Source organism: Vanellus vanellus, assembly GCF_965231255.1.
Source record: "Vanellus vanellus genome assembly, chromosome: 5".
Classification (NCBI taxonomy): domain Eukaryota; kingdom Metazoa; phylum Chordata; class Aves; order Charadriiformes; family Charadriidae; genus Vanellus; species Vanellus vanellus.
The window spans coordinates 43484817-43556905 of record NC_138910.1 but is presented as its reverse complement, the minus strand read 5'-3'; the positions used below and the strand labels follow the sequence as shown (position 1 = coordinate 43556905).

Below are 72089 nucleotides of genomic sequence, written 5' to 3'. Positions count from 1 at the left end.
TCTACTTTCTAGGAGAGTAGGGAGTATGTCTCCTTCACCACGTATAGGTTTACCACGGATATGTTTATGAATAACATGTGTTAGTTTTTGGTGAGCCATCGGTGCTAAATTACATCTAAAACTGTCCTGTTTCTAATGCAGCAGGCCTGAATTGAGCTACACACACATGGAGCATTCAGTTCTGGTACTCTTTACAGGGACAGAGACCTGCTAATGATATGTACCCAAGTGAGTGTGTGAAACATTTTTAATCACAAAGAAATAGCGCTAAGCAATTTCCTCTTCCTTTCCCAACTACTTTAAAACTGTTTAACACGTCAAAGAATGATCTCCATTCTGTGTTGCTAAAACTCTTTGAAAACCAATTCCCTCTAGATTAACTCCATAAGACAGCAGGTAAAATATCAGCAGCAATTAGAGCTGCTCCCACATAGAACCTCAGAAGTAGGTCAGCAAAGGTGGTTTGAGTAGGGTAGGCCTTGCCAGCTCCAAATTAGTGCCTTTCATTATCATGCCCATTAACTGAGCTCCAAACATCTGCTTCACAGCTTCTCTGCAACAAATGTTTGCCCTGGGTAAACTGCATCTTGGTTCTCCCAGATACCTTACAGAATCACAGAATTATCAGAGTTGGAAGGGACCTCTAGAGATCATCTAGTCCAACTCTCCTGCTAAAGCAGGATTGCCTAGAGCACATTTCTCAGGACTGCATCCAGGCGGGTCTTGAAAATCTCCAGGGAAGGGGACTCCACAACCTCCCTGGGCAGCCTGTTCCAGTGCTCTGTCACCCGAACCGTAAAGAACTGTTTCCGTGTATTTGAACGGAACTTCCTGTGTTCTAACTTGTGCCCATTGCCCCTCGTCCTGTCACTTGGAACCAATGAAAAGAGCCTGGCTCCATCCTTCTTCAACCCACCCTTTAGATACTTGTATGTCATAATAAGGTCTCCCCTCAGCCTTCTCTTCTCCAGGCTAAAGACATTCATTTTTTGTTTGCTAAACTGTGTGGCCTCAGGGCCCTGTTGCATTAGATTTGGCACAAAGACACGGCCATTCCTCCAAGAGTTTGCAGTATAAATAGCACAAGTCATGGATGGGAGGACAGCAACAGGGCAAAGACGGTGGGTGACTTGCTGAAGGACTGGGGCATCAGACAACTCATCTGTGTCTTTGCCAATACACAGCCAGGGCATGTTCCAGATCCCACAGCCAAGTGCTAAGGGCAACCAATTTGGATAAGGTCCAAAGTACCCATGAAACATTTGACAGAAACATGTCTCTGACAGCCAAGAGAGATGGATGCAAAAAGGCAGAACTGCAGCTCAAGGCTTGAGCCCTATGCTAAACTTAGGCCAGCAGATTGATTTTCTTGTACGCTTTTAACACTACCTGCACACCAGGACACTGGTATTTGCAAGATCATATGGGATGGACTACTCAAGAGTGAGTGAAAGCTGTAAGCTCTGTAGTTGGGAATTCTTCCTAGGAGTGAAGCAACAAGAGGAAAATCAAAACCATCTTCTGATGACTTGACAACTGGTCAGACCCTTGTTCTGTGAGCCCTCCCTTAGGCACCAGAGATTGCCACCCCATCATCATTTGTTGAGGGTCCTGATAGTGCTGTTTGTACTCTGTCACTGAATTTCCCCATAAGCAAGTCCTACAAATGCCCACAGTAAAATGTCTTTTAACTTGCTCGCAGCCAAAAAGCACGTTCCCAAAGAGATCCTTTATCCTGAGCAGTCACTTTCCCACGTTGCCACAAAATCTGCAGACATAGGGTGCATAAAAGCTACGCGTTGAATTGTACTCACCCAATCCATATTATTCAATCCTGTCAGAGCTGAAATAGCTGGGTTTATGCCAGTACCCACGGCTGCTGCCTCTTCCCCTTGAACGGAAGGCTTCAGAAGCAAATGCATCTTTAAAAAAAAAAGAACGCGGAGACATACATTAGTGTTACATGCTTTCAAATGTGTGTTCATTCAGGATTCTGCACAACAACCGGACAACCTCAAGGATGCACACAAGTACTGGTTATTAAAGCACAAATCTGGAAATCCAGAAGACGCTTACACAGAGTATACAAACCTCAGCATTGCCCTACTTTGAAGCCTAATGCCCTCACAGCTTCCTCAATGAGACATCCCTCTGCACAGGAAAAAAAGGTGGCTGTGACCTGAGCAAACTGCTGGTCTTCCATATTTTCTTCTCCCTCAGACAGATGACTTTCAGGCAACCCAAACAGATGATCCAAAAGGCAAACTAACACATGCCAGAACAGTCCAGCATGGCAGAAATGCTTACCTTCTCTGTGAATGCTGCCTCTCCTGTTGGGGTTCATTATTGGCATATGCATCATCTGTAAATTAAAGAAGTTCCTTTAAAAAGCTCATCTGTCAAGAAGTCCACCTCTCCTTCATTTCCTCGGGTACTGTGTGACCACTGTAGTAATTCCAAACTTCATTATTAATTTCTCTGAAAATGAGATTACTGCTGATACTATTGCAAAGCAGTGATGCTGATAAGGAAGTCTGCAGTTGCAGGTAGGCTCTCATGTCAACATCCTTTGTACTTAGTACCTTACCTGACCTTACTGTAGTGCAGAAACAGCCAGGAGAGCAGAGCCTGGAGAGCAGACAAGTCTGTTGAAGTCACACAAGGCGCTTCTTTGACTAATTTTTCCCAAATTACTCTTTTAAAAGCTCTCTATACTCTTTTGTTGGTCTCTATCAGTAATATGATCTCAGTCTCAGCCAATCACAATTCCTTCTCCTATCCAAATGACACCAGAACTACGGGAGCTACACCAACACCATCCACAGTGAATCAGGCTGAGATCCTTTGAACTGAGTTACAGCTCTAGAGCAAGAGCTGCGATGCACTTGCTGCAGCCCTCCGCAGAAAGAAATACTTTCCTTTTCAGGAGCAATAATTCCCTTTGGAATTTTTTCCTTATTAAAATTTGGCATGGTTTAAACCCAGCCGCCAACTAAGCACCGCACAGTTGCTCTCTCGCTCACTGCCCCTCAGTTGGATGGGGGAGAGAATCAGAAGGGTAAAAGTGAGAAAACTTGTGGGTTGAGATAAAGACAGTTTAATAAGAAAAGCAAAAACAGCACACAAAAGTAAAGCAAAACAAAACAAGGAATTAATAGAATCATAGAATTGTTTAGGTTGGAAAAGACCTTTAAGAACAAGTCCAACCATTAACCTAGCACTGCCAAGTCCACCGCTAAACCATGGCCCTCAGCACCACACCTACACATCTTTTAGATACCTCCAGGGATGGTGACTCAACCACTTCCCTAGGCAGCCTGTTTCAATGCTTGACAACCCTTTCTGTGACGAATTTTTTCCTAACATCCAATCTATGCCTCCCCTGGTGTAACTTGAGGTCATTTCCTCTTGTCCTATCGCTTATTACTTGGGGGAAGAGATCAACCCCCACCGCATTACAACCTCCTTTCAGGTAGTTGTAGAGGGTGATAAGGTCTCCTGTCAGCCTCCTTTTCTCCAGGCTAAACAACCCCAGTTCCCTCAGCTGCTCCTCATAAGATTTGTTCTCTAGACCCTTCACCAGATTCGTTGCCCTCCTATGGGCACAATCCAGAACCTCAATGGCATCCACTAACTGGATCACCTTGTCATAGAAGGAGATCAAATTAGTCAAGCAGGACCTGCCTTTCATAAGCCCATGCTGGCTGGGCCTGATCACCTCCTTGTCCTGTATGTGTCTGTATCTGATGTTGTTCAAGATGATCTGCTCCATAACATCACCTGGCACCAAGGTCAGACTGACAGGCCTGTAGTTCCTTGGATGCTCCTTCCAGCCCTTCTTGTAGATGGACGTCACATTTGCTAACCTCCAGTCAACCGCAACCTCCCCAGTTAGCCAGGACTGCTTATAAATGATGGAAAGTGGCTTGATGAGAACTTCCACCAGCTCCCTCAGTACCCCCAGGTGGATCCCATCTGGCCCTGTAGACTTGTATCTGTCTTAGTGGTGTAGCAGGTGACTAACCATTTCCCCTTGGATTATGGGGGCTTCATTCTGCTCCCCGTCCCTGTCTTCCAGCTCAAGGGAGCTGAGTGCCCTGAGAACAACTGGTCTTACTATTAAAGACTGAGGCAAAGAAGGCATTAAGTACCTCAGCCTTTTCCTCATCCTTTGTCACTATGTTTCCCCCTGCATCCAATAAAGGATGGAGATTCTCCTTAGCCCTCCTTTTGTTGCTAATGAATTTATAGAAACATTTTATATCGTCTTCTACAGCAGTAGCCAGATTAATTTCTAGTTGGGCTTTGGCCCTTCTAATTTTCTCCCTGCATAAACTCATGACCCCCTTGTAGTCCTCCTGAGTTGCCTGCCCCTTCTTCCAAAGGTCATAAACCCTCTTTTTAACCCTGAGTTCCAGCTAAAGCTCTCTGTTCAGCCAGGCCGGCCTTCTTACCCACTGGCTTGTCTTTTGGCACACAGAGACAGCCTGTTCCTGTGCCTCTAGGATCACCTTCTATTCATTCATTCTTCATTCACTACTTCCCATTGGCAGGCAGGTGTTCAGCGATCTCCAGGAAATCAGGACTCCATCATGTGTAATGGTTACTTGGGAAGACAAATGCCATAACTCAGAACATCCCCCCTTTCCTTTTTCTTCCCCCAGCTTTATATACTGAGCAGGACATCATATGGTATGGAATATCCCTTTGGACGGTTGGGGTCATCTGTCCCAGCTGTGTCTCCTCCTGACTTTTTGTGCACTCCCAACCTAATTCAGCCATGGCAGTATGAGGAGCAGAAAAGGCCTTGACTCTGTGTAATCACTGCTCAGGTTTAACTAAAACATCTTTGTGTTGTCAACACTGTTTCCAGTACAAATCCAAAACATAGCCCCACACTAGCTACTATGAAGAAAATTAACTCTACCCCAGCCAAAACCAGTACAACGTTGCAGGAAATATATTCCCCAGCAGGAATAGCAGTGGCAGTACTGAATTTTAAATGATGATTAAAGAAGACTTGCAGGAAGACGTCTGCTTTTAAAAGCAAGTGTTTATTCTGAGTGCCCGATTAAAAAAGAGTTACACTCAACCCACAGAGGACAGACTGAACATCCAAGACTATGTTACATATTTCAGTACTTCCCATGCAGTCTTTCTGCTCTGTAAATTAAGACTTCCTGCGGTGCATTCACTAGCTAGCTCTGAACAGAGATTCTGAACAACAACAACAAAAAAAGTTACAAGCTAATTTGGCAAGTCAAACCAAGAGAAGGTTACACAGAATCCTGTTTGCTTGAAGCTATTCATTTAGTCACTTGCGCTTTCCAAAAATAAAAGCTCTCCATATCCTCTGGCACCTTGCTTGTGAACCTGTCTTTGTTCCCTGAATATAATCCTCAAGCACAACACCCACTGCAGATCTGCGTTGTAAATGCAGGTACCCAGGTTCAAGTGTCAGTTCATGGAAAAAGTGGACACTGGCATGATTTGAAAACAGTTATCAGGAATTCTCAGGTTGGGTCAGCATTTAGTCACACCCTAAAAACCAAATAAGAGCTCAAAAAGGGAACACAAATCTCAGGATAGCAAATGTTCTTCAGCTATGCTGTGATTACATGCTCAGCTGAGAGCTGGGTTTAGTAACAGAGCAAGAGTCATCAGTATTAGTTTCTGTCTAAGATATGCCAATCACTGTTCTCCAAGCACGTACTCTATATGTCAATGAGGAGCGTCAGAGTTGGTGGATGTGCCAGACTGCCGCAGAGATTCACACTCTCCCCCGGCATCCATCAAGCAAGGTCAAACCTCTCAGCTGATGGAAAGTGAAGCATTACAGGAGGCAGCTGGATTTCAAACTGCGTTCAGTTTCCTGATGAAAATCTCCAACTGCAACAGGAATTGCAGTTCACACATATGTACCTGACTTCTTAAAAGAGGACGAGCAGAATTTTTGCTGTTCTGGGCAGCAGAAACCAGTTTTCCCCTTCCTTACCTCCTCGCTGCTCATCGATTCGGAGCTGGATGTGCCACGATGGCACTGCACAATAATGTTTGAGATCAGCTCACCAGAGACTTCCACAACACTTCTGCAGAAAGTGGTTGGCTGTAACAGATCAAAATAGAGTAAATCTCATAGAGCAAAGCTACAGTGCAAACACTCTCATGGGAATTTCACTGGGGAGGGGGAACCTGTACAGGGATTTTAAAAACAAATTTCAAAGCAAGCAAGACTATACACCTAACAAATTATTGGAGCAGACTGTGGCCAGACCAATATATTCTGGCAGCATATAACTACACACAAGTTATTGCTCCAAAATTGCATATTAACTGTATGAAGTCTTGAACCTGCTAGAGGCTAAATCTCCAAATGCTTCTCATGGCTCTGGAACAACAGAAGAGTCGTGCAGGGCTATGCTGATGGCAGCTCCAGCTCTAGAAGTTAAACTACCTTTAAAGACGTTATCTCTATGACTTGTCAGAAGCTCCAGCAAAACCTGCCACCCAAGTTTGGAAAACAAGGATCCTGACGCTATCTTTCTTACTGCATTACCCCAAGAAGAAAAGAAGAGGGATGGTGTCTGTTTAGGGTACGGTGATAACTTCAAAGTAGCCAACCCTTGCATTTTGAAGGAAAACCTAGCAACAACCATCAATTCCATGTTGTCCCATCTACATGCATACACAAACTGCTTAGCTCGAGTAGTCATACTCGAGGAGATGTTTACCCCCCTCTTCATGGGGTAAACTACCTCCTGAGGTAGTAGTATGACTCATAAGCTATGAGGAAAGCCTTTGTGCCATCTGTTCAGTGCCTTCCCAGAATCCCTCCTCTTCCCTAAAATCTGTGCCGGGGAAGTACAGTTAAGTTTTTCAGCATTCACAGAGGAAAAAGAGGCGAGAAGAGCTCAGCTTGGAGCAGCACAGAGAAGCAGAGATAATCTCTGTGGAAGTCTGACACGCAGTATGGTATCATTGCACACAGAGACTGAAGAGCTACTCCACATGTTTTGTAAGATTTGTGCAAGCAGTTAGGACACAACCACTGAGAAGCTTGCAATGGGAGCCATGTTTTTGCAAAAATAACTGTGCACAGAGAAATCCAGATTCAAAGATGATGTATTTACACCAAAGCTGGTCATCTATGAATTAGAGCGCAGCAAGAGCTATATGAAGAGCCTGATCCATGTGTATTTCAGGCTGAAAAGAAAGTTGAAAATCTGAAAAAGATTAGCCCTGTCATCACAGAGTGGGAATCTGCACTACATAGGAAAATAAGTCTTTATATGGTACCTAGATGCATGGTAGGCAAAAGTAGGTCAAACGACAGTTTTTTCACACTCTTCTCTTAGAAAAGAAGCCACAGTTTCCTTCCAGGATTTGGTCCAAAAGCACACAGACACTTCCACTACATGCTGCTCCAAGATGCACATGTCCTTTTCAGTTCACAGCAGTTCCTGTATTGCCCACTGACCAGGCAGAAGACTTTCCCAGCACTGGCCCCTCCCACCTAACATTCACTCCATGCTGTAGGTTGTACTTGTTTGGGTTTGGTTTTGTTTTCAGAAGCGCCAATCCTTCTTCAGCACCAGTAGTGTTTCAATACATCCTGAGAACATCCTGCACAGAGTGGGGGGTTCACATTCACACCAGACACACTTACCACGAAAGGCCCTATTTTGAAGTCACATGTGAACGGGTCTCTTCCTGAAGCTTTCGTGCACACTGTTTCACGAATGCTGAACAGTAGCTCTAGTCTATAAGCGTCGCTGTTCCACATGTCAACCTGGTAAGCGGAAGATCAACACAACATAAAATTAGTGCCTGTCATTCTGCTGTGCCCACTACATGGCAACCTTGCTTCTTTGTCAAGCAGAAGCACGACATAAGGGCATTATGGGTCAGCGCCCAATTTAGAGCAGATAACTGTGTGTGAGAAAGGCTGCTTTATTGTGCTCAGGAGTTACTCTCTTAGGCAGATTTAGTAACAGCAACACAGAACAGCTTTCCATGGGGGTTTCACTTGAAACCCTATAGCCATCGTGGGATCCTCCTACTGCTCAGAGTTGGTTGGGGTGAACGATAGCTGTCAAGGGTAGATAAGCATAGCATTACCCCTACATGCTCCTCTCTCTTCTGTGGGAGCCAGGGTGCTAACAGCTCTGCTTTGGATATCTAGACCGCTGTGAAGTCTATTGCAAATACATGACTTGGAAAGTAAATCACAGAACTGCAAGCAATTGAATTAATGTAGTTTATAGAGTCACTCCTTGTCAGCTCAGGTACTTCAATGGGCAGCATGCATGCAACACTGCAAGCTTTAGAGAGTTTGGTTGCTTTTGTTGACATATTAGGATTTTCTCCTTCTCAGTCTAATCAATGTTTTAGCTCAAGATGGAAGACTAAAAAAAAAAAACAACCCACCAGAAAAACCCCACCAACAAACAACAAATCCCCACCACTTTCAAGTACCCTTTTTTCCCAAACTAGATCAATCCAAAAGTCAACTTGTTCTTCATTCTTGCAGAAGACTTGATATATGTCATCTATAGAAACATAATGATTCTGAGGATGTTCAGGAACATGGACAACTTTAAATTAGGAAGCTTTAACTCCTTCGCTCTGGGTATCCAATATAATTCTTAGCAATGCAAATTAAAACAGATATGGGTTTCCTGCCTGCATTTAGATACTCGCAGATTTGAACCAGAATTGGTGTGTAGAGACAGATGACATAAATACAGATTGGAGAAAGAATCCTGAATGTGTTTGTGGTGGCATTTAATCAGCAGTGTGGACATTCAGCTGAGACCTTCAGATGAATGAGGTTACTTTATGAACAAAGCAAAGCAGTTACCTGGAGATATTTAAAAATACCAGTTCTGAACAAAATCTTGCAAGACATCTCTTAAACATTTCTATTCTAGGTGTGGAAAATTTGAACTCCTGAAGTATTTTTAATTACAAACCAACATACAAAGAATATTTAGTTTCCTAAAGCCTTCAGATAATGCCCCAAACCCACCCTCTTCCAAGCAGCATCAGAAAACTCCAACTATATCTGGGCTTCCAGGGTTGGGTGAAAAAGAGTTTTCCGTCACAGTAAAGCATATTTCAGGTAAAGGATCTCTGTCATCTATGCACTTACTCTTGTGACATGGCTCCTGACAACACCATACAGGTTTGGCCCCCATGACTGAGAATTGATCCTTGCAATGGAAGCATTGAGAGCCTCTTCTGTGACAGGGAGCTCATAGTCGTACACTTGAAACCCTGAGACAGAGGCACAGTTCCATTAGAAGTTCATTGTGGTCTTGTACTTTTCCTCCCTAAATCACCGTAAGAAAGAGGACATGGCTCCATTCCAAGCAACTTACCTGAACATGGGAAAACGCTCAGTGTGAGGACAAAAATTAGGATCCTCATAGCGTGTCTTTCAAAATCCTTTTCTAAGCAAGGATTTCCAGTGCATGTTCCTCTGTCTTTATATAAATGCAGCCTTGATCCTACACCTGACCTTCCTGTGCCCAAGCTCTGCTACAAACATTGCACTTTAAACAGGATTGATCTGAGAGTAAATATTTGCTGTCAGCTTTCCTCCATTTAGCAGTACTTCTCTGATATGAGATGGGCTGCAGTGCCTTTTTCCCAGGACTGTGACTAAAAGGGAGCACTGAATTCCTGATATCTCCATAGCCAAAGGCAGAATCTACTTATTTTGTTCACTTTTAGCCATTAGTCATCCATTTAAAGCTTGTGAGTCAACTCTTTCCTTAGCACCAGACCCAGCACCTTTGTGTCTCAGCAGCAACTGACAGCACTTACAAGCTGGTATTCCCCGAGGAGGGGATGATTCCCCACCACGGAACGGGAACCCACCCACATGGACCTGTCCGACACCATGACCCTGCAGGCCAAAGCATCCAACAGAAGCCTCCCAGGCACACGGCTGACCCTTGGGACACCCCAGGTCTGTTTGCCATGCAAGCTCCTGGGACCTCTGTAATTTGGTATGTGCCAGAACAGCTCCCACATTGCTTTGACGCTTGCCCAGCTAACCACACAAGCAAGCGGCTGTGGATATTTGGTTTCCCCTGTCAGATCCCCCTGATGCTCAGACTTCAGTTTCAACACAGAAATGAATGTGCTTCTTGAAAAATTATGGCCTGACTTCAGTACTGAAAACGCCATAAGGAATTACAGGGATGAGCTAGACACGAGATCTCAGCACTTAGCTAACTGAAGCCACTTGCTAGCCTTGGTTTCCGGGTACAGGCAACATATCTTATCTCTCTACTACAACTACTTCACAACAGAGCCACTGAAACACTTCTAGCAAGATTTAAAGATGCACCTGGGTTTTAAATGCTTAAAGGCTGTCCATGGCAGTTGGGAGGGAAACCGCTGCCTTCAAACAAGTTCACCCATTGCTGACTGTTCACAAGGTAGAGATGCGTCTAACCATTTTCATTTTGAGGCTCCTGTGTGTGAAATTCCTCCCTTAAACTTCAAATCGCAGTTCCACTTGAATTATGTGGCACAGGATCATTTTTAGAACTTCCCAAATGACAAGCACTCAAGGAAAGATATGGGAGCATGCAAAGTACCAGGGCTCAGATTTAATAAGGAGAAGGATAAAGTTGCTTCTGGTCGTTAGGTTGTCAGATTGCAGGATGGTAGCTGATCACAAGGTTGCACACTGAGGGGATCTGACTCCTCGGGTGACAGGTGGAGTCAAGTAAGTATCACTCACACTGCAAGTACTTTCAGGCAAAGACCCATGAAGGCACCACACTTCTAAGATACAATGGAAACAACTGCCCAGGTGTGGGCATTCGTGGTCACTGGATTCATTTCCCATTGTTGCTGTGAGATCCTAGAAAAGGAACCCGTTGAGCCATAGTACACCCCAGGAAAGAGTTTGTGTGCCAGTTAGAGCTGCGCATGAGCACAGAGACTGTGCTAGGAACAAGCCATGCCTAGGGGGGACAAGCAGACACAGCACCAAACAGGAATCCTGTTGGGGCGACATTACTGGCTAGCGCCACACCACGTGTGTGCCATCCACCCAAGGGATGGCTTTGAGAGAGGTGGCTACGGGCGCATATTCCAAAAATGGGTGGGTATTTTTTCCAAGCCAACTTGAATTTCAGCATTGGGAACATGATCAAAAATGCTGATTGAAACTTTGCCCAGTCAAAAGCCAGAGCCTCTTCTGGACATCCAATCTCCTTTTTCACTGCAGCTGAAGATGCTCTCTACTGGCTCTTGCACACACTCACCTGTAGCAGGGTCTGCCCTTCTTGCTTCCCAGCTCTCCTTAACTACTGCCTGTGCTATGGGGAGGCTGGCAATATTCTTCTGAGGCTACAGCAATGCCAGAGCACCACAATGCAGAGGATTTAAACTGAGCTGGAGATTCTCAAAAACAGTCTGTTGCGCTAATGCCCAACTTTTCTGCAACCAGAGCCAAGACCACACTCCCTCAGATCAAGGAGAAAACCTTCTGATACACTGTTTGACCTGCTTCTATGGTGGTTTCTCTGCAATCAGTCATGCTGCTGCTGTGGTAATGAAACACAAGAATGAGACAGCTCAAACCACTTGAATGGAAAGAACTTGGCATTCAGAGTCCCAAGGTCCTTAATGTTTTCCAGCATGCTTCACCACCAACTTGCTGTGGTAGTTTGGATAACATTTAGCTTTCAACTTCATCCCTAGGAAAGGAACCTTCTGCCTCTTGTATGCGGGGAACAGTTAATGTTCCACCAGAACCTGAATATGTAAAATTTCTTCCTAACTGAAGCCGAGCCACAGCGTTGTAGCCAGTCCAGTAGTAATTTTAACTACTGAATGGGGTTTAAAGATTTTCCTCTTAGAGTAGCTACTGGGAAATGTTGCCAGCAGGATCACAGTAATGCTGAGTAGGGCTTGAAAATAAAATTGTTTAATGAAATGAAAGTTTCTCTGCAGAGCTCTGGCTTTGCTTTGCAGCATCCAGAGAACAGAGATGTTTGCTATTTCACCTCTCTGAATCCTGGCTCATTAACGCTGTAATGAACTTGGTAAATATTTCTTCTGTCTCTCCACAGATACATTATACACTCCAGTAGATTCATGTTACAGTAAAATTGGTTTCATTCACTGTACATGTCAGAGGTGCGTTTGGGTTGAGGATGGTCAACCCAAACAGAGACAGGACCTGGGGAAGAGGTAGAAACTGGGGGTGGGTAGGATGGGAACAGGGAGAAGGGAAAGTCTGTGACGAAAACAGGCTCGGGCATGTGCTGGGGCAGGAGGAAAGGCACGTCTGAGCAGGGCACAGCATTGTAGTGCTAACAGGTCAGGCACAGTCAACAGGAGAAGGATAGGGTATTTTCCTTTGGGGCAGGTGGTCGAAAGAAGCATTCTTGGGAAACCTCTGCTTTCGTTAGATTTAAGCAGTGGAACCAATTTTACATTTTCATACTCAAAGTGCCCTAAGTTCTAGGTTTCTGAGGAGGTCTGACATCTCCAACCGCATTCTCTCTGCACTGGAGACAGTAACTGAAGCATCAGGTTAGGAAATGCCACTAAATTTGTGAAGAGCAACTAGAATTCAACCTGAAGTTCAATACTTTGCAGAAGACCTCCGAGTTCAAATTCCCAAACCCAAGAGACTGTTCAGTTATCGGCATATTCAAAACAGAAAGTTGTTATTTCATCTATGCTAAGGAAACAACAGGCATGGCCACACAGACTGAGGACTACATGCTCTTGAAAGAGCAAAGCATCCTTCGCTTCCTCTAGAGACCAGCTGCTGGCGTTTGCCAATTAAGGACCTTCCCACAACTTGCTAGTTACTACAAGCCATTGTGGTGAGCAGTGCCACGGCACCTGGAGAAGTGACAAAAGGTGAAGCCTTTGCCTCAAGCCAAAAGCAGGGCAGAACAAAATGAAGAAGGCGTGAAAAATGAGACAATAAGTGTTTCTGACATGTCACATGGTGCCCTACTGCTGCTGCCTTCCACATCCTTAGGAATTACACAGGCTTTCATAGGAAGACAACCCAGACACCACACAACACTGGGGAGAAGCCACATATTTAGTCTGCAGCTTTCTGAAGGCTTCTTTTTGCAGGGGCAGCAATGGAGCTCACCATATCTCTGATCAGGATAACATTTTTTTCCCCTGATTAACCAGACTGAAGAATTTTGAGAAAACTTTTAGACAGGGCTTGCAGAGCAGACAGAAAAAGCATATAGGCACACACATATGCATCTTTTTAGAAAGGACAAATGTTATAGTTAAATCCCCCAAAATGCAAAACTTCTTGAAACTTGAGAGGGGGCAAGATGGAGAAAGACTCTTCACAATTTAAGGACTAAACTAAACTACCAGCACGTTCCAGATGCCAAGCACCTTGGGGCAGAGGGAAGGAGTTGCATCCAATTTAATCCACACAGCAAACAGATATGCGCCATTTAAGAAAAGAGGAAATTAAAGAGCTTCTGTTAGATGACTATTTTCAGACCACTTTCACTCCCAGCAATCAAGTCAGCTCTGTTCCCAGACAACTGGGAGAACAGTAATTTCTCTTTGTGAGTGAAATTTTGATAATTAGAAGATGCATTTTCATTTTAAATGTAAATCATTCAGCATCATCACATGTCTGTACTCTGAAACCAGTCTAAACAGCATCTCAGGCACTGAGGAGCTATTCCTGATCCCTTGTTTCCTGGACATTTATATGACAGATGAAAGTTAATGAAGTCCCTTCATATAAAAGAAAACCCCACTAAATTCAAAATAGCATGTTCTTCACCCCCCTCCCCCCACAGCTCTCATAGCATGGCATTGGCAAAACCAAAAAGCTCCCTAAAAATTCTTCTCCATGGGTAACTTCTTCCTCACACATGCAGAAGACTAAAAGTTGTATTGATATCAGCTAATAGAGGTAGGAGAAAGGCTTCTAGATTTTGCTCAGACTAAAAGAGTTTGAGACGTGATCCATAGGTCATAGACACCAACAGAGACACAGCTCCAATTCCCTTCAGATCACGTCTGCATGTCCCTTGAGAAACTAGAAACTTCGATCATAAAGCCAGTGCAGACACTGCCCATGGGCTGCTGAACGTTCTCTAGCCCTCAACCACCTAGGGTGGAGAATAAGTCTTTGTTTTTCCATTTTCTCTAATTGCTGTCATAAGATGGTACTGTTTGCCATGCTGGCTGCTTTTCTCAACCCCACATAGAGCTTTCTGCTGTAAAGTACTTGAAGATTTGATGGTCAAAAGGAGAGTAAAGTGAAGACAAGTGAATATATTGGCACCTCAGCTTCCCATGCCTACAATATTAAGGATGAAACCAGATGCATATCGCAATTCTTGAGTTTATACCATGGTAGTTTCATAGTCTGCAAGGGTTGCTGATGCTCCAGGAGAACTCACTGAGCTATTCTACGTCAAGACTGAAAACCAATGGAACTCATGTCTTAACAGTAATTTTACGAAGATTAAAGGAAACATTTCAGTAAGCACATTGAGGCAATGCCTCACTGCTTTTGCACCGCACTTCTGAGGTGCACCATACATACTGGTCTAATGAACGCAACCTAAACCTGCACACTTTCTACTGCTGTTGCTGGAAGTGGACTTTGAGAGTGAAGCAACAGAAAGCATACATTACAGCAAACAAAACCTCAATAACGCACACTGCATGACTGTTCTGAAACATCACAGGCTGCAGCAGAATCTCAGAGGTCTCACTTCATTACTTTGAATCTTTGAAACTTTAAATATTTATATTACCTGTGCCTGCCAGGTCAGCAGTAATACCTCTTACAAGGTCACTGGCACAACTTTGTAGCTGATGCAAGGCAAACATTACCTCCAGACCCAAAGATTGTTACCTGAAAAGCCAAATGGCTATATCTCTTTTAATTTTAATTTTTTTTTTTTAAGTTTTGCTGACCATACTGATAATTTTCAAGGTTTTCTCCCTATCCCTAGGGCATGTTCTCAGATAGTTCTGCTGTTACATCCTTTTCCATTCTTAGTGAAAGTTACTTGCAATCACCGGTCAAATCAAGCCCCGGCAAAACTTGAAATCCTAGGTGAAATCAGGCAAGACATTCACCTTCCACTTCTGAAGCCACTGACTGCCAAGTACAGTCACCAATGTCATACCCTGTCCCTTATGAGCCTCATGCTGCTGTTTATTGAAAGTGGCTTGGACTGCTGAAGTAGTCTCAGCCTTTCTGGTATTCAGTCACATTACCAGCATTTCCTTTTAATGCTATTTCAAACTTAGCCCTCAGCATCAGTGTAATTCAACACACAAAGGGTTTCTGGCTGCAAGTCATGAGAAGGAGCATATTCAGAGGAATATGAGTCATAAATTCTTAGCATGAATTAATTTTAAAAAAAAGTTATTTCTTCAAGTTAAAATCTTTCTCTCAATAAAAATAAAAATTTACAGTATTTTTGTAATTTCCCACAGGCATTAAGATCCATAACCAGAAAAATCAGAAGTCCAAATTTCAAGGATTCATAAATACCAAAGCTGACATTTTCATGTCTGGTTTTTAGAGTCTCTGAGCAGTTACACAAGGTTTTAGACATTAGATAAAAAGTCACTGGCGGTGAGCTTAAGCTTTAAATCAGCATATATTTTAGATAATTACTTCAGTCATGAGCAGCAAAACCAAGAATTAGCCAAACAGTCTATTCCAGGCACTGTTTTGTCTCATGTCCTGCACAGCAGCAGCCGGGCATTTAGCAAGGGATTCAAAAGTCTCAGGGTACGCATGAAAGCACAAAGACTTTCAGATGCTTAAAGGGACCAATCTGGTCCCTGAGGTTGGGCTGTGCAGGGGGTAAGCTCAAAATATATGATCTTATAAAGGCTGAATGGACTTACCATGTCCCATAGGAAACTCCTATTCCTAGTTCCGTGAGACCACAAAATTCACCTTTAACCAGCTGTTATTTTCAAGTTAGCTCAAAATCTGTGGGAGAAAAGGTAAATGTGGTTTAGTCCAAATCTTCCCCAAGCTGAGAGCAAAATTATGATTCTATTCAAGTTCTCAGCTGCTGTGCAAACATCACAGCATCAGAGGAGTTAAAGACTCCAATTTAGCCCTATATAACCTTAACACCAACTGCTCGATCACAAGCTCAGCGTCTTTCTTGCCACTGGAGGCCTTGGAATTGGTGTGAGTTCCTTGTCCCAACATTAGACAGTCCATAGGGAATAGAACAGGCACTGAAAGAGCCAGAGGTTCTCTCTTTTGCTGAAGGAAGCCACTTATAAAGGCATGACTGTGATAAGTAGCTCCTTCTGGGGCATTTCATCACAGAGTGAGCCTAAGACAAGTAATTCTATGCCACAATTCAATGCTGCCACTGCAAAGTGACCTTCAGCCACAGCTGTCCCAGTGTCCTGGCAGTTTAAAGCCTTCATCCAGAATTGCTGCATGCCTGCAATTTCCAGGATAGATGATCCATACTGCAGCATCTTCAGTACAGCTGCAGACCAAACCCTGTGTGGTTGGAGACAGCTGCCTACAACAGGGAAGGAAATTGAACTCTATGAAGGCCCAGCATTTACACTGATGTGAGCACAGCTGGAATCCAAAGTTTGACTGATGCTCCTATAGTCTGTGGCACCAGAGCTTCTGTCGATGCAGAACATGTGGGATACCCTGGAGGTCCAACATGCCACCAAAATAAAAGAAATCTTTTCTGCAGTTGTGAATATTGCAGTGATGAATGCAGCAAGTGGAGGATCACAAAATAGACTGGGGCAAGCTGCAAATGTATAATAACGAAGCAAAGACAAACCCAAGAAATCAGTTCCGGTCCTGGTTCAACGTATGGTGTATAGCCACAGATGTGGTAGAAAAAAAACACCACCAAAACAGGGATGCAGGCAGCCCTTATGCTCATTAGAGACCTCATAGAAACAGCTCAGCTGTGATGACACAACTGAGGCAAAGGCACTGTCTGCAGAAGTTGTTTACCTGAGAACACAGAGAAGTGCAAAAGGTAGTAGAAGGATTGGAGAAAAATATACAAGGACAGAGCACCCAAACATGCCAGTCCCCTGGTGAGTGCACACCACATTATGGAAGCCCTCTGCGAACTCACCTCTTGAGCAAAATCTCTCAAAGACAAAAATCAGGTACCCTCCTCCTCCCTCTGGACGTACACACATACCTCCAAGCAACCACTTAGCCCAAGCACAGTTAGGAGCAGACACAAAACTCAGGAACAATGTGGTAGCTCCTACTCTATCTGACCTACTCTGGATCCCACCACCAAGCCTTGTCCTAATCATCCCTTTTTCCCCCAGCATTGAGAACATCACAGACCCTGCTCTCCCAAATTAGACAAGACATGAACACCTGTGTCTGCTGTTGAAAAGATACAGCTAAGTGGTGTATTTGTTTAAGTAAATCTCAATTACTTGGAGCAACTAATTTTATTAATTTATTCAAGGGCTGTGCTTGGGCATTTGACAACTGCTTAAATGAAAGAGCCTAAAAGGGACTTGTCTTGCGTATCTGCTGACACTTTTCCCTATGAATTACTGAGGGCCACAAAGGTGAATCAACTCTGATTCCAAGCACGCTGCTCTCACAAGAAGTATTATCAGCCCAATCTTATTATTCAAACCAGGCTACTTAAGCTCACAATTCACAACCAACAAAATTAAAGCCCAAAACTAGGATAAGGCCTCTCCTCTCTCAGACACACCCCAAACCCAGACTCCTCAGGAGACAGTCCGTGGCTGGTCATGCTCTCCTTACAAAGGTGAATCCCAAGCAGTCTAAAACTTACTTTTAATTTTTACATTACATTTTCTTCACCATAAGCATGCCTCAGCTCTGGGAAGTCTTGTTCATGAGGGGATTCCCTGTTGGCATCAATACACTCCAGTCCCAGCTGCCATTTTCTACCTGTGCTACAGCCTCCTTCCTCCTGCCCACTCATTACTGAGATAGCTAGCCACAGTGGGGAGCAAGTGTCTTGGCTGCTAGCCCGCTGGCAGCCAGAGCATAGAGCACTAATTCTGTGTACTACCTGTGCAGAAGTGACAAGATACAGAACACTGTATAATGCAGACAGACCACAGTGATGGCCAGCTGCTCTCCTCATCTCATGTCTTCCTTTTTGATAGACTCCCTGGACCACTTGTCCCCAGTGGGTGTTGGTCCTTTCTGCAACAAGGATAACAAGCTTCTTGGTTACAGCTACAGGAGGAACCTCAGCTATGCAGCAAGCACAGCAAAAGAAAGCAAGACAAGATATTCTAGAGTCCAGACAACCAGCAGTGATTACCTACACCCAAACAGAAGAAATCAACAGTACAAAGAAGGGCTGCTAAACTCCTTATGTGTCTCTCATTGTAGATGAGGCCTGAGCAGGAAAGCCATGGGCCACCTGCCATGGCCCTCTACACTACCAGTCTGCACTAATTCTGTCCACATCACTCAAACAAGAGCCATCCAAACCAGACACAGCCTGATGTCATGGGGAGGGGACAGAGGCTCTCTGTGAGCCTGATCAGGCAGCAGGTTCACAGCAACGAGGACTACTGTACTTGTAAACACCTGTACCCCATGTTCCACCTGGGGACCCAGAGTAGATCCTGGTTGATCACAGTAGGCACTTTGTTCAATCACCTCTCTTCTGAGGCAGAGACTTTGCGGCACTATCTTAACTTCTTGTAGTTCTACTGTTTTCATCACCCCCACTTGTACATGCGTGTATGCAAAGCTTAAAATCCTATGGTAGCATCACAGGAACAGGAGTTGAACCTGGGTTCCCTGTCAGGCAACACAGCTTTAGCACCCAGTCTGCAAAAGCTAACTGATCTCCCTGGGTCACAGAGTTACTGCAACACTTCCTCCATTTACGCTTGGAGGAAACCCTTGAAATCCTTGCATTGATTTCACAATCAACACACAAAAGTTTATCTGCAAGCATCTATCAGCATCTTCAAGCATCATTCACCATCCTCTTCAGCTCTGCTTCCAGCAGAACTGACCAACCATTTCCAAGTGAATTCTCTGTACAAAACACTGCACAAACATCCTGGACACTTCATAGCACAAATTCTGCACTGATACCAGTCACAAACCAAAAAAACCCATTTCTAATATCCAAACAAAACCTCTTAGAAATAATGTCTTTTTGCTCATTATTTTGTGAAAAGGAAAGAAAGATTAAGTTTGTGAATAAATCATTCATTACAAATTAGCCCATTATTTTAGCAACTGGGTGTACTTCAGCCAAAATGGGGCATGCTGTAGAAACCAAGAGACACTTCACCTCTAGCAGTTCTGCTGCAGTCAATACAGCCACGTTGTAACAACCTCATTCTGCATTTTTGCTCCTGCTGAAGCCATCCTGTATTTATGAATCCAAGATCTCACAGAAAGCAAATTTATTGCAATCAAGGTTTAATTACAGCCTATGATTACTTTCTAAATTACATAAATCCTTTTTCACAATACCTGCATACCAGCCACGAGCCCAGGCAAGCAGAACGCATTCAACCTTCACTTACTCATATATCTTTGCTTGAGCCAATATTTTTAACTGTATGTCATTTTAGTGTCTCCCAGACCAAGCCTACATTGCAGACAAAACACAATGTTTTTCAGCTATCTACCATGAAGAGCAAATCTGCATTCTTTCAAGCAAAGTAAATAGCTCTTTAAAAAAAAAAGCAACCATTTTATATGATCTCGTTAATATTCCTTTTCACAGGAAAGATTGCCTGATAGCAGAAAACTCGTGTCATAAATTAACAGGGAGATTATTAGATTTACAGGATTCTTAAATGACAGTTTTACAATGTTGTTATTGGAAATACATTAATGCCCTACACAGAAAAATAATAGGAACGGCATAAAGCAAGAGCTTACACTGGGGATGCAGGAAAATAACTCGACACAAAGTTGCCTTGAGACAGTATCATATCAATGTTTTAAATCGAATTAATAATGGCAAAGCAGGAGACAGCCAGGGGCAAAACAATGTAAGCCAACTCTTTTTGAGGAAATACAGACTGGCTTATTTACAACACCCAGACATTGCTTTCATGCCAAGATCCCTAGGGCAGGCACCGGCAGCGCAGTCATCCCTCCTGACCAAGGGGCACAGTCTCAGGCATTGCCTGCACCTCTGGGAGCCTCAAATATCAGCAGTGGGTCATGATGCATCCTCCCACCCCTGTGGTTCTCCATCCCATGCCAGGGCCCCCAGCCCTGGAGACAGATGTAGGACATTTCTACAGGAAAGCAACTTGTACCACAAGATGTGGAAGGCATCTGTCAGGTTAGGAGAGATGTGGCAGGACAAGTATATCCTGAAGGACATCTCAAGGAACACCATTGTTCTTGACATGTAGGTACCCATGCAAGCTTAAAATCAGCTGCCTCAATTTCCAGGACAGCCCAGTCTTGACCAGCATCCACACGTGGATGCAGGACTGCTAGGAGGTTTTCCTGAGACCCAGGGTGACAGGACCGGCTGTCTAAAGGCCAACTCGTGTATATGTAGTACCCTCTCACATACCCACAACAGTCTAGTGTCATCCTGTAACCAGACAAACCCTCACATCTCAACAGAGAACAGCAAGCAGCATTCAGGTCCTTTCAGGATGTCTAAGCTGTGCTTGTTCAAGAACATGCCCCAATTTTAAGGTCTGCTAATGCCCAGCAGTAACAGCAGCCAAAAATACCTACCTCATTTTCTCCAAGATGCACAGAAAGGGACAATTAGTAGGAAGCTTTGGGAGCCAAACCTTCCAAGGTTTCCTGAGGCCAGTGACACATCAAGATCAGATGGTGCCATAAAGAGGAGTCTCCAAGATGCATGGCCCATGCATCTCAGCTCTGTGCTGGCTCTGGACCAGAGCAGCATCCACCAAGGAAGAGGCTGTGACTAACTCTCCATCTGTCTGCAACCATCTCCATCTGTACAGAAGAGACATCAGGCGTTAGAATATCATGACATAAATTGATGCATCCCCAGCTTAGATTAGTGTGCAAAGGAAGTAAAAAGCTGGATAGATCCATCACCTCTTGGGGCACAGCAGCAAAAGCTCAGCAAATGCATATTGCCATGGATTAAAAAAAGCCTAAATAGACAAGATGTGCATGTGTGGGTAAAAGGCCTTTTAATTCACAGCCCTCACTGCTGTACTGAACTGACCATGTCCCAGGAGCTTGCCAGCCACCATGACAGCATATTTAATGTTGAATAATTCACTGATGACAAAGCAGTCATATCACCTGGCAGGATTTCTTTTGCTGTGACATGGGTTGTGTGCCCGCCTTGCTTTGGGGCTCTCATTGGGCTGAACAGAGATGCTGCTGCTCAGACCTCAGCTGAAAGCTGGGTAACAGACCCTGATGGCAGGTGCTTGGAATGGACTATCTTTAGACTCGGTGTCTGCATCTGCAGGAAGAACCCAAGACTTCTTTTCACAGCAGCAGCTGTGAAAAGCCTAATCCCTTCCCCGGCCCCTCTCTGAAGTGCAATGAGCCAGAAGGAGAGGAAGAACCACAGAGAGACCCAAAAAGACATTTGTACCTATCTCACTGGGAACTTTTTGGGAAACACTTTCCTTGGGAAGCAACCCCCTTTCCTCCAAAGGGATTTAGCCAAATTAGTAGTTTTCTTGAGGAAAATAAACGCACATGTAAGAAACCCTGGCGAGACTGAATTACTTACGGCCCTTTCAGAACAAGCATTCAAGATCTTAATTCTCCAAGCGTATGTTCAGACTTACACTTTCCAGGGGTAGGTCCAGACTTAAAGGCTCAGGCCCTCCAAAAACTCAAGCTGGCCGCTGTTTTCTTCACACCTCTGAATGCCTGCCTCCAGTCATGAGACAAAAAAGAGTCTGTTCTCAGTGAGAGATCAGATCCCTGTTCCCACGGGATGCTCTTTTAAGCAATATCCAGGACACTGCTGTGCGTATAGTATTTTTTTATGCTTGCACTGAACAGTCTTTGGATAATAGAGCACTATGTGGCTCAGATCCGGTGTTGGCAAACCCCAAATACTGGTAGAGGAAGAAGCAGCAGCTGCATCTTCAGCTGTTTTGTAGTAACGTCCAAGACAGTCAAGAAGGGTCCCCTACTTCTAGTCTCATTTGGTTTGATTTCTGACCGTGGCTTATGCAGGGGCGTGGATTCTTGAATTGTAAGGACCAGAATTGGACATAGTACTCCAGGTGCCGTCCGACAAGTGCTAAGTACAGTGGGATGCCCCTGCAGGTGAAGCCCACAGTCTGGTTTGCCCATTGCTGCAGCAGCTCACTGTGATCAGGTTAGTCTGGCATGATTTGCGCTTGGTAAATCCATGCTGTCTTTACCCAGTCACCTGCATCATTTGGTTAGTACTAGTAGCTTGGAGGACTTGTTCCATTACTTTCCCAGGGACTGGAGTAAGACTAATGGGCTTGTAGCTTCCTGGGCCCTCTTGAGGGCCCTTCTTGTAGATGGGTATGACACTTGCCCTCTTCAAGTCATCAGGGACATTCCCTGATCTCCACAACTTTTCCAATATTATAGACAGTGGCCTTGCAAAAACGTCAGTTGCTTAACACCCTGGGCTGGATTCTGTCCAGGTCCATAGATTTATGTGCGTTGAGCCCTTGCGAGGGTCCGCAGACAAGCCCTTCCTCTGCTACTGGTGAGTCGACACATGTTTTCGTAGTCAGAGTTCTCTCTTGTGATCTGGGGTCTAGCTATGCCAGTAAAGGCAGAGGCAAAGAAGGAACTGAGAACGTCCTCCTTGTCAGCATTACTAGTGACTAGCTTCCCTGCCAGGTTTAGCAAGGGGTCTGTGTCTTTCCTGTGTTTGTGCTTACTGCTCACGTATCTGCAGAACCCTCTCTTGTACTTGACATCTTTGGCCAATTTTCTAGCTGAGCCTTAGCATTCCTGACTGCATCTCTGCATACCCTAGCAAGGTTCTTGTAGTCCTCGATAGCTATCTGGCCGCCTTTTCTCACAGCAGTATGCTTCTTTTTTTGCTTGTAAGAACACCTAAAACTCATTGTTAAGCCAGGGTGATCTCTTGTTCTGCCTTCCTCCTTTCCTTTTGTAGGGAATGGACGGCTCCTGTGCTTTCAGGAGGCTATTCTTAAATAACTCCCAGCATTCACAAGCTCCTTTGCCCTCCATGGATGCTTCCCATGGAATCCCTTGCAGCTGGGCTCTGACCATATTGAAGTTGGCTGTTCTAAAATCCAGGGTCTTTGTCCTACCACTGGTCTTCAGTGTGCTCAGTGTGATCTTAAACTCCACGATGTTGTGGTTGCTGTATTCAAGGATATCATTGGCAGTTACGTTGTGAAGTAAGTCTTCTTGTTTTGTGAGCAGTAAATCTAGCAAGGCACTTGTTCCTAGACAGCATGTCCAGCATCTGTAGTGGGACACAGTCCTCAATGCATTCCAGGAACCTGATGGATGGCTTGTACACAGCTGTATGGTTTTCCCAACAAATGTCTGAGTAACAGAAGAAGACCAGGTTCTGATGGCCCACACAGAAAAAGAAGTAGGGGACAGTAGTCTGTGCTTTTTTACCAATTGTGTCATCCCAGATATTTGCTCCTGGCAAGCTTCAAACTTCCCTTGACTGTATATCAGGCTGGCAGGTGGCCACCTCTCTGAGAGATGCCCATCTCTCAGCAGAGAGGCAGTTTCTCCCTGTGAACCTTGCTCATTGGTTTTGTCCACTGCCACGGCTTTGTATCTGTTGCTGGTTGGTATGTGTGAAGAAGGGGAGTGAAGCGATATCCTGGTCACCAGGTCACCAGACACCACAGCACCTCCTTCTCACAGTGAACAGCTGTCTGTTCACAGTTGAAGCTTTTTTGTCCAGTGCTCCTTGGAGGTCAGTGCCAAAGGGCCCTAGTATTTCTTCTTGCAAAGCCTTGATTAATACTTAATTAATAATTCTTTTTCGCCCCCCCCCTAATACAGCATAGCTGGCTAATCTCCTCCTGCAGCTCCTCCACCCAGTGCCTGAGTGACTCCACCAGAGCACAGCTTGCACAGGAGGAGCTTCCAGCCTCCTCCACCCAGGATGCAGGGTGCAGTCTTTGCAGCCCTCCACCTGGACAGCAGCTTCTCTAAGAGGAAGCTCTGCCTGGGTGGCCGCCTCCACCCACCCTGTCCTGGCCAAGTAGCTGATTCCTGTCTGCTGCAGAGAATAGCCCTTGCCTAGCTCTACCACTGTGCTTCCAACAACCTTAATGCACTGCCTAATAAGCCTTTCTAATTCTCTGGAGACCTTAAGCTTCTAAGTAAGCTTAAGCAGCCACCAGCTGGCTGGCATGCCCGCCAGCACCTGCAGGACAACCTGCCCCATGAGGAAAGACTGAAGGAGTTAGGTCTCTTCTCCCTGGACACAAGAAGGCTCAGAGGGACCTCATTGTACTACTTAAAGGGTAGCTGCAAAGAGGGAGCAGAGCCCTCCCCAGCCAGGGCAGGGATTGCAACCCCCTGCCCAGGGCCTTTCCTCCTCCCTGCCAGCCCACACTGCCCTCACTCACCCTCGTAGATGACCTGGAGCTTCTCCTGCTGTCCCCTCATGTGCCACCCAGGGAGCCCTAGGAACACACAGCCTGTCACAAATCCCGCTGGCCCCAGCGGCACAGCTCCCTGACACCGGCCCTGCCAGTGTGCCCCACACACCCTCCTCCCCTTGGCAGGGCTGAGCTCGGGGCATTCCCCGAGTGCGACGCCCAAGGGCAGGGGTGGGAGAGGGTGACAGGGAGCCCCATGGACGCCCTGGCCCCGCATCAGATAGTTGGGGATCTACAGCCATGGGGTAGTCGGGGATCCACAGCCACTGGGCCAAATCCTGCTGCTGGTGCAGCAGCTGTGGCTGGGGCCGAGCTGCAGTGGGGCAGGGAGGGACTCCTGGGGGTTTGCAGCTCACCAATGAACCTGATGGCCACCTCTCACATGGACTCCTGTGGGCTCTGCAGGTACAGCAGGCACTGATGCAGGTACTCGCCTGCTCTGCTGCTGTTCTCTGCCAGCTGGAGAGAGCACAAGGGGATGGAGGGAATGGTTGGTGCAGACTCTTCCCCTTGTCCAGGCGGTCCCATCACCCAGGACTGGCCTCTCCTGCCGGGACACCCACAACCCCCAGCCAGAAGCCGGCTGGTGCCAGCGTTTGGAGGGAGCAGAGGGCTGGGTGCTCCCTGGGAAGCTGCAGTGCCACACTGCTGCCAAAGCCCAGCTGAGCCGGGGCTCCACTGGCTTGGGGAGGGAAAGGAGCCTGGAGAACAGCCCCGGGCTTGGGGAGGGAAAGGAGCCTGGAGAACAGCCCACAGGGCCACACACCCAAGGGAAGGGGGCATGTGTGGGGTGCAGGCTGGCAGCGATGGGCAGCAGCAGTGGGCAGGGACAGACTCCCAGTTTGAGACTTTTCAGAACATGGTTCAAAGTTGCATTCACCATTTTGCAAGAGAACAGATCACTAGGGCTGCTGGCAAGTACACTGCAGGTTTTATATATGAAAGAAATGAACTAAAAGCATGATTTTCACATTCAAGGCATATAAATGACAGAGGAAAAAGTAATTGCTAGAAAGGTAACTTATCTCAATAATTTACAATTCAAGCTAACTGCCATGCAAGTCAATGAAAGCCTGAGTGCTTTATAAACTTTTTAACAGGAAAACACAAATCTTTCCATGTGTAAACAAGTAACACTGCTATTGGTAGTGCCGTATCTCCCAGGATCATGTAATAATGGCATACAGTAAAGTTAGGTAACGGGAAGCAGCAAGAAAAGAGTAGTAACTTTTCTGCTAACACTTCATCACACTAAAACTATTCCATTTTCAGCTGTCAAGACAAGCAGAGCAGCAGCTCCAGTAAACGATGCATGCATGTGCTGGCCTCCTCAGTCAGTAAAGCTGCACCTCACTCAGTTGCATCCTAAAGTAGAAGCATTCCCCACATACAACAGTGTTTCATATCTTTGTACTGAAGCAAACACCTAAACTCACAAAATGGTCTTGTCCTGTCTTCACCATCTCAGACCAACATGTTTTGAGAGCAGACATGGACTGGAACATGCTCTTTTGCAGAGGCAGGCCTGCGCACAGGCTTTGGTTTCTAGACAGGCAGCAGATGGCTGTATTTCCACCAGTCAAGGTGACTCACCTGTGGAGTGTTCTGCTTCAGCAGAAAGTCCCTCTCCATCTACCTAAGTACTTATCTGGAGACCTCATGTGGCACCCATGTAAGCACTCATATGTTCTGCCTGACAGCCCTCAGACTAGCTGCAAGTCATGGTAAAGTGTATGGACTATGATAGCTATTGCCAGCAAAAGGAAATTACCTGAACCTTTGAAATCAAACATCTTGGGAGATCATTCCTAGGGACTAGGGGTGAAGACAGATACAATGCTTTGCAAGGTAAATAAATGCCATTTGGAGTGGTTTCCCTTAATTTGGTACTGCATCCAGTTATAGCACAGAAAATGCCACAAGATTCAGCTGTTACTTTAGACAGGAAGCAGAAATAGCAACCTCACCATAGCAAGCATCACAATATTTAAAGCTGGCCAACAATCTCTTCTCCATTTCAAAACACAAATTTCTGCAAACAGATATTTGAAAAAAAATAAATGAATTGCAGTGCTCCAAGTATACAACTTATTACTAAAGAAACAAGCAAGGATTGCACACGAAGCCTTTGGAAATACTTTCCAGATTAATTAAGTCTCTTCCATGCAGGGTTGTAATAGCTAAGCTTCTTCATTGCTGCTCAGTTCCAGGTAGAGTGGGAAGAAGTCCACGTTGTTCATGTAGAGTCTGAAATGTGGGTGGACTAAAGGCTGTCTTTCTTCCAGGGGATGATGCTGAAATACATTGTATTTTGGCATGCCAGTACTATGGACTTCAGCAGGTCTGACAGACAGACCATGCAAGTAACAAGCTAGATCTGGCTACTACATGAAGGAGAGGGAAGGGAGATTGATTCATTAAGACAAGCAATTAGTGGATAAAGGAAACCCATGAACAGGCCCCTTTGAGTGAAATTGAAAAGCAAAGTGATTTTGGCAGCAGCAGCAGAACTCTTGGAACTAGGAGTGCTTTTTAACAGCAGCTGACAAGGACTATTTGCTGCCATTGAACATCGGGGAATATAAGGAAAAAGGAGAGCTTGGGTAACAGGGGAGTCCTGCCAGGAGATAAACAGTCGTCTTGATGTTTTACCATCATCTTGCAACAAGCAAGCAAAAAAATAAAAAATGAAAAGAATCCTAGTAAGTCCTGCTGAGATACTGACACTCCAGTGGATCATTTGCTTGGTCATTACTGCCAGCTCTGTGAAAATATTCTTGATGAATCGGTACCTGTGTGAGCAAAAGAAAAAAAATTAAAGCAAAGCTCCCAGCCCACCTCAGTGTTTTGATTTCATCCTCGTGACATCAGCTCAGCAAATTGAATGCCTTGTGCAACACTGGGGATCAAGGAGCTCTTTGTGGAACCCATCCAGAACACGGTGTCTTAGTGGAATAGCAGAGATACCAGTTGTCAGGAAGTGAAAGCAAAAGAAACACCTGCATGCAAAGTACCTGGAAAGGCCAATCCAGCATCTCATACTGAAGATGGTCAGTGTAGATAAAAGTACTTCCTTTCAGATGAGATAGCATAATACACACATCTGCTCCCTGTGAGACACTAACCTCTCTGTTCACACCATGACGTTAGTACTGTGGACTGCCAAGCCTCAGCTTCAGAGTCAGGACAGCTCACACGCAAACCAGTTTGATCACAACCAGGATGGCATCTAGATAGTTTACCAGGCATAAATTGGAAAGGGACTCCATTTTTTCAAGGCACTGATTATGTATAACGAGAGGCCAGTTCCACAAGCTCCATCATAAACAGGTATCTTCTTTCCCAGGCTAGCTAAGCATATTTCATTCACTCTTTTCTACTGATAATGTTTTTAAGACTTGCAGTTCCTCATGTCACTGCTCCAAACGCTCTCCAGCCACTCCATCATCTTCCTTGAAGCTTAGTGCTAACACTGGATGCTGTACCTAACAGAGGATTCACTGCACTATAAGCAGCAGGCGGACTACTTCATACATCTCAGACAAAGAAACACCAGCTATTTAATATTCCATTTCAGGCACTTTTCTGCAGAACTACCGTCTCATCAGATTTCTCTGCATTTTGTGCCTGTGGAGCCAGTAATTCCCAGGTAACTGTAAAATTTGCATTCGTTCTTACTGAACTGCAACCTATTTTTCAGCCAAACTGCAGCTACCTTTGATCTGAGCCAGCACTGTGTTGAGTGGGGAGAGACTAGATGACCTCCAGAGTTCCATTATTCTACAGCCTATTTTCTAGGTGACTTGGAGTTCACTGCATCCAAGAAAAAGCACAGTAACTAGCGATCCTTGTAGATTTTATTAGGTGGTTGCAAGTCCTAATAATAAATAAACTGAACTTCAGGTCAAGTGAATATAAAGTTATCCCTAAAAAATGGTGAGACAAATGATTCAGGAACATTTGGCACAGGTATAAGTTGTCTTGCAGAAAAACCCTCTATGGTGGAAGGAGCCAGGCTCTAATGTTCAGGCTAAATCATTCCAGATTCTCCTTGTCAACAGCTACACTTCTTAACCTACTGTCTTTAATGAAGACAGGAGTTCTCCATGTCAATCAAGATTCTGCCTAGCTTTCACATCCCACTGGAACTGGTGGCTCCGACTGTGTTCCTCTGCAGAACTTGATAAAAAGGACCCAAGGCTCACGACTAGACATGGAACTGCAGCTCTGGAGACTTTGGGTTAACTCTTCACTCTATAGTTTATTGCACAGGACACGGGAAGGCTATAGTGATCAGTCATAATGCCCCATTTTGACAATGGGAAAATAAACATTCTGTCTTTTCTAAGTGGTTTTTATGTTTTTCAGTGTTAAAATGAATAGTGTGTAAAGGATATAGCACTGCAGCTCCTAATTTTCCAGAGGGTCTCCAGCACAAAGACAACTAAAATAACCTTGGGTTATTCACAGTTTTTCAAAGACAAGGGAACAAAATAAAATATTTTAAACCATGCCAAAAACTGTTAGAAACACCAGATGAAAAATTGTATTTTTCAGAAAAAAAGAAATGAGGAAGAGAATTTAGCTTTTATTTCTTTTCAAATATTAGACAACATCTATACAAGTATCAATAATTAATAACAACTCTTCTTCCAAAGACATACCAATTTAACATCACAGATGCTGATAACTTATTCAAGTCAGAGAATGGATTTAAAGAGGGCTTACCCCTGCTCAGGTAACTGCTCTTGGATTTCAACTGAATTCATTTGATTTTGCTGGAAATCTCTTTCAGAAGGCCTTTCAAATCAGAGAGCTTAAGAATTAAAAAAAAAAAAAAAAAAAAAAAAGAAGAGAAGCTTTGTTTATATAAAATCAATCTAACTCATTCCAACAGATGATCACAGCTTGGCATGAAGGGAAAGGAAGAGAACAAAACAAGCAAGCAGTGGTAAATACCTACGACATACAAACCCTAGAAAATACCATACAAAGTCAGCCACAAGAGGCACAAAAACCCTTATGTGAACTCCTCCCTCCCTGGCTACCCCGTGGATGCCAGCCACCACTCTGAAAGCAATAACTGACTGCTTTTTGTACTCGGTAGTCACACTGTGGTGGCAAATGAAGTAGCGTTAATATTGCTTTTCACAGGAAAGCAATGCTAATAAGTAATATGTGTAACAAGTAATTGCCTCTCGAAATATTATATCAAATGCAACAGTGCTTGAAAGGACACTCCCAATTAGAGTTTTCACCAATGCAATTAATGCAGTGAGCCCTAATGCGTATGTATTTCACCTAGTTAGCAAGCAGGCATCATGACAGCTACAAGGTCTCATCTATACTCCATCTCTTTGTACTCCTTCAAAGCAGAGATTGCAGATCACTGGAGTTTTGTGGAGCATTCATTCTGACACATGGAGCTGCTTTCAAACCTTCCCCATGCCATAACCGAACTCTATTATTCCTTGGGACAACCGCATCAAATTTAAAGAAAAGTTTACCCCATGATCAGGGGTCATGCCTAGGACTCAGTTACATCCTCAGAACTTGTTTTTAGGACACCATCTGAAGTGAGAGACAGTGAGATATCCCCGTAGCGCCTTGCTCTCAAGGGCACTACTCCTAAGCACATTTCTGTCATTAAAGCTGAAGGCAGGAATAGACAAAACAGCTTGCTGTAAGGTATTCTCTCACAGAATAAGAGGTACAATTTGGGTATTACTTTTCAGTATAGAATTAAGGTTATCGTATTTCCTTTCAGTTTCAAGAGGAGCATCACTAGACACATACTTGGTTGGTCACCATTTCCATTTCAGTCTTGAAAGCAAGGTATTATTTTGTAATCTAAAATATTTGACAGCAATCAAAATAAACCTTTTGAAGTATATGTGGGCCTTTTCACCCTTGGACTTCTAAAAAGTCTGTTCTTCACACCGATGCAACTCCCTACTTCAGAGGCAAAATTCAATCAAGCCCTCAAAAAAACATTCATTGTAAAGGTCTTTCCAGTCTCACAGTCAAAAAGTATACTTGTACAACAATTCTGATAATGATGTGCTCTCTAGTAGATTGGTAGCTTTATATTGCTTCAGCACAGGATGTTTCTGTGAATCAGATGAGAATTGGTCATTTTAATAATAATTAAAGGTCTTCCTACCCTGCAATACATATGGAGCATTCTTTGTTTACCCAGCAGATATTGCCTGTGTTATCTGAAGGCTTGCCATAATACATCTGAACTGCCACTTAATTTTACAAGCACAGGTTAAACAAACAAACAAAAAGGATTAATGACCTCATGCCTTCAGTACTAGGAGCTAAACTTGACAGAACACGTGTTTGAGAAGGGCATATTGTAAGTGTGTAAAGCCCCTTCTTGCCATTGGTGTTTCACGGGCCTGCTACACAGGAGAATATTGCAGTTTTATAAGACAGAAGTTATTTTTACTTCTATTCCATCTAATAAGGAATACTGAGAAACACTTCTTCAGTGCTATGCAAGAATCTTTCTACTTCATTTTCCAGCACAATGTGATGCTACATATGAAATCAAAAGTGCAAAAGAGCACATTAAAAAAAGCCCAATGAAAATGGGGTCCTGCCAATAGTAACAAAGATTGCATATCTCTTGGTGATCCTCATTTTCCTTGCGGACCACTACCTGCTTTACCAGACAGAGACACATCGCCCAGAGAAGTCTGAGACACAAGTACCTTTGCATCCAGCTGTCTAAATCGATGCACCATCCTGAAAACAGAAAGAGGACATAGAGGAGAGGACTGAATCACAGCGTTAGAGAAACCTTGGCTATTCCCCCTCCCCGCTTTGCAAAACTGTGCAGAACTATTTTGCAGAAGTCTATCTGGAGCTAAGAGATCTAGTCCTCATCTTTGGCTGAAGAGTGGAGCTAAGGCAACTACAGCTAGAGGTCAGTTACAAAACAGATTGCAGATGCCCCTGCTTGGGAAGACCAGTCTTTCCTTCTGCCGAGAAGGCAGGGCTGCAGGTTTGACATTGTTTTTATTGCAAGTATATTAACTTGGATTCTGGGGTGCATCAAGAAGAGTGCGGCCAGCAGGTCAAGGGAGGTCATCCTCCCCTTCTGCTCTGCCCTGGTGATGCCACATCTGGAGTACTGTGTCTAGTTCTGGGCTCCCCAGTTCAAGGACAGGGAACTGCTGGAGAGGGTCCAGCGAAGGGCTACAAAGATGATTAGGGGACTGGAACATCTTTCTTATGAGGAAAGGCAGAGAGACTTGGGTCTTTTTAGTCTGCAGAAAAGAAGACCGAGGGGGGATCTTATCAATACTTATAAATACTTAAAGGGAGGGTGCCAGGTAGATGGGACCAGTCTTTTTTCAGTGGTGCCCAGTGGTAGGACAAAAGGTAATGGGCACAAACTTGAACTTAGGAAGTTTCATCTAAACATGAGGAGGAACTTCTTTACCTTGAGGGTGGCAGAGCACTGGAACAGGCTGCCCAGAGAGGTGGTGGAGTCTCCAACTCTGGAGACGTTCAAAACCCACCTGGACACCGTCCTGTGCAACTTGCTGTAGGTGACCCTGCTCTGTCAGGGGGGTTGGACTAGATGATCTCCAGAGGTCCATTCCAACCCTGACCATTCTGTGATTCTGTGATCTAACATATGAATTACTGTTAGTGCTGCACTATTCAATTTTCCTTGTCATGACTCTTCTGCTTCCAGTGTAAAAGCTTTTTTTTTTTTTTTTTTTTTATTTGTTTGGCTTCTTATCCCATGCTGAATGCCTCTGAGTATTCTTAACATAAACACTTACTTGTGGACAGCAATTTCTGCAGCAGGGGCACAGGGACTGGAAGAGTACGGTCTTTCCTATCCATTCTTAACAGCTCTTCTCTTACATTTGATTTAGGGAAATACTCAGGCTGCTGGAAGCCAGCTACAAAATTAAGCTATTATACACAGCAGGTTACTGTTGCTGTGTTCTAGCTTCCTTTATGTTTCTCTTTCCTCTTATCCTATTACTCTAAAAACACTGAGACAGATCCCAAATATAAAGTGTCATGATCTGGCAGACACAGAAGAGTAGTCCAAGTCACCAACCTTCAAATACCACCATTCCAAATAGCATCCTCCACTCTCCAAGAGGTCTTTCCCACTCGTGCTATTAAGTACAGACCTCTGTATAGATCGATGCCATGAGAACGCTTAATATTCCAGGTCTAATACTAAATATTCTCTGCTAAGTGCATATTGCAAAACTAATCAACTATAGGACTGCTTTCCACAATGAGACCTTAAAACAGTACAGGAAGACAGCATTTTCCCCTCTGGTGGTAAAATAGAAAGATTCAAGTACAGAAAGGTGAAATCATTTGAGAAATACTGTAAGAGACATTTGGAACAAGTGTCTTTAATACATCTACCCAGCTACTGTGTGCATAATATGCCATTATAACCCTTGCAATATTGCCATTAGCATTTTACCAGCCAAATCAATTATTTCTGAAGACAGTCTGCAGCAGCTGACAAAAAGCCATCATTTTACTTAAAAAGAAAAGGCCCATTTATGCTGAGTTTATTTATCTACTCATTAGTTTGTAAACATTTAGAGCCACTGAAAACTTGCCTTCACTAAAAATATTCAACAGAAAGTCAAGAGAATGAATACAAAGAAGGGCAGACGTACTCTTCTGATGAATCATTTGCTTTGGTATTGATTTTGACAAGGTAATTTTCCTTCATGACAGCTTCCCATGCCAGAATTTCATTGTCCTCATTTTTTGAGCCTGAAAATGTATGTCAAGAAAAACAACAACACTAAATTCAGTTAATTTGTCTTTCTGGTGCTAAGGTGCAAAAAGGATGGATTAGTGCTTGCAATCTGAGGCTGATGACACCTTCTCTGCATCCAGAGCCTTCACAGCCCCACTTCCTGCCTGTGACACACCTCTGATAAACATGACATTAATGCATTTTACTGTATGCTCCTGGCAACTAGAGTTGCTTAAAAAAATAAAATATAAACAAAAACCCCAAAAAGCTCCAAAAGTCTTTCTGGAATTCTTTTGAGTCTTGGTTAACAAAAGGGCTTTGTGAAATGGCAGATGTTTCAACAGGCAAAGGACATTCCAGAAAGTTCCTATCTGGGTTTAAGCTTTCCATTTCTTTATACATTATCCCATATTGTATCACTAAGAGTAACACATATTAAGAACCATGTTGTATGACTTATCATTGAAATAAAACCTTTCAAAATGATGAAGCATTGTCTTCTGCAAAAGTCATCTCCTGTTGATGCTGTAAATTAAGGAGTGACACTTTGAGTCAAAGTCCTCCAGGATAATACTTCTGCATTTTATCCTGTTCCAACAGGACAGCACAAACCACATGGGTTTTAATCAAAAAAAGTTAGCTGAGACAGAAGGAGCCCATGGCTGGCAAATGACTGAAGTTATATTTCCTCCACCCAGTGCTCCCCTGACCTCACACAGCCTCAGTTGTTCTCCCTGATACCAACAGGCATTGTAGCACCAGAACCCCAACCGTTTCCATAAGAGTTAAGTAGGGAAGCTGGGATTTTGCAGTAGACGATACATTAATGTGCTTCTTCCATGCAGTTCCCAGTTCCTGTCACCAGCTCAACTACAATGATATTCTGGCTCTAATTCATTCTTTCATTTGCTTTTAGAACTCCAACATCAACTGTGCATCACTTGGACAGTAGTATCTGCAGTTAAACAGCCTCCCCAGCAAGGAAACCAAAGAGTGATTTGGACAGCCAAAACTATTTAGTCAGTGCTAAGGAATTTTATACCCCAAAGCAGGCATCTTTCTCCTAAACAAATAACAAATCCAGCCTGTGCTGCAGGGCAACAGTCAGGTTGCTGATGGATGGGAATGATTCTGTCAATTAACTCAACTTATCCTCTCTCATCTGCTTCTGCATGGCTATTAAAAAAAGAGAAAGTGCTCCATTTGTTTGGGTGGGGGAGGGGGGAGGCAGGAAAGCTTGTTAAAGCAATTCATATCTGTGCCTTCTGACAGGGTAAATAAGGGGGAAATAGCTACAGGACTGACTCAGCCACTCCTGTATTTTTGAGGCAGGTTGTCCATTTGGCCATGCCCAGAGGGCCAGGAGACTCTGCATTCTCTTTCAGTCACTCACCAGCAGGCACAAAAGCCTCTGAAGAGAAGACTGTGGTCTACTAGGCTGCCCTAGCAGCTCCTAGCTGTATTAGCTGAGAGACTGTAAGGGAAGGACAGAAAGAAATGCAATTCCAGAAGGCAGAGTGGCAAGCAGAGATTAAGACTACCTCTTATACAATTTATCTAAACTTCCAGAGCGTGCAGGATCAGGGATTTCTGCCACTTGGGAGCAGTGCAGAAGGGATGCACTATCAGACGCTAATGACAAATTTACATTTTTCATGCAAACCATGAAGATAGCTTTCAGCTGTTGCAGGTTCTGGATTAATTTATTCAGTGCTCTAATACACACACACACACACACAAAAAAAAAAAAGGAAAAACAACCCCCCCCAAAAAAACCAAAACAAACCCCAAACTTTCAAAGCTAGGAAGCCACATAGACAGCCCTAAACTAATAGCATTAATTTGAAGACTTGATTGATTCACACACGTGAGGTAATTCGGCCTTGAAATGGCTTGGACAAGAAAGCACTGGATAACCCTGCATAGTACTCAAGCAGAGCAGGTCTCATTGTAAAACACAAAAGCTCTCCAACTAGACCAAAACCAAAGCTACTGTGGGGTGGGAATCACAACAATGCTCAATTGGAGTTTCAGCATGAGAAGTCAGGCGTATAATTCCTCATATCCAAGAGAGAGCACACCTTAAGTACTGAAGGAAGATTATGGCTGAGAAGCAGCCAGGGGCTTTGATTTGAATCTTACTGAAGAGATTTCCAGCAACACAGTGGATTTGCATTTGATAGAAAACATGAATGAGCTGCTTCTCATTTCCGGTACAACCACCTCCTTCAAGGTCTACACTGCCCTTGAAAATTTCCTGCCAAAACACTAACTGCCTGGTTTAAGCACAGTATGCCATGGAAGAGTTGCAATGAACCTGCCACAGAGCTGACGTTTAGACAGTAAGGAATAATCCAACTCACAACAAATAGATGGCTCTTTACTTTCTTTCTTGCAGCAGCATTTGAAACATTTCCTCATCACCATGAGTATGTAGGCAAAGATGACGAAAGGGAAGGGGATAGTCAAGCGACTGCAGTATTCTTGGACCAAGAAGTAACGCTGGAACTTCCACACCTGATCATTGTTCTCTTGCACTGATCCAACAGTGTAACTAATAGGTGAATAAGAGAAAATACGTACGGCATTATTTATTCAAGGACATCCATCAGATCCAAGTAAGACAGCTTTTCTCTTTGTTATACCAGGGCATGTTTTTATAAAGTCATCCTGGAGCTGGTATTTTTTTTTTCCGATTAGGAGGTTATTGAGTTTGTCCTCCTTTTTAGAGAGAAATTTGAAAATGAGCAGAACTAAGACAATACTATAAAAAACCAAACCTAAAGTTACAAATAAACTGGAAAAAATAGGAACAGGGAGAAAACACTCCACATACTTTCACTACCTTAGCTCTAGGCAATTTTCTTCCAGCCTAGACACATGACAACAGGATGCTTCTTTGCAAGATACCGTGTCTCATTAATTCATCAGCTAACTTCTTTCTAAGCAAAAAAAAAAAAAAAAAAACAAAAACCAAACAAACAAGCAAAAAGAAAACAAAAAAGCAAACATAAAAATAGAACATTTACAAAAATGAAAAGCTCCTGAGATTTTTAGTAGAGGCATTAAGAATGCTTCAGGCATGGATCAAACCTACTGTACTAAGCACTGTATGAACCCAGCAAAGCAACACCCACAAGAGCAAACAGCTCACAGACTGCTTGACCTTTCATTGTTGACATTAAATAGATGTTTGGATACATCCAAAATGTCTGTGTTGAGATCCTATCAGACCCTTACACAAGATAAGATAAAACCCTCACCTGTTGGAAATTATCTTTTGTTTTAGAAGATAAGTAAAATCCTGAATTTCAGAAGTATCTAAAATGTAATATCCACCCTTTTTAGCTAATGCATACTGGATACAAGGAACAAGTTGGGTTCTCTGTTGTTAAAATTAATATATAATTGCAATTATAACATATAGAGACATTGACTGGATTCATATCTAATAAACATCACCATTATTAAAGATTGACAAATACTATGTACAGAGTGGTCTTAGGATGAGCCATCATAGATTCACACATATGTAACTGCATCAACAAAACAACCATCTGGGATTACTGTTTGCCCACCGGGTTTCCCGAGTTCAGTACAATCCAGTTCTCCTGCTTGATTAACTTGTTCAATCTATTGTTAAAATGAACTGTGCAAAGCTCTGAGAGTGTCATTAGAGAATTCATGCTGGGTCCTTCCACAAAATAAGCCAAACTGGCAAAAACTAGGTTTTTACTGGCATAACTGGATAAACCAGAACTTTTGCTGTTAGATGCTGTTAAAATAAGTGTTTTAACAAATATCAAAGGCTTCTAGGGTAGAGCTGGCTTACTGCTATACATTCCTTTAATAAAGTGAATTGCTTTCACCCTTTCTAGGGAGTATAAGCATTGTCTTCTGTTCCCAGGTCCTGTGCAGGTTAGGAAAACACACGTACGAAAAATAGATATGCTGTACCAGTCCTAGTTGCCTTGCCAAAAATCACATTTCTGACTTGTCTTTGGAGTCCAGGTCAGCATCGGAAGAAAGGTTGACCTGAGGGGAGAGCAGATCCCAAAGATGAAGGGCTTCTCAACTCATCACGCTAATACATCTTAGACCAGGCAAAATTGGCACTGGCATCTGGGAGGGAGATCCTCTTGAGGAAAATCAAGTAGCACTTCTTGTAAATACTCTTGTTGCAAAGTAAATTCCTTCCAAGCCAGTCACTGCCAAGGTACTATGAAAACATGCAAAAATAAACATAGTGGACCTCCGGAATGATGCTCAGGGGTTGTAAGTATATTTTTTTCTGTGCTGCAAGGGAGTATAAAGCAGAAAAGAAGCAGGACTGGGAAGGAGAACAGAGCCACAGCACCAATCCAACTGTATTCACAAGTCAGAAGTGAGACGGGGTATTACATTCCACAAGTCTGATATAAGGACTTCCCATTTTTAACTCAACTCTGTGTCAGAGCTTGCAGTGTAAATACCAACGATTTCTGGAAGACACTGAGGAAACTTTTTCCTGAGGACCAGTTATGGTTTTCTCTTGCTGGGCCCAATGCAGCCCATGTATATTTGATAATGTGCACAACAGCAACCATTTTTATTTGGCAAATCACTGTTGGCTATGTGATACTGTCAGCTGTTACCAGCACCACATTTCAGGTGTCTGATCCATCTGCATGGTTTAACACTTCACAAGGTACCAGAATAGACCTCCTGACTGGTAGACCCACAGACAGATAAATTACCATATAAAAACAGAGATGACGACATTTTTCAAGACAAAGTCCTTTTGTGTGTCCCAAGGAGATGCAGCCCATTGCCTGTGGTATAAGTCAGAACAATAAATAGCAGGGCTACCAGAGCAGTAACACACATATCATCACCACACAGCACTTCTGGTTAATAAAACCATAGTGTTATAAAAAGACTGTGGTAGTAACTCATTTATTCAGTCTAGCAAGATCAGTTGTACAGCAACTCATACTTGGCAAAGGACTGACCCACCTATCACCCCCTGTGTGAAACACAGGAGTTTGCGCTAAGCCCGCTGTGCAAAGAATGCTTGGAGAAGTAGTAAAAGGACAGGCAGCAATCCACCCCCAGCACGTTGTACCAGGTTTGATCAGACTGCTGTGAGAAATGCTGAAGAGCACCTTGCCTTTGTTCACCTTCCCACACCACCCTTCAATTGAGAGGTCTTTTTCAAGCTGGGAACTCTTCCAGACTCCTCCCAGCAATTCGTCTGCAAAAGTTACAAGCAGACACCAAGGCCTGACTTCATGCCATTTTCCAGGGCTTCATTCCCTCTTTCAGAGGGCTATTGGTACAGAGATCACAAGCAAGTGATCAGTTCTTTATTACCTACCCAAACATGGCCACGAGCAGGTTCACAAGGAGGATGTTAGTTGAGAGCATGTAAATACAGACAAGTGGAATGGTAATCCACTCTGGGAAGCGGGGTTGGTTGTTGGCATCCAGCTCCACACACAAGGGCTTGGACTCATTCCCAGAAAAGGTGCAGCGGTCAAAGTTGTAGGTGGTACCTCAGAGGGCAAGAGCAGAGAGCAAACAGTGAGCCCTCTTTCTGTTGAGTCCACCCCCAGATACCGCTACTGACGACAGTATGTGTGGCCTCCTCCTTCCTTTCCTCCCCATCAGACAAAACCTTGCATTGCTGCTACTTGGAGGAAAGGGGACAACACAGGACTGTACAACCACTGAAAGGACAGAGCCTTCCACCCACCCAGGAGAGCTTCCCACAGAAAACAGGTACCGTCAACATCATCGGGGTACTGGCCAAACATAGCCAAGTATGGCTCATAGATGACAGATCGAAATATCCACTCCCAGCGGTGCTCATTCTTCCTCAGGATGCCTTGCCTGGCCACACCAAAGGCCACCATCCACACAGCAAAGAGAAAGAGGAAGAAGAACACATCTATCATCTGAAAAAGGACAACAAGCAAATGCATCAGTGCCCCACTGCATGCCTGTTGCAAGCCACACATGCCTTTTTCTCTCTCTGACTTGATATTAGGGTAGAGAACAATATTAGAAAAGCCCACACAAGTTAGCACCATTTTAATGCAAGTTTTCAGATAACTGCTCCATAAATTTACAGTCACCAACACACGTACACAAATAATTGACCATTCCCACTCAGGGAACTTCAAAAATGTTTACACAACCATAAAACCAAGGCACATTTCAGAATATAGGATACCCCCTTGGCATCATACAGGCTCAACCCACAAAAGCAAGATCCACGTACAAAGACTATGCAACAACTGTAGCTGCAGACCCTGCAGCCAAGGGTCAGGTGAAAGCAGCCACCACTTCTGAAAATGCCACTCTGGACAGCTTCAAACGAGCATTTACAGTCCAGACGCTCTGGCTAACAGTTTCATGAATTCCTAGCTCTTAACAACATACAGATAACTGAAGACTGTTAATATCCCAGCTGAGCTTCTCCATTCTTTGCGACCCACCCCCCACCAAGATCTGCCATTCCACTAGCCCCAAGCACCTTTATTATTAGACTTACTCAAAAACTCATCCCTTTTGAAGAAGGCCAAACAAGAGAAAGATGTACAGGAAACAATCCTATGCTGTTGCTTCCGTATCATAAGGCACTCTAGGACCAGGTAACCTCTAGACTTCAGCTTTGCAGCAGTGGTACATGGCAAAAGAAAGGCTTTCTGGGTAAGCTGCAGACCACGCTGTTACTTCCATTGTCACTACATAGCTGGTTTTTAAGTTCCATATACAAGATCAGCTCCAAGTGACATGCACAAATTCAAGCAGACATACTCCCAACTCTCCAATGCTCCTCATTCCCACACCTACAGTAAGCCACATCATCTGTATTATATGGAATCCCACTGTCTTCCTATTACCTTTCCCAGTCTGCTAGCAAACATCCCCTCCAGCTACAAAGGACATAATTAGCCCGGCCACTACATGAGAGGCTCCTCACCACCCACTTCTCCAGTTACTTGTGTAATGGATGCAGTGGAAGACAGAAATCCTCCTCCTCCTATGCCATTCATCATCGTCTTGTTTGGGGAATGCTCATGTGAGCAAGAAGAGTGATGGAATATACCACTGAAACATTTGAGACATGTAAGACAAAAGCTACCATGAAACAAATTTTCTCTTCTGTTCTTCAGCCTGATCTTTATTCTCTCCCTGTGCAGAGGGAGAGAAAAAGGCCCTGCTCTTAATTAGGGCCTATTTAAATCTTAATTAATCCTGTTTAGCAGATTTAAGAGAAGGAGAGAACTTGCTGCCATCATCAGAACAGTGGTGATTTTCGCTCTTGAGGAAAAAAAAAAAAAAGGTGTCATATCATTTATTTAGACTCTCTTGAATAGCTGCCAGAATCTTACCATCCTCTGCAGCATAATAATTTTGGGTCCTAGATTCCTGCTAACTGTGAAAATATGGATCAGCCTCAGAGTAAAAACTATGTAGTCCAAACAGAAAATGACTCTCCCAGAATACCAAGAGCTTTCATCAGATGAGTGAAGCCTGATGGAGACAGTAAAAGAAAATAAAGAGAAGCGTTGGGTAAAGCATGTGGAAGTCAGGTAAAAATACACTGAAACGGGGAGTGGAAAGTAACTGGAAAACAGAGCACTGCTATCCAGGGCCCCATGCCCTCTCCCACCAACTCCCACCTGACAACAGGTGGTAGGACTGGTTAACGCATGCCTTGTTTACACACTTCCTATCTTAGCTACATCATTGCTGTGTCTCCTCTTCACCTCTGAAACTATTAACTATCTTGTACCTTTAGCTACTCCCACAGCCCTCCAAAAACTTCACAGTGCAATGACCACTCTGCTGCACTGAAGCAACAAGAACTAAGTAACAGGTGCCTGAACAACTACACCGTAAAAATGTGTTTCCATCATTTCTTTGTCATGGTTGCTAACTCACCCATTCATGTAAAACAGCTTACATGAGCTAATGACATTCTGTTAGACTATTGTAGGTACAATTTCAGTCCCCTTAAATACAACACAGGAAAGCTCAGAGAGTCCAAATTACCATACTAAATAGTCAATAACAGGAGCCAGGGAAAATCCCAAAGAACTTGACTCGCTGAGCTATTAACTATCTTACCCTGCAACTTTGTCTGATATGTTCTATATAGAGAGTCTTGAAGGCATTGTCATGAAACCTAAGCCTATTTCAATCATCTTCGTCCAAACATGCTCATTCAAACCTAGGCATTAAGAAGGGCTGCCCAGCTGGCCCAGAAAGATCTCAGTTTAGTAAAGCCACCTTTGACTCCATGGATAGACTCAACTTCCATTAAACAAAACCAAGAAAATATTGCATGCAGATGTTCCCTAATCACTTTATTTTATTTCTTTATTTGCTTTTACAGATTTAGAGTAAAGACTTGGCAGTATTTGGGGCCTTCACAAAGAACAGGGAGTTTCACAAACATGTCATTTCCCAAAATCTCATTACAGGTTGTAGTCAAAACCCAGAAAGGAAGCAAAGCCATAACATGGCCACAAGAAAAGATACTACTTACCTGAACACAATCCCTGCTATGAAGTAGAAGATTGCTAGCGTATCCATAACATTCCACAGATCTGAGAAATACTTACTGCCATTCATATACCACTGGGAAGGAAAAAGAGCAGAAAGTAACCACCACACAGCACTGGCCATGGGGTCCTCATCCATCCTTCCCTTCCCTCTCTCCACTGGATGTCCTCATGGTAACTATTCCGCCCCACTTAATTTTTTGTCACACATAATAGATACACCAGAGTTCAGATTGCTTTTCATTTCCCCCAGAAGAGAGTTTTTAATATATCCAGCAATGCCAGAAATTACTGGCAACATATTTTTACCATTAACTTCTAAGAGGACTACAGGTCAAGATTTTCTATGTTTAACACTCCTTAACACATTTTCTCATGCAGTCCAGATGTTCGAAGCTAATGCTCTTGCACTGCGACCAGTTAAGCACATCAGTGACACAAACGTTGCACCACAGTATGAGTTACTGTGTTCAAAGGACGGAATCCAACCACAAGGATGCTTGTGCATGTGGAGGAACAGCCCTGACAAGAGCCAAGATTGATGTACTTAGTGCTCACATGTGTATACACATGCTGCCAGGGGAACTCAGGGTAGATCATTGTATGCTCCAGCAGAACTGCTGCCAAATGGGTCAGAGGAGTTTTGGTGTGACTCACTAAGAGCAAATGAAACACTGGGGGGAGGCAGGAGGGTCACTGTTTTGGGGTAGTTGAAATATTCTGGCTTCTCTTTCTTCACAGAGCTCATTCAGTAATCTGTCCCTGGCTACATGCACATGCTTTTGATCAAAGATGTAGATTTAATTTATTCTTTTAATTACCTGGCTCTCTATTTCTGAATTGCAAGTCTAGTGAGAATCTTTGCCCATTCCCAGATTGACTGATACTGCACCCTGGCTCCAAAGTTTGTGCAAGAACCAACTTCGGGATCCAGTCTGGAGGTGACTCATCAGGACAAGTAGCTTAACCGGGAGAAATCTCTGCCAGGCCTGAAGAAATAGACTGAGTCCCTGATCATAATTATTTTTAATTTTCATTGAAATAATCAAAGTATAGTAGAGTACTGAGCAGTTAATCTCTCTATAACTGGCATATCCAAGGAAGGCAATTCTGTTCTCAGTACTTTCACAGGAAACAGATTGCAGGGAGTTTTTTTCTAAATGCAGAAAAGAGACACACTTTGCTATTCCAGTTGCACAATTGTTGCATTTTCTTCACATGATGCATTGCTAAGGATGGACAGTTGTGGCAGCTACCAGGATATCAGGCTCAGGATATTACCAGACACTACTTTAGCATCTTGGGACCCACACATAACTTTCTTACTACTTAAGGTACCAAATGTTGAGCAGAGTGGGGACAGCAGGTCAGACACCCATGACATTAAGTTGTCTCTGTCTAGTAATTCCCTAAATTAAACATAAGTTGTCTTGCTATACATGACAGTGAAGCAGTGTTTATGTGAACAGCTAGACGCATATGATTCAAATGTCTTTCACAAAGCAATAAGCCTACCACTGCACTACAACTGTATTAAATGCAACAGGTTTAAGCCTGATGCGTCTTCTATTAAGGGCACAGTTGTGGATGGAGGAAAAGAAACAGGTTTTGGTCTAAAGCAGAAACAGAGAGAAAACAGGCAGATGTGTGTAAACAAGTGAGAACAACCAAGACTGCAATGCAGTTCAGTCCTTCAAATATCAAGCAGTTCCCACTGCTAAGAGTGCACCAAGGTTCTGTCCAGATTCCTTCTCCATTTGAAGAAACAGGGCTTTCCTGCACATCCCACAAGTCTACCCACTCACCTGGCTGGAGGCTACATCCATATGGATAAGAAGATAGCAGGAAAAAGGCATCTCCAATTTCACTATTGCCATGACAGTTCTAAACGACATATGAAAAAGTAGCTCCGGCTAGTTAAAAATCTCTAGGACCATCAGAAGCGAAGACAGGGCTGAGCCTGTGGCTTATAGTTCAGATACAGTTCAGTTTGCCCCAAACAGTGGAACAATCTGCTTTCAATCTGAAACAATGTCTACTAGCTGGCACTTCTACAGACACACCACACTCTAATCAGAGGGCTGATTTCTCCCCAGAACTAGTTATCTGACTGCAGCAGCCATAGTTGGACCCCAGGCAATGCTACTCTTACTTTCCTTTGATGTGAAAACAAAATCTGAGACATCCCTCTTTTTTAAAAAAATATGAAGGACACAAATACTATTTTGACTGCAGAGCTAGAGCAATGCACACACAATCTATCTTGGACAAAGCCAGGGAGAAATTTTCCTGAGAAGCTTAGAGGATTGGGATACTGCTCTGCGTTCTGCTCCTTAGCAAAATAGGTTTGAAGGCAGGACAGTGACTTAAAATAACTTTAAATCTTAATTAAATTTTCTGTTTTAGCTGCTTCCACTCCCACAATCAAATTGGTACAGCCACCAGCTTTTAGTGGGATTACTGGTATCTGAAGCTGTTCTACCTGCTCAGGGTAGTGAGAAATAGTGATGTTGGTAGGAAAAAAAGTTTCTACCCCTAAGCATTTCCCCAGGACTTTTGCTGGGTACACACGGGAAGTACAAGGTCAGCTCCAGAGACACCAGAACCTAAATCAGCAGAAACACATACTCCATTAGTGTTTTCATTGCAACAGACTCTTTTACTTTTCCCCCCAAATTTACTTAGCAAGTAAATTTGCCTTAAACAGGGCACCACCTTGACTATTAAAAGGGAAAAAGATCACACAGCAAGTTAAGCACAGTAACATCAACACTCAGCAACGTCATTTGAGCTCATGTAAGAAATGTTATTGCAGGGTGGTCTGATCCAGCAGGTAACCCACAAACACTCATGTGGAGAATAACTCCTTACAGGACAAGCAGAAAGCAGCACTGCACTGAAACCACACACCCATTTCTCTTCCAATTTCCCCAGCATCTTCCCACTATTTTGAACACTGAAATGAAGCTGGTAGAAACCAGCTTGCCTGAAAACCAACATATTTGATATGCCCCCTTACATATGAAGTGAGACGAGTATCAACTATGCAGCTGGCTATAAAGGTAGTCCCACATGCTGTTCCCACAACACACCAGCAAAAGCAACGCAGGCAGTACAAAGCCGGTCCTTGGGACTACGAGAAACTAGCAAAACCTCTATTTATGATTAAAAGATAAACAGAAATACACAATGATATGCTGCTCATTGGTTAAAAAAATAAAAAAAAAAGGAGGGGGGGGATGTGGAGAAGAGAGGCAGGAATCACTTGATCCAGAGGTATGTACCCAGATAAATGTGTTAAATCTAACCTCCTATTCTCATCTGCTTTGGCAATCCAAGCCAAGCTTTCCTGAGAAATATCTCCACTGGCATCAGCTTATCCACACAGCCTCAAAGTCAAGACACATTCCACTCGGTGCATGGACACTGCAGCTATTGGGGCACAAGTAGGAATTAAACATCAGGGGCAGGGTGGGTGGGAAATATTCATTATGCCTTGAGTTGCCTGAACATATCTCCTAAGAAGTGGTTTCCCTGTAACTTAGAAGCAGCCTGCACTCTCTTATGCTACTAGGAGGGGAAAGACCACAAGGCTTTTAATCTAGCACTAAACATTTTTGGTTTGCAAGCGCTGCCTACTTGTCTCACTTCATCACAAAGTAGAATGAAGACCAGCACGTAAAGGATCATCTCCAGGACAGTAGGCTCCTTCTGGAAATCCATAAGCAACACGTAGGCGAAGAGCAACAGGAAAGCGATGTAGAAGATGACATTCCAGGAGAAGACCACAAAGGGGGAAGTGAAGAAAGACACGTAATACAAGAAGAGTTTCTTACTCTTCTCCACAGGCTTTTTCCTGAGGAATTAAAAGAGGGGACAAGGTCTCAAAGCATAGCTTTTATACCTGGAAACATTTGTGCTCTTCATTAAAGTGAAAATGATAAAGTTGCAGTCTAGCACAGGACATTACTTTAAAGGCAATGCTGTTCCGCATCCACTGACTTCAGACACGCAATTGGCATATCTTAACTCCAGATCAGAGAGATGACATGATCTGTCATAAGCTCATTCAGCCATTATATATCTTTATTTCAGAGTGACTGAACACTGGAACAGGTTCCCCAGAGTGGCTGTGGAGTCTCCATCCTTGGAGATGCTCAAAACCCAACTGCACACAGTCCTGGGCAACCTGCTCTAGCTGACCCTGCTTTGAGCAGGGGGTTGGACTAGACCATCTCCAGAGGTCCCTTCTGGCCTGAATTGCCCTATGATTCTATGATAGTTGGCTCTTTTTGCTTCTGCTAATGAGAGGCCAGTTGATTACCTGAATGAGATGAAACCACAGCCTATTAAAGGGAAAAAGAACAGGCACAGAATAATCTTCCAGTTCTTAGTATCTCTTGAAATCTCTCCATACCACTGCTTAGAAAGGAAATTCTGCAAGGAAGAAGAAAATATCCTCATTTATTCTAACAGCAACAAAATAACCTAGGAATGCTATTACAGGACATTTGATTTAGAAAAAAAAAACCCAAACTTTGAGATTTCAATCAAGGCAACTGGCATCAGTAACAGTGTGCTGGTTCCTTAGTTCAGCCATCCTCCAGTCTACAAGATGAGGAGTTCAAAATGAGACTGAACAGGACTTGACCTGATTTAGAAGGCACTTTATGATGGGCAGTACATGCACACAGTGCATACATGGAGTTGTGCCAAGGGAGAAGTCAGTTCAGGCAGTCTTTAACATCTAGCTCACTATGATTTACAGCTCTAAATCAAGTCCTCCCCTCTTGACTTAACATTTGTGGGCAAATCAGCCACCTCCTGTTTCAAGAAGAGGAGCCACACCCCCATCCTCCACTAATCACAGTCAGTGCTCCCTAGGATGCATTTCACAGCACTACAGATGCTGGTTCTGTGAGCGTGCTGCAGGACACAGCTTTGCCATGGCTGTACAAAGCTCGGTGTTCACATGGCGGGGAAACCTCACCCAGAGGCTGTCACTTTCACAAGGACAGTGTCTGAGTATTGGCCTTTCACAGGCTGTTCACGTGGATGCAGCATTTTCACAGCAATAATACTCATTTTTAAGCTACCCAGATCACAAGAGTTACAGCAATCTGTACACCGTCTTTCCACTGATGTTACCTGCACGCCTGGCTGTGCAATGAACTGCTGGTCTTTAGCTTCCACTGCTAGTTCCAGGCAATTGCTCCCTCCCCAGGCTTCACAGGAATAGGTCAGCAGCTGCTCAGCTAGATCTTCATCATTGCTGTAGCACTCGGTGAACAGCTCTGGAGGAAAGAGGCAGCCCCACACTGAGCCTCACCTTCAGACTCCATTTGCCACCAACTTGGGGGCAATTGCCTTCAGTGACTTCCAAAGTATAAAGTTTATAATAAAGCATGCAGATACAAGAACTCTTTCCACAGTTTCAGCATGGTAAAACAACGCGTGCATTGCTGTACAACCCCACTTGCAAGTATTAAGCTTTCATACAGAATTCATGTCTGGATGAAAACTGTAATATTAAATCAGCTCACACAGAGACAGCATTAAGTCGAGTTCTGCACTAAAAAACTGAGAAAAAAATATTAACTTCTTGTACTCAGATGACTCTGCGTGTCTGCTTCTTTCATCCTCTTTTCATTCATTTAGCACTGATCTAATGACTTCATGACAGTAGTCCCATATTAACAGCAGAGTTGAACAAGGGCAGAATCTGATGCTTTTCAACTGAGAAATGCATTGCTAACGTAGTTGTTTTAGAAGAGCTATGAGCATCTTATTCTGCCCACAGATTTTTGCCACTAACAATGTGCGTAGAGTAAGAAATTATTTCTCTTTCCAGCTCTGGACTTTTCCCACCTGAAGCCAGTTCTGTTGGTGTACCTGCGACAGAGCACAACTGCCCTTAAGAACAATCCAGCCTCTTATAAAACACACCAGCCTTCTCCAGACACCCTTCAACAGCTCATTTTCTGAGATGTTTCACAAGCAGCTGTTACCATAACAGCAAAGATGCACACATACAGCAATACTTTCGGCTGGTATTGCCACATACACTGCAATATGCAGACAGATCTTGAGAGACAGACTTCAATGGGACCTGTTCAGTTCTCAATGTCTCGCCAAATAATCAGGCCTCAGTGATATAGACACCTTTAAGTAAGTCTATTTAAGCAGTTTTCACCTTGTGAAGTAGGAGCACTTTCTGGTAACAAGCAAGACATTTTCAGTGTGGCCTTGCGCTACTCCTTAGTGGATAGTGAAATAGCTGTGCTGATATACACACAAATAAAAATAAGGCTCACATTCAACTGGCCAATCTAGCCTCCATGAGCCCCAGAAAAGGAACAAACATTGTGTGCTTTTAGGAGCTATAAAACAATATCTATCTGTAGAGATTTTCAAGATTTGGCTAAATGAAGCCATGACTGAACTGATTTAGTCATGGTGGTAACACCACCTCAATGACAAGACTGGACTAGAGGCCCCTGAAAGCCCTTTCCAGCAACATTTCTATGGTTCCCTATTCAACCTGCAGGGCTATCACACCTTAACTGACACCTAATCTGCTTTATGGTGATGACAGCAAATTGCTGGGCAGCAATACAGTTACCAACCCACTGTTTTCTGCACCAGACAAGAGAACAAGGTCAAAACCTTCAATAAAGCCCCAGAGGTAACACTGTAATGTATTTTTCTTTCCAAGTTTAGGAATCAAGGTCCACCTGGTGCAAACTGAAGCTTACCTGTAGTACAAATTGTGGGTGCTACAAATTAATCCCTGCTCTGGTGTCTGCCAACTGTGCTGGCTTTCACTTGCATGTTTCCCTGAATAATTTGCAGGATAACTAGACACTAAGGAAATGTTAGCATTATTGCTCATGAAATGGAAGTCTTTAAAGAAAGAACATTCTCCTGCTTTCCTGTCACCCATTACACTCATTAAATAAAAAAATCTTGGTCACTCCAGCCCATGAGATGCAGGACTCATTTCTGAATCACTGGCAATTGTTGCAAATGGAGAAACTGAAGGTGACGCAAAAGAAAAAAAGAAGAAAACCTGAACTCTATCTGCATTCTCAATGAGCAACAGTATTGCTTGTCACCTTAGAATAAGGAAGATATATGATTTTGCATTTCAGAATTTAGGAATTCAATCCACTTTTTGCCTGTAATTTATTCTCAGCCCCCAAAAGTACTCCTCCAAATTTGAAGGCTGGCTCTTCTCAACCTGAATATTACCAGCACTCATGCAGAAAGCTTCTCTTATTCTCTATTCTTGCTATTTCTGCGCACCCTTCTTCAGCCTTGCCATTAGAGCTAGGTAGCTTTTCTTCCCAATGAAAGAAATTCACTACCAACCCTTCTCCCCCCCCCCCCCATACACACTTTTGGAGGCAAACTGTTCAGGCAGGACACAGTTTCTACTGGGAACAGAGGGAACAGATGGTGTGGAAAAGATTTCCAAGCAGTAAACCCCCATTTTGACAGTAAAGGGGAGCATTTAATGTTGGATATCTAGTTTTCTAAATAAAGCTTTCTTTCTACTTCCTTTTGAGATGTCTTCATAAATCAGGCTGAATTTCTGGGCAGCATTTCAAGCAAATTCAATGAACTATCTTGCCTTGCAATTTGCTGAATAAAACCAGCAGGGTTATCAGTTTGTTTTTCTGCACAAAATAAAAACATCACTATGCAATCACTGCTACACATCAGACATGGAGATCATTAAAACAAGTCATGTTCCAAGAAAGGAAACAATTTCCTGACCCCTTCTATTAAAATTCTGAAGGAACTGGGAGTTGGACTAGATGATCTCTAGAGGTCCCTTCCAACTCTGAAAACTCCGTGAATTAAAGAAGGCACTTACCTACTGCTCTTGTCTCGTACTCATTAGCAAGTTCCTCAGACTCACCAGCAGCATTTATATCATTCTTCACCTTTGCCATGCTTTTCAGGAGCTTACTGGCCCCAAGGGCTGCCAAAGTGCAACCTCTGGTCTAGAGAGAGAGAGAGAGGCAAGTCATGCAAAGCCCTCTGCAAAGAGAATGTGATAGATTCTTTAAAAATTATCCCCCTTTTTTGCAGCTGCTCAGTTCCCACTCAAGACTGGCAAATGAAGATCCTGTTCCAGAAAACAAGTGGTAACCATCAGTGTACTGTTGCAATAACAACTTGTCTTGTGTTTAATAGTTACATATCAGTTTTGCATCTCTAGCCGAAGATTCACAAAAGAGGGTCTGCTCCATCACGAGCTACACTACTGTTTTCACTGTCCACCAGTCTGGATCAGTTGGGTGTACCCTGAACTGTACAGATTATGTCAGTCCATTCCATTCAGAAAGTCTACACATGCAGGGAGTGTTTTGGACACGCAAACCAACTTGCATTGACACATACAGGGAAGAAGCATTCCATTTAAGACATGAAGACCAACATAAACAGGAGCATCCATTAGCTTTGCTTGCATTAGCCTCACATTTACAGCCTGCGAATTATGTATTGGATACAATCATCACTAAATGTACTGTCTAATCAAAATTAAAAAAGGATTTCAATCAAATACCTGGGATCAGAACACATCCATATTCTGGAATGGGTGGGAACTCAGCATCCAAGCTTGAGCATGGATGAGAACATACAACTATAGATAAATGTTAGCTGGACTGCTGACTCACACATGACATTAGGAAAGGAAAGTAGGAAATCCACACCCAAACACAAAATGGGTAATATTAACCCTACTTACAGAGCCATCTAGCAATTATATTTGTAGGTTTGTGTTTGAAGATGGATCCAGAGCCTTCAAAGGCCTACAAACCAAAGACAAGGAACACCACTGTGCTGTTTGCAAATAGGAATAAAGGAGAATTCAACTTACTTGCTCCCAAATGACTTTTGACAACTCTTTCTTGTTCTGTAGAACTGACCAAATAAATAGAGCTTGCAATGGATGCCTTGTAATAGGACACTCATCCTGAAAGAAAGAGCAACAATTCCTCAGACCTAAGCTCACTAAACTGTTTTCAACTGGAACAAATCCTAGCCTGCCACTCATCTGTTTTCATATTTGATTCCTTTTACAGACAGCCCACTGATCTTCTCTCTTGGCTATGTGGCACTTGTCACACACTAATGTAAACTAGTTTGCATTTATACTAAAGCCTTATATTTTCATATTCGGTGTGGAAGAATCAGCTTTCCTGTTTTTCCTAAAGTGGGCATTAAAGGACATTTGGGTCAAAACCACTTTCTGCTTTAAGCCATGCAGTTCGGATAGCCTCATTCACATCTTGCCTTTGTGTTTAGGTAATATAGATTAACATCCACTAAAAGGAATACTAACTTTATACCAATACGCCTTTTGTTTTTAAGCAAGACCCTGAACTTCACAAAAGCCTAATTGGAGAGGGATTTCTATACTACCATCTTCTTTGCATTAAAGCAATTAGCATCTGGGGATGGCAAAGCCATCACAAAATGACTCCTGAGAAACAAAACTTTTAAGAACCACAAGCTTTGGCGGAAACTCTCAAAGCTAACCAGCATTTTCAAACCAAGCTTCCCCTAAATGTCACATGAGTTGTTGCATTCCATCTCTGCAGTCAACAATTGTGTTCAAAAGTTTCTTATCTGATGCCCGAGCTCCAGTTTTGAAACTCAGATCTGGATCTGATGTTTGGAACTACTGTGTTGTGATAACTAAGAAGTCTGGTTCTACCTGACAATGAAATGAAATGAAGTCCAAAAGGTGCTTGACACCCTTACAAGAAGAAGGTTTAAGATACAAGAGTCTGTAACAAAGTATGAGTTCAAATTCCTCATGCACAGCTGGCACCTCTGTACCAGGCTCTGAAGTTATATTTGAACAAGTTACAAGCCTAACTAGAGGACGGATTGCTCTAATAGAAAATATTTTAACTTAACAGGCAAATAAACTCACCCATTTTTCTTGTAGTTAAATGACCGTTACATGCATTTGAAAAGCGGGGCAGTATGTTAAATGTAAAGCATGGCTGAGACTATTAAAGCAAATCCTGCTGTAATAGAAACAAAAAAATTTTTGTTTTTTATTTTCAGAGGACACACAGTGGAATCAAACTGTTACTTACTGAAAGATGTATCTCCATCTCATCCTTGCTATTTTTGTCATCTCTTTTGAGACCTCTTCGGAAGTCTTCGACCATCTTCCACACAAATGTGAGGAGTGCATCATTATAGGAGTTCTTTGCAATCTGCAGGTTCTTGAACACCAGGCTGCTGAAGTTGTTCGTGTACAGCTCTCTAAGGACCTCTGTGGTAAGGAATTTCCTCAGATTCAAGCCATTTTCCAGGAAGAGACGGACAAATTTGGGCCTGTCTTTCACTAGGGCCGTGAACATGACATCCTGCAGGTCAGAAGACTAGGAAGAAATGGAAAAGCAAATATTAGGAAGCATGTAAGACATGTAAAGATTACCTAAGGGCCTGACACGTGGCTAACTGCCACGTTTTCCCTCATGCTTCCACATTTTCATCAGAATCAGATTTTTCTGTATGCAATTGCCTTTTGTGGATGGCCTAGAATACTTCTGGCATGGGCAGATAACCTTTGCAATCAGTGATGTCAGCACAAGGAGGAATAGACACTCTTCCTTATCATCACAGAGGTTGGGGTGCTGAGATAGTGGCTGCTGTTACAATGTCTCTCTTCCCGCTACTCCCCTGTCCCGTGTCACTGTACTCAGACAGAAGTGGTCTGTACCTCCCAGTTTCGGTCATTGGTGAAGATCTCATCACTGGCCAGGTCCAACTGGTTCCACTCTAGCAACAGCTTCAGCTGCCCATTCCAGTTATCTCTGTCATGTTCATTGGTACTGAAAGCTGCAGAGGAGGAACAATCCTCTAGGTAAAAGACCAGAGACAGAAGAGCTTCTTGGCATACTTATTCATCTCTGCTTTTCACATTCTACCTGACAAGACCCCTATCAAGTGTCTTTCCCCAGACTCACTGCATTTTCCTGATTGGGTTTTAGAGGATACTGGAGGCTTAGAGAGATAATTATGTTCCAACATAGGCCACAAATGAGCTGTTAAGAGCACCTTATCAACCAAAATCAGCACATCTCCTTCAGGCTCCAGAGTGTCCTGCATACACTACATATAAGAAATTCTGCAGGATTCCTAATGGGGCCCAACACCAGAAGTGCCGTGAGAAGCTGTAATGTTTATGGGCTTTCTCCACGCACAGATGGGAAGATGAGGTCTGCCCACCTTCACTGAGTAATGGTTCTACTCTGCTGGAGTAGTAGAGAGCCCAGGTTCTGAATTACTCACAAAAGTCACTGGAGTTGCTTGGTCTCCTGACTGACTCCCTGTTGTGTTGCATGCTTGTATGCTACTCTCAGAGATGCTATCCTAGCATCCCTAAAGCTCTGCAGACTGTCTTCCTGATTATCTGAAATGAGTTTTGATCTCACCCACACTAACAGATCCCCATAATGCTGCTGTAGGCTGTCCACACCACTGAAGATGAATTATAGAATTGTCTAGGTTGGAAGGGACCTTTAAGATCATCGAGTCCAACCATCAACCTAACCACTAAACCATGTCTCTAAAAGACAAGCTCCACACTGTGGCAGAAGCTTAAACTCTAGAGAGATGGCACTGCTCTCGGGAAGGATGTTCTAGAAAATAAACAGCCATCTTTTACTATCTATTAAAAAAAGAAACCAACCAAAAAACAACACACACACACACACACACAAAAAAAAAAACACAACAGGAAAACAATTACTTGCCTTTGTACAGAGCAAAAGAAATGGCATTGCTCACAATTTCATCTCCAGCTTCTTCTATTTTGATAACTGTCAGCAAATGTGGGTTCTCAAGGACTTCTTTGATCTACGGAAAGGAAAAGTTCAATTTCAGAGCAATCTAGGCTGTTTAGTAGTTGATCTCCTAGAGCATCTTTAAAAGAAATTTCCCATCACATCATAGCAAAGCTGCTTCTCATCAGTCCTATTTCCACGTACAGTTAAAATTTAATCAAGTCCAGATAGAAGTAGATAATGAGATTTATTTTAAAGTCACCAAAGTACAAGATTAATTATCCTCTGAACATATAGCAAATAACCATGATTCCCCCTATGCAGAACATCATAACCAAAAAGATATAATCTCAGTAATTAGAAATTACTCATAAAGAAAAAACAGATTGTGACAGCACAAGTTTCAACAAACATCTAGCAGTTTATTAGAGAACACTATCTACCTCCTTGTGCTTTGTCAAAAACAGAGATCATTTCTCACATAATCAAGCCTTATAAAGTTACTTTCATCCTAGCACACAGAAAACAAACAGTATTAGCTATTCTTGACTGAAGGATGAGGTACACTCCACGACAGCTCAGCAGAAACCGTAAAGAGTGTGGCCAGGTGACCAAACAGGGAAAACTGCCTTCAGCAGCTCCACACCCACAGTGCAGAGATCCTTCTGGAAACCAGAGGCTCACTGTCTGCTCAGAGGGAAGTTCTTCCTCTTCCGTTTTGGACACTAGAGCCCCCAGGCTCAAAGTGCAAGTTCAGACTGGCCTCTGCAAAAGACTGCCCTTTTTCCTGTAAGTTTATTTACAGAAGAAGAGAATTGTTGAGGTTGAAACATAGCTCTGGAGATCCAGTTCATGCCCACTGCTCAAAACAGGGTCAAGTGGAGCAGGTTGCCTACTGGAACTGGCAGGTTGTCGCACAGACTCACTCTGCCAAGCTCTGACCAAGAGTTTTGACTCAGGCCTTACCAGAAATGAGAGCTCCTTTACCACAAACTTTGTTTGGTTTATATAAAAGAAAACACGCACAAACGTTTGAGTGTCTGAATTCCTCTCAGGGGCCTGCAAACAACTTGCAATGATACATTTATTAAAAAACAAGAAAATAAAAAGTTAAGGAGAGGCGGAAAGCGGAGAGAAGGAGTCTTAAATGTACAGGAAGCAATATAACATTTTCCATCCCCCATTATGAACATGGACTGAGGTTTGAATATGCAATCACTCCCCACACCCTGCTCCCCACTGTGAGTGTGGGTAGGAGATAATTAACCAAGAGAGGAAAACAGAATCAGACCCAGGATGAAGCATCGGGCAATTAATTGAGAAAGTCAATTAGCTCAAGTTAATGGATTGTTCAGTGAGCTGAAATGTTGTTGGAACTAAGACTTCTGAAAAATAACAGAACATTAAGATTTTTCTGAGATCCATTTCCTTCTGTCCCTATTAAGAACACAAGTGTATCTAAAACCAGGTCCATCTGAAGGTCAGGTAACCAGAGAGCCACAAGAGTTTCCCGATACTGGCCCATGCAACCTAAGATAGCAAATGCTCTCCTTACTTCTCCAGTTTCCCCAGTCTCTAAAAAACACTCTTGTAATAAACAGTTACATATGGGATCACAATGGTGACTACATGCTGAAGGCTCTACCTCTGGTCAAGGAGGCAAAGAAAAGCAAAAGAAAAATTTACTGGTGTATATACAATGTTGTACCTTCAACTGCATACCTTGTACGCAGTACTAGTATGTCAACGCTAACAGAGTCCCAATGGAGATAGTGCAGGGATGTTGCTGTGGCTAAATACTGACCAAGTAGGCCTCTAGTCCTAAACATCCCACTCCTAGTCTGTAAGGGAAATCTGTCCTGCCCAATATTTTAAGGGATGCACAAAGAAAGACATGAAATTTTGAAATGAATGAGACGATCCTGAAGTAGAATCACTACAGTTTGAAAGTCCATGGGCTAGCAGCGATAACCCTTTGGTCTCTGAGCAATCCAGAAGGATTTAGCAGTGTGAAGCCTGATTCATCAAATATCCAGTTTTTCCACCTTCACAAAGCACACAAGGGGACTGCAACACCAAGCACCACATCAGCTAAGAGACACATCCAGCAGCCAGTGCTCCAGAGGAATCACAAGCATCCAGGGAATAGACAGTTACAAAACATCTGGTCTTACCTCTCCCGTGCTGCTTTTCCAAAAGATTGAAATCCCCCACTCCTTTTGTTCCAACCCCTATAAGTTATATGAGTTTGGAATTTTTCTTTTTTAAATCCCCATGGATATGTCATGGCAAGGAGCCCTGTACGTCCTATAGGTAGCACCAGATAGCAACATCCTTGATTTGGAAGTCACTAGCTGCCGCTGTTTCCTCTACCCTTCTCCCACTTTCAGCCTTGCTAGCTCCCAGCAGTAGCACACACTTACCCATTTGATCCAGCTTTCAGTCTCCTCTTCCGAGAGCCTTGAAATGGTGCGAGGCAGATACCTGAGCAAGCTCTCCTTGACACATGAAGAAGCAAGACTGCCTTCTGCCTCCATCAAGCTAGCAATAACATCAGCGATCCTGCCAGACCCTTCCACCACAACACAGGGAATCTTACTCTTGATGGCCAGGTTGATAGACTAGGGAGCCAAAGAGAGAGAAGTGATGACTTGAAGCATGACTGTATTATTAGAGCCTACTGTTCAGTAAGAAAGCCTAAAGATTTTAGGTTTGACTTAGGCAAGTAAAACAGAAATCCATGGTCCAGAGCGGTATTTTTATTACTACCTACTGATACCTTACCAATGACAACTCTTTAAAAGAGCGTTCATCTGATGACAGAGGGCTGTGAAGAGCCCTACAGAAACTGAGGGACAGAAATCACCATCTGCCAAATTTTAGAGTTGATTAGCAGATCAGGAAAATTGCTAAGTGGAAATGGCATTCAGGACACATTACAACACTGTCTAGCTACAGTCATTGCTGTTTTGTGGCACAGCATTGCTCAAGTAACACCACAGCTGAGTACAAGGGATCTGGCTTTATTTGTTGGAGATGCACACAGCAGCCTTTTACACAGAGATCACTTCTGTAGCATCATGAGAATATTGAACTGCAATGGTACTGAATGTCTCCAATAGTTACCTATGTGATTTCTCACACAGCAATGTTGTATACTGCTTACCAGCAAGAAAAAAAAAAAGTGTTGAAATAATGATGGAAGGACCATTAGCCCTCCTGTTGCAAAGACCACAACAGAAGATGGTTATTTAATATGCATCATTACCATTGAGAACACAGTCACCAGAATAGAAGCTGTCTGCCAGCAAGTTGTACGCTAGGAGTCAATGCAAGTTATGATCAACCACTGGAAAGACAGAACTTCTATTAGCTATCTGAAGAGACAGTTTCCTAAGAACAAAAAAAAAAAAAAAAAAAAATGAACTTAGAGTCATCAGAACTGTGAGCACGTCACTCCTGTCAACTGGACAAGAGGTCCATGAGAAAAGCCAACTAGATCAAAATGGTTTTCTTAAGAAAGGTCCAGCTAAAATGCATGTTTTACATCACAGGGGGTTTAAAAGAGAATCTTGAAACAATTTTACTTCTGCTCTGTGAAAGCTAGTTCCTGTCATCAGGCACCAGTTACAGCAGCTGAGAAAGAGGGAGTCTTTCCTGGCCAACACCACTAAGATTAAGGTATGGCAAGGACAGATGTCCACAGCATGAAAACTGCTGTGTCATGTTGGGCTAATCAGAGACTCTATTTACTCCTTGAGAAGATGGCTTCACCTACAAATGAGTGCGGAGGCAAGACAGAAATGTCTCTGTGTGCTAGTAACACTGATAAACAGCCAAGAGACTGGCATGAACCCTGAAGTGTACTATCATCCAGATACTTTTCAGAGGAACCTCTTGCCACAAATTATGCATTTGATTTAACAAGACTTATTTTCATTCTGATTGAATAGCTAGTAAGCCTGTGTTATGTATCATTTCTTAACAGCGGGTTTGAGGTGTCTCCATAATACACGTGTAACTACAAGGCTGCCCCAACTAACTACACTGTATGGCGTACAGAAACAGTTCCATCAGCGATGGCCAAATCCTCTCATAAACATTGGCAGTTTGGAGATAAAAGGGGATGGGCATATTCAACATGTCATTTTCAACAAAGCTTTGTTCTAAAACCTGAATGGATGCTTTATTTCATCTTAGGACTTCTGATTAACACACTGAACTCTGCATCTCTATTCACCTACAATCTACCCGTGGGCAAAGCTAAAATTAACCATTTGAATGGAACCAAAACACACAGGAAGCATACAGGAAGGCTGGGATAATGATCCAAATTTTCAGAGTGGTTCAGACTAACTGATTAGTGTTAGCAATGAAGTGGTAACAGACACTGTCGTCTGAATTCACATTGTTTGTCATCCTAACAAGGATTAGCCTCAATATTAACAGCATAGCTCTGGTCAGAACAGGTAGTACCAAGATAATGTCTTCAAAAGAGATAATTATAAATATCACTGTGCTTGAATTTTACTGACTCAAACACTGACATGCTGTTTTCATTGTATCCGACTGTCCTGCAAAACCTAGCCCCTTTCCCAGCTCCTTCTCAAGGTCCCTTCAGCCCAGCCTACGTCAGCTCTTTTTCTTGCATTTTGTCAGAGCCATCTCATCCTCACTCTTGCTGTTCCCTTCCCACACAGCCTGACTGCACGTCCCCTCATTTTGAATTCCCTGGTGCCAGGTCCCTTTGCTCTCTCAGACCCACCCTCCTCCTTCAGTCCACTCATCTTCACTCTTGCAAGGTGGAGAGGGAAGCAACAATCTTCTTTTTTGACCCTGAGACAGATCTAGAAGTCATCTTTTTCCCCCCCTTTCCTAAATGTTACTTAGACATCCCGTTTCAAGAAATTTCTTTTTGCCTTCTCTGTTCTGTTAATCCTCTTCCTGCCTGTCATCTATTTGAAGATGAAGCCTGCTGCCTCCCTTATACAGTTCAGAGTCAGCAGAGCTCTCCTGCCTTGTTCAGCTGCCTGGATTTAAACTAGGTGCAGCCCACCGTTCTCAGGAGCAGCAGTCACAAGTCAGTTCAAGCAAGCTCTGAGCTGGAGTATCTCCAGCAGAGCTGATCTTCCCTGTGTATTACAAGAAAGCACTAACCTCCATTGAGCATGGGCAAGCCAAGTGTTCCCAAACCAAAGTTTAGGCACATTTCTATAGAAAGGATCAAGAGGTACATGGCTGACAAAGATAATTCTGATTGCTGCTCAAATAAGAAACTAACATTTTTGTGCTGCGTTTGTTATGGAAGAACTGAGACAACTGAACTGTCCCAGCCAAAAGATTTCCAGGATGCCAGCCCAAAGTAGAAACTTTGCACAGAAAATTTTAACTGAAACAAACTTCATAAGCTGAAATGCAATTGCAAGGTTTTTCTATAGCAAGCGCTGGGCAAGCTTCAGCAAATAATAGGACTGTCTACTTTATCACGTTGCTTGTGGAGTAATATTAGAGCAATGTCCCTTCTGTTGCTCCTGGAAATAAGTAAAAGAAATAAACTTACTTTCAAAGTCTCTTTCCCTCCACCTTGAGCAAAACACACAATTGGAATCTTTCCACCATAATTAGACTCTGTGAAACACACCAAAAGAAAAAGAGATTCAACCCATTAATGCAGTTTGAACAACTTATTTTTCCTGAGTACAATGAAAGAATTTTCAAGCAATTCATGCAGACACTAGTTTACTGTTGATTTTGCCAAATCTATTAACAGGTTTTCCTGTTTTTAATGAAAACTCAGTTTTGCCTAACATTCTGCATAGCTGACTTCAGACACCCTTCTCCACCAGATGCTTTTTTCCTCCTCACAATCATAATTTTTACTAGCTCCAAATTCCCCAAAACATGTGATTTTATTCTATTTACCTACTTCTTTGACCATTCTGAGTCTAGGTGCAAGGTTCTTATCACAAGTTGAAGATTCAGAACCTCGGACTTCACATTTTCAATTGTAAAGGCAAGCTAAGAATTCCAAAGATCTAGAAGCTACTGTTTAAGAGACATACCAAGTTTCATAATGATTCTGGTAGCTTTGTCGTGACTAACAGCAAGTCCACTTCAGGTAAGGTACACAGTAAATAAACACCAAATGCTTTAACTAAGAATTTCCTGACAAGGCTTTTGATTTTTTCCTTTTTCACAAAGAAGAATCTGAAAGAGCATATGTTTTAGGAGCAGGTTGCAGATGGACCAGTCACTCTCATAAATGAATATTTTGGAAAAAGCCTAATTTCAGCTCCTGTGTAGTTGTGCTTCAGCTACCTGGAATTCAGTGCCAAGTGGGAAGTACATAGATGGGTCAGCTTCCAACAGATAGCCCAGCAGGAAGGGTCGGAGAGCCTATATGGCTGAAAGAATTATTTGCTGTGTCTCACAAAGGATATTGTCACATACAGAAAGGAAGATGAGGGGAGTGGTATTGCTCTGAAGAAGCCTCGTCGTTCCTGACAGTGCTCAAGATGCAGTGCAGATAACACATCCCTTCCAGCTCAGCAGCCAAGGGATGCTACTGCTACTCTTTTGTTCCCAAAAAACCACTGAATCAGCCCCAAAGCATGCAAGGACTAAGGAAATGGAGCTCTGTAACCTGAGAGCCACACCTACCTGGGATAACCAGCTCTGAAATGTACTTTTCTAACTGAGTTCGTACTTTTGCCTCTATCGTTGGGTGCCCATGGGTGCCATTATCAACCAGTAATAGGTGGGTATGATTATTATCCAGACAATAGAGGGGGTCTCTCTTGAGATCATCCATTATGTAGTGGGCCAAGTAGTACCCCTAGAAGCACAAGCGCAGCTTTTAACAGAGATCCAATGGCAGAGCATGCACAAGCCTTCAATGTCAAACCAGTGACAACTGAACACCTAGCCATCAACTATTCCTCATTAGTTAGGAGTCTGGGTTTCCTGACTCAAGGCAGTGTTCATGGCAGTCCCAACAGAAACAAACTGGTGAGAGAAACCAATACAAGAGCATAGCATAAATATTTGCAGAGAAAACGTTTCTTTACAAGAGTAACCTGAGTTGAGATTATCCTCTCATAACTTCACCTCAGCCAATGGAACAGTGGAAGTTATTTGCAACTGTTTAGTCCTTTCAGAAATCCTGTTAAGCAACGTACCTAGTGGACAAAAGACAAGGGTCTCTGACAATAGTATTGATGAGCAAGATCCATAACAGCAGCAGCAGGTACATGTCTTAATTCACAGGAATTCCCACTATGGGCTATAGTGTAGGGATTTAGCAGCAGCTAGAATAACCGTGGAAGAGGTTATTCCCTAATGGTCTGCCAAACATGAAATTAGAGCAGCTGAACTTCCACAAAGATATGCTAAGGCCACAGCTGAAATCCTCCCCGCCAGGCCTGATGTGTGCAACCATCTTGTTTCCTCCTGTTCTGGGAAGAGCACCTGATGTTTTGTCTCACTGCTACGCACACCGAAGAAAAGCTGGCCCCAGGCTGAATTGCTTAGGACACAGTAGGTTAGGTTAAGTAGACAAATGCACTTCTACATAAACACTGTACTGGAAAGCATTCTGCTGAGGTCTGCTTTGCCAGACATACAAGCAGAGCTTGACTGACCACTCAACTCAGTCATCACATGGCTGATAGGATCAGCCTAGCACAGATATTGTTATTGCTGAGAGCAGCAGTCAGTCAGTGACATAATCTGTATAATTGACAGCTGAGCCTCCTCTTTGTTTTCCCACCAATCTGTAGGTTTCTTACGTCATTATCACCACTGCGAATCAGACTTTCTCGGTTCGAAATCATGCCCCAAGCTGCTATGCCAATAGCCACCACGTTCTCCTCTGAGCTCCGGCTGATGGTGTTGTCTCTGACCACTTCCCCGATGTACTTCATCAGCCCGTAATGCGTGCCTCCTGTGAAAATCCAGGCCCCTGGGGACAACATCCAATAACCTGGGAGGATGGAGTGGAATACCCACCCTCCAAATGCATTACATTTAAGACCCCACAACCCAATCCCCTCTCAAGACCTTACCTCAGAAGAGACATTTATTCTTCAGTTAAACAGAAAAGATATGCTACACAACGCACCTTGCATTACCATGGGCATCCTGATGACTAGCTCTCAACCCTGTTACTTCCGAACTGTTAGGTTACATTTGCCCCAAGTGCATCAGCCAAGCAAAAATAAACTGAATGCTCTGCTTCCCTGCTGACCCTTTGAGCTGCTACCTCTCCAACAGTACTATGCAGCAATAAAATAATACAGACACATTTGCAGGTCTCTACCTTTGGACTGGGCAATGTAGATCAGCCTGCTGAATATCTTGCGCATCCGAGGCTTGAGTGCAAAGTTTTTTGCGCCCCCAGTGACAGAGATGACAAGGTTAGGGGTTTTCAGGTGCCAGTGCTGGGTCATGAGATCATAGAGTGTTTCGGAGTCTGTGTCGCATGACAAACGGATGTACTTGGGTGACAGAAAAGAAGAGAGACAAATAAGCAAGAGATAAGTAGTGATAGCTGGGAACAGAACAGGAATTGCTTTTTTTTTCTCTAATTTACAGTCTTATTCCAACAACTGATAGACAAAGGGTAAAGTGACGACAAACCAGAGCTTAAGTCTTTGTTTCTTCCTCTAAAGCATCTTTATCCTCCCCCTACAACCAGACATCCATGACTAAGATTTACAAGGTGGTCTCCTCTCTCCACAGACCAGTGCTCAGGTCTGGAGATAAGGTATAGTCTTACATCAAGCAGAACAAAAGTTGTAGTGTCAGAGCAGCAGCATAATGAATAACATAACTGCTGGCATTAAGATCTCCCATCTCCACTGTTTCCAGGTTCAGATCAAAACTGCAACCAGCATTTCCAGCCCCCTGGTTAGTGGGGTTAGAGGGTAGTGCAGTGCTCAGGTTGCATTACCACGTTCTGCCACATGCATCTTAAATTTGGCAGAAGCTAAACTGTGTAGCCCCCCAAAATTATTTTTGCCATTACTAGTAAAAGTCCACAGGCTTTGTATTGAACTGAGAGTGCAGACTCTCAGGATCTCTTTGGCCTGAGCTGAGTAAAGTTGTGACAGCAGTTGTCTAGCAGTGTAATAACTACTGTCTATGTTTGATTTGCTTTAGGTTATAGCAGTAACAAACAGTTATTCTGTGGGAATTGAACAATTTATGACCAGAATAAAAGGTGGCATGGAAGAATGCAGACAACAAACAACAGAGGTCCCAGTCTGTAAAAACAAATCACAATTGCCAATAACAGTCACTATTCGAGCGCAACCTTGTGAAACAGGTAACATTATTTTTAGAAATAACAAATACAACCAAAAGAACTGTATAATTCAGAACCACTGAAAAGAAAGAGCATAAGTATACTGTCTTGAGAGAAATCTATAGAAAGAACTCCAAGCACACCAGGACCAAGGAGGATAGGATCCCCTTGATCAGTACTGAAATTGTCCCTTCAAAGACCTCAAGAGTCAAATAAAGCCTCCAAACAAGGAAGGCAAGAGCCTGACATTAGGATTCAGAGGAACATTGGAAGGATGAACACAACACCAAGGAAGCTTATGGTATAACATAATTTTAACTGTAACAAAGCCATTTATAGCCTGGATTATAGACTAATGGTAACATTGTTATAAGTGGACTAATAATAATTACAGTTGTATTTTGATTACACTATTGAAGCCTTAATTTGACTAACTATAAATTCCAGGCTCCCTGTGTATTGTGTCCTTATCATAACATACAACCGTAACAACATTTCAAGTATAACGCAAAACAACTTTATCAAATTTGTAGTGAAGCTTGAACACTGTATGAGGATACCATAAAGCACACTAGATAGATAAAGTGTCTTCAGATGGACCTATGGTGTCTCCATTTATGTAAAAGGCTCTTTTGCTTTTTTTGATATGGTATTCAAGAGCCCCTTTGTAATTTCATCACTGTTAGCAGTTTAGCACGATAGACTTTTGGAAGATGGTCATCACTATACAAGCCATACCAAGGGATGAAAAGAATAACTTGGACCTGAATCAGAATGGACTTTATATAGATTGCCCAGTATTTGCGGGAGAGCAAAACTAAGGGATTAGTTTGAGGAAGAAATGTCCTATCTTGAGAGACATTTAACTCGAACTAAAGATGCAATCAACTGTTCCAGGACAGGTTCCCAGCAGTACTTATTGCTCCTGGCTCCTTCACAGAGGAAGTCTAGCAGGCTCTAGCAGCTACACAGGAGGGCTAAGAGCTTCTTGCCCTCAGAAGCATCAGCTATATGAAGCCTTGGATGGTTTTCAGGAGAGGGTCCCCCATAGGAGAGGGGAGGCTGCCAGAAACATTAACTGCTCCACAGAGACGGTAAGCCATCCCCACAGCAAATCTTGTTAGCTCTGCAGTTAGAAGGCATTTTTCCTAAACCCTACTGATATGCAAAGTATCTTGTATCTGTTTGACTACCTTTGTTCGGTCAACAGTTCTTTCCAGTTTAATAACTTGTTGTTTTCATCTATATATTCAATGTACCAGCAACTCTACGCCTGGCACTTGCCACCTCCAGAGCCCTTTGCAGGCTATATTCAAGCGGGTGAACCCCTCCGTTCAGCCACTTTCTTTCTCCGAGGTACAACGATGCCACCTCCTGGTACAGCCGGCTGGTGCACCCCAACCATCAGCGATCCAAACAACCCTCAAACACAGGCGATGCCAAGTGTATTTTGGTAGATGAACTCAGAAAGGTATTCAGAGAAATATATTTTTCAGATTGAGGTCTACCAGTACATCAAATACAGCAACTGCAATGTCCTTGGATGTTACAGGACCTGAGCAACACCACAAAAATAAGAGAGTGCAAGAAGGACTCAAATGTAGAGATGTTATTGGTCCGTTCACACCTAATATTTCCACTCATGACTTTTTAGGACTCATCCATCCTAAAAAGTACAATGTAGGGTATAAAACTTCCCATCCCTCATTGATAATAGTCTGAAACTCTTAGGTTATCTTGGGTTCGAAGTTCTCCATGCTGCAAAAGATCAAGAGAAAACATTTTGCGATGTTTAAGACCAGCAGGTGCCTGCCTTGCAACATAGGGAATGTGAATGTGGAACAGAGACATAACTCCAGCCAACGTGCTGATGGGATGAATTAGTAGATTTAAATACAGCATTTGACCAAAGTATGCTCTGAAACGTGTACAGTGGCCCTGAGAGTCCTCATGAAACAACTAAGGACACACAAACCAATTTCTAAGGTGGGAAGGGGGACACAACATGAGGAAAGAATATTTAAGCTTTGAAAACTCATAAATTTTGTGATGGATCAAATAATTTCTTCTTTCAGTAAAGGTACACAGCAGCTCACAACACAGTAGCATGAAGCTAAAATACACATATCAACAAATATGTGAAGTACTTGGATCTGTTTAAGCATGATTCAAAACCTTCCATCCTACTTCCCACCCAAACACCTCTTTTTCTGCTACTTCCCATAAAAAAACCCCAATTAATTTACATAGCATGCTCTGATTTTCCTCACTTATTTTGATTGTCTCAAGAAAGCTGCACTGGTGATAAATATCAGTCACTTAGAAGAGGCAGATGAGCTCAGCCACATGTGAGTCCTTCACACGGTATCAGTCTAAATCATCAGAAACAGCAACACCAGCTATTTTCTTCTTTCCACCCCTCCACTGTCCCTACATCAAGGAAAAACGGGGGGGGGGGGGGGGGGAAGAACAAACAACCCACAAACAGAATAAAACCTGTAAAGTTCCACTGTTATTTTACATCCCCATTGAATTCACCATCATTGTAGGATCTCCACCCTAGGAAATACTAAATATTCAATTGGTTATGGGCCTGAGCAAGCTAGTCTTTGTCAATATGCTTTGAGCAAGAGGTTTGGCTAGAAAACTCTGGAGAGCCCTTCCAAACAAAATTACTCTATGAGGGTGCGGGGCACACAAGCCCCACTCCACTATCCCACAACATCCGTCAGAGTGTCCAGTCCAAAGCCTAAAATACAATTGTATGGAAATGAGCACTGGACATCCACAGACTGTGATGATCTGCACATAGAAAAGCTAGGGAGGAAGGGAGTATAGGTCAATAAGGTCTGTAGGCAAGTGTTGGGTGACGTGACATGCAATGTTAAAGCCATTACAAAGCATGAGAGAAATCCCATGGTTATCATCTCATGGATCCTGTTGCACCTTCAAAGGCAAAGTATGTTACCCATGCTCCTGTCCCAAGACTTGCACTGGTGCACACCCTCACATCATTTTCTTTCTAAAGCATACCACACTGGAAAGGAGCAATGTTCCAAAAAAACAGCCTTGTCTTGGTGTTAAAGTCAGATAGTCAGGAACAAAGCATGTTTATCAGAGGCTTGATGATTCAGGCACTTGAGTTCACCTTGAGTTCAGCTTGGGTTCACCAGTAAAATGCAACCACATTTCAGTATAGATGGGGACCACGAAATGGCCACTGTAACTGCACTCTGATATAGTCAGGGTGCAGAGTCCCAGTGGGAGACATCATTTTAAATTATATTGTACTAGCCCAAGACCTTCAGAATTGTATTTACAAGGCAATTACAATAAAACTGGCTACATGAAAAAAGAAAAATACTAATTGAACATCACCCTCATTCACCCATTCTTCTGCCATGCCTGGAAACACATACTCCCATCAGTTTGTGAAACAAGTAACACGGAAGAAATTATTCTCTGTTACTTGTTTTCAGGGCTTGAGAAACAAGCTTGTCTCCTTTGTAGCCTAACTCCTTCCATTCCCACTAGAATAAAATCGACTTTAGCTTCACCTTCCTTGCTTTTCAGGGGCTTCCACTGGCCTTGTATTCAGGACTATGAATACAGTGCACCCAACAGAGGCCTGACGCATACCCTCAATACAATCACTTACCTTTCCTCTTTTTCCCATGTTTTCAAACTGAATGTCCCCAAAGGCATCAGTAGGAAGTTCCCTAGTGTGCTTCTTGTAATTCCATTTTTCATTGGTATTAATCTGAGTGCCCTCTATGTGCTGATTTTCAGGATATCCACATTTACATAAGTTGCCCCTGAAAGAGGAGTGAATAAGCACAAAACCCCACAGTTACCATCCTGAGCATAGAAAGTAAGCTCTGATACGTTTATTAACAAGAGACACAATTTTTCCCAGCTGAAACCACCTTCAAAACTTCTGCTCAGTCAGGACATTTCCAAGAAGTGTTATTCTGCAGCAAACCTGGAGCCAGTAGAATACAGGGTGCCTCCTGTGGCAGTCACATCATGCAAAGTCTGGGAGCAGGGTTGTACAAGCACAACAAGCCAAGCAGTAGGTGGAGCTACAGAGCCAGTTGTGCATGGGGCTCTACTTGGATTTGCTAAGTGACAAATTAAGAGCTAAGAGGAACCAAATCTCAGCTGAGACCAGCACCTAATCATGCGTCCTCCTATAATCTGCTTCTGTCTAGCACTGGGCAATGGAGTGGTGTACATCTCAGGAACCAACCTGTGCTGAGATCTGGGCTTGACACTTCTGGATGGGTCTTACCTATGTGACCTCTTTTATTATCACATACCAAGTTAGATCACCAGCACCTTAATTTGAAAGCCTACAACTGTGCGCAGAAATGAAGAAAAGATCACCAGCAGAAGTGACCCCATCTGCTGATAACTGGATGTGCACAAATAGTTTCTTTCCCTTTTTGTGCTCTCGACCAGATATGAAGAGTTCACTAAGATGATTACTAAGGGTAATAACTTTCCATGCAAACCCAGGGCCTGATTGGTGTCTAAGCACATCTAAGACATTCACATCAAGAGGGAATGGACATCTGGTTTCTGAGCAGATTTTGCAGGCAGTTTGCTGTTTTCCTAGCATATTCCCCCACCACTACCCTTGTCCGCTGCACAGCATTGTGTGCAGTCACTACAAATGCCCTCCTCACCAACACTGAAATTGCATCAAGGGGAGGACGAATCTGTACTTCGGTTGTGCAGGACTAGTTGGGAAAGCCAGGAGAACGCTTTTCCTAGGAAAAGCTGCAGCACAGACCATGAAATCTTATGCATAGCCTATATCCCTGCTTCCTCAGAGAGCATGGAGAAAGGGGTCCTTGCTTATGAAAAGACAGGGTTGACTGACAACTGTAGTCAGCCAAGTACAGTACACACTATCAACAGCAATAGGAGGGAGGAATTGTGGCCCCTATAGTCTAAGTTAACAAGCAATATCAGGTAAACACTTGTACAATATTAATTTTGCTAGCTAACAGCACCAAAAAAAAGTAGATGGGGAGACAAAGCAAGAGGAACAATGCTATTTACAGCACTGTGCAATTTGGGAATATAGAGAGGGGAAAAAAATGCATCAGCCCAAAAGGACTAAGATGAGGACATTAATTTGTGGTCTTACAGTGACCTTTACAGTTAGCTTGCAGACTGCAAACATGAGATTAAGTAATGTTCTTCTCTGAAGATTGCTGTAAAGGGAAGTCACAGCACACCTCTCTGAAGAACAGAAAACTCACATGCTTTCTTTTACTCTGCTGTAGCTTGAAAATAAAACCAACTTACCTTAAAAATAGATAGACAAAATATCCCAGCAAGTTATACAGTATGACTTGCAATCCTTTCCCAGTGGACTTGTAGGAAGAGAAGCTGATAAGAACCAGCCCTCCATCCTTTGTTGGTCCTTTGCCAGACATCCCATTTTAGATGGCAGAAGAGGACCCTAAGTAACATTTTCTGAAATAAGACTAATTTCCCTCCCCCTCTCTCTCCAAGGCATCTTTTCTCCAAGCTTCAGAGGACAATGGAGTTTCTGAGAGCCCTCAGAGCTCTCTATTAGGACTTCTGCAGCTGCATTAGTTTGATCACTTTTCTCCTGAGATCACAAAAAAAAAAAAACAACAAAAAAACCCAAAACAAAAGCAATGTTACGGTCCTCAAAATTACACTGCATAAGTACTTGTGCCTTAATATAGAGCAAGTATAATATCCTGTGTTAAAAGAACATCAGCCTGAGCAAAACCTAATAGCTGTATCTCTCTGCTGTAAAGGCTTGTGCATGGAGTTTCCGATTTGGGTTTAAAAGGAAAATTTAAATTAGGCAAAGCTCTGATATATACATACATTGTTATACACCAATACCAGTGCTACTACTGCATCCCTAAAAGCACCTATACACTGCCACAATTGTGCTTCAAAGAGGGAATTTGGTATTGAAGCCCTTTAACAGAGCTGCTGGAAGGTATGCTGACAGTTAGCTTGAAGGTCAGGCCTCTGGTTTTCCATCAAGTTAGTTGTGAAGTAACTCAAACTGATATATTTCCAGTTTTTACATGAACCCCTGACAGTCTAGAGCAATGATCTCCAAAGTGGGGGGCATATTAAATACACCTGAAAAAAAAAAAAGTGTTTATTTCATCTTTATCTCATCCTTTTTCTATTGCTATTTTTGTGTATGGTTTACAATGTACATAATATTAGTAGAATAGTAGATGTATATAGCTTGTAAATAAACATATATTGGGGAGTATTCTCAAAATTTTTGTACTGATGGGGTGTGCAATCAAAATAGTTCAGTGAGCACTGGTCTAGAGCTAGGAGAAGCACTCCAGGGTGCCTGTCCGACCACCAGACTTCCAGCTTCTTTGACCATGACTGCAGAATACCCCAGGCATATGCAAACAAGCCAAACAAGCAGTGACAACAAAAGGAGTTGTACAAGCAAGACTGAGGTGAGGTTGCACTGCTAGATTTGGACCCTTAACAACAAAAAAAAAAATTTGCTCCGCACTGATCCCCCACCACATAGCTTAGCAGGCAGATATACCCTCAGCTCCCAGCCCCAACCCCACCTGGAAAACAAGAGAAAAATGTCTGCTTACATTGACTTGGTGTCTTTTGTAAAAAAGACACATTCTCTCTTCTTAAAGTTTTCTTGGATGAAGTTGACCAAATCCTTGAAAATAATTTAAAAAACATTTACTTCTAATAACTCATAAACAGAAGAAACCTCAGTAACAGCACGGTCAGTTTAACCACAAGGAAAACTGGCACAAATTCATAAGTCTCCATTCTCAAAGTGGATGGTGGAGGGCAACTAGAAAGCACTGATGGGAGTTGAATGGACATAAAAGACTACTAAAAATCACAAAAAGGCATTCCAAAAAATGTGTGATATCAATATTTTTATATCTATCAAACACAATATATACTAAAGAGGCAAAAGGCATGGCCTTTCCCCCCCAAAAAAAAATCTTGAACAGCAAAACTGACTTGATATCCTAAGAGTGGCTGAAAAGCCTATTTTAATTTCAACTTTTAATCCAGAAGACTCACACAGAAAGCATTTTACTTGAATTCAGTGGCACAATACGGTTTGCTGTAGACCACAGAGCATTTCTATTTGCATGCATTGCCATGTTTCCAAATAACTTGCAGTACTGACAATATTTTTCAAAGAGTGGTTAACTCTGGTCTAGATACAGCTTAAAAGACTATGGCAAACATTGTTTCTTCCCAAGGGGAAAAAAAACAACAACAAAAACATTAACATCCTCTTGGGTAGGGGCTATTTTAATTCAGCACAAAAAGACCCTGTCAGGAGACCTGAACAACTAAAGTCATGCTTTATGTGAGCTCAGTGGAATGCAAAGTCTCTCCAGTTTGTTTAACCATTAACTCTCATATTAACCTCGAAACTCCACAAGTGTAGGCAAAGCTTTAAAACTTGGGAGATGCAAATTCACTCCTAATCTGCCTCTTCAAGCTAGAAAAGCAAAGAAAAAAAATTGTCACTCACTGATAAAGGTTTGGAGGTTTGGGGGTTTTGTCTGCTTTTTAGCACAGTTAGATTTGCAAGCCAAGATTTAGCTTGGGATGAAAAGGGAAGACATACAGCTATAGTTAAGTTTACCATTTTGATAGCACACTTGTAGTTAAACAGCAGTTAGAGAAAGTTATTCCAATGGAAAAAGCATTCTTTAAAAAGGACTGTAATATCCCAAACAAGGAAAATGGAAGAGAATATATTTAGCCAGTAAAAGCCACAATGATGCAAGACCTCCAAAAAACGAGGGGGAACCACTTGCTACAGACCTAAGAGCTAGTCATTAGGTCTCTTGCAAGCCCATCAGAAGCAAGAAATCTGCCAGACAATCCCTGTGATCAACAAATGATTGAGGCTTTCCAAGGGATGTTTAACATAATTATATGTTGTCTGCCATTGCCATCAAGTCAGGTGAAGAGGCTGGAGTTCTTCTTTATAGAGACAGAGGATTTGTCTCTAACTGAAATGTGAAAAAGGATTTAAAACCAGGTGACTAAGAATGTACATTAAAGAGTTACAGGGATCAAAAGGAATGCAATACATCCTCAGACTTCCACCATGTCAACAAAGCACTTCTTCTGCTTGAAGGGAAACTTCTCCATAAAGGGACAACTGACAAATCAATCATCCTTCTCCTGACATGACCTAATTCATAACCCCTGGGGCCCACTCCCAAGACAACACCCAAGCTTATTGACAATGGACCAGATACTCACAGCATCACTGCAGGATACGTCTATGCTGCGAGACATGCTGGAATAGAGGAGTCTGGAACTCTCAAAATTGCCATTTCTTCGGTGTCTCATGGTGCCCATAGAAACCTGAAAGAGAATGACAGAGAGGGAGATAAAAGAGCAATGGTCATTTCTTTCACTAGATAAAAACCAGCAAGGACACCTAGTCCCCTAGGAAGGCAAGGGAGAGGTTATTCGAATCCAGCATAAAGAATTAGGAAGTGTATCGATTCCTAAAATGCAGAACTAACATTCAGAGACTTTTTTTTCTCTTATTTCGTACCACAAGGAGATTTTCCTCTTTCTCTCCCCACTCCAGAAAGAACTCCAAGCCAACATGCTTTGAGAAAGGAACATACCTTCTATTCCATCCCATTCAATTCACTGCCATATCTAAACTCTTTCCCTTCCCATCTCTGATGGGCATTCTGAGGAACTTGTGCCATTCAGTGTTTATATAAAATAAGCAGTTCCTAATCCAGTGAATTTACAAATTAAATGGGATATTAAGACGAAGCATCTCAGTCACAAAGAAAACGAACTACAGTGTAAAAAGAAGTTGGTCTGGCAGTACACCAGAAGCTTAGAGTAGATGCAGCACCTAAACATCGGTCACTCAGGTCTCTGTCCACTCCTGTAATAGGGACAGTTAACATGTGTGATCTGAAGATTAAGTGGATTTAAAGTTTGTTGGATCCAAAAGTTAACAAGTCACCCTTGGAAGCAAACACACTTCAGTTGCC

The 72089-nt window shown here is 43.0% G+C and overlaps 2 protein-coding genes across 2 annotated transcripts; both read right to left on the bottom strand.

Moving 5' to 3' along the window:
- Positions 1 to 1824: 1824 nt before the first annotated feature.
- On the bottom strand, positions 1825 to 9429 carry SPP2 (secreted phosphoprotein 2; the record flags this gene model as incomplete). Its single annotated transcript, XM_082483609.1, has 6 exons — positions 1825 to 1922; positions 2308 to 2362; positions 5996 to 6106; positions 7667 to 7789; positions 9152 to 9276; positions 9381 to 9429. The coding sequence occupies 6 exons, from the start codon at positions 9427 to 9429 to the stop codon at positions 1825 to 1827; spliced, it is 561 nt and encodes a 186-aa protein (XP_082339735.1).
- Positions 9430 to 29362: 19933 nt separating this feature from the next.
- On the bottom strand, positions 29363 to 71427 carry TRPM8 (transient receptor potential cation channel subfamily M member 8; the record flags this gene model as incomplete). Its single annotated transcript, XM_082484459.1, has 24 exons — positions 29363 to 29413; positions 31317 to 31350; positions 33273 to 33372; positions 35722 to 35912; positions 38715 to 38892; positions 39123 to 39294; positions 40738 to 40879; positions 41898 to 41989; positions 45553 to 45769; positions 46238 to 46350; positions 47062 to 47207; positions 49793 to 49922; positions 50804 to 50899; positions 52035 to 52325; positions 52667 to 52785; positions 53703 to 53805; positions 56156 to 56353; positions 59293 to 59360; positions 60393 to 60567; positions 61520 to 61692; positions 62050 to 62227; positions 66695 to 66851; positions 69669 to 69742; positions 71329 to 71427. 24 exons carry the CDS (start codon positions 71425 to 71427, stop codon positions 29363 to 29365), a joined length of 3297 nt encoding a protein of 1098 aa, XP_082340585.1.
- Positions 71428 to 72089: the final 662 nt, after the last annotated feature.